This window comes from Mytilus trossulus, unplaced genomic scaffold (assembly GCF_036588685.1).
Source record: "Mytilus trossulus isolate FHL-02 unplaced genomic scaffold, PNRI_Mtr1.1.1.hap1 h1tg000234l__unscaffolded, whole genome shotgun sequence".
In the NCBI taxonomy this organism is placed as follows: Eukaryota; Metazoa; Mollusca; class Bivalvia; order Mytilida; family Mytilidae; genus Mytilus; species Mytilus trossulus.
This window is the reverse complement of record NW_026963315.1, coordinates 3,838,343-3,910,431: the sequence shown is the minus strand read 5'-3', so window position 1 is coordinate 3,910,431 and position 72,089 is coordinate 3,838,343. Positions and strand designations below refer to the sequence as shown.

The window sequence follows — 72,089 nt, the reverse complement described above, 5'->3', positions numbered from 1 at the left end:
GCCCGTTTACCATGAACAAACTAGAAGACGTGCATTATTCGTGTAAACGCGAAGATAAACGTCAAAGTAAACTTACTTTCTTTGTTTACTCAATTTTGAAGTTGACGCAGAGTTAACACGGCGCTAACACGAAGTGTGCGCAATTAAACGCCGCGTTAACCTTTCCGCGAATCTACATGTAATTTGCTTGGTCTGCACCTAACTGTAGATATGTTGAATAAAAACAAATCATTTTATGATTGAAACACGAAAATTTTTCTGCATGATTTGCTTGTGCAATCAAATTTTTATGTTAAGTGAAGTGAACTACGAAATTTGTGTCAATGAGATAATAGACATATTTCTAATTCTAATATGACGTTCTTCTTTAGCTTTAGGTACAAAGCCATGTTCTAATTTGAATAGAACATGGGCTGCACGTGATTGACGTCACAATTGAAATTGCAACGTCAGATGAATTTTGAACAACGCCAGAGATCAAAATGGCCATTTTTGGTGGTGTTGCTCGCTAGGAAATTAAATAAAAACATTTTAAAAGTAAGTTTAAATGTTTCTCTTCATTTTATTATTGATAAACTGTTGATTTTTCTATAACGCTTTTGTTCATCAAATCAAAATGGCGACATTTCGAGTGTCTACTATAGGTCCGCTTCGAAGAACAAAAGTTCAAAATATTCCTATTAGAATCGAAATAATTCTATCATGCCATGCTCTATGCTCATTTTAACATGGGTAGGCATTATATTTGTAAACATTTAATACCTCGATAACGCTCAGTATTAAGATATTAACAAATATAATGCCTACCCATGTTAAAATGAGCATAGAGCATGGCATGAAAGAATTATTTTTTAAATTACCCATATCATAATGAACATATGTACAAAGTTTTAAATTGATGTGACTGCAAATGTTATGTTTTAACAATTTAAAAACGAAGCTAAACCTGCCAGACCACCGAAAGAATAGACCACAGACTTGAAAACATAAAGTCGACTTACTTTCACAGACGGAAAAATGAGATTCTGAATCTCAATATCCATATCAAGTTTAAACTGTATACTCAATGATCGTAAATTTAATACGGCAGCTCTAAAGATGGTACCAAATACTATGACTAAATTAATCTGTCTCGTTTAATTTTGAAAAAGTTTTGACTAAGTATTTACTTTGATCTTACGACAAACATGTTAAAATTTTCACAGAATGATATAAGTGTTGCTAGAAGAAGCTTTTGAATGACACTCAAAACATGCACTGCATACTTTACAAAAATAGATCTTTCTGCTTCAGATCTTAGATCTCGCAAAATAGATCCGTTGTCCATTTGGTGAGGTTAATCTTGCTCAGTCTTTAGTTTTCTAAGTTATGACTTGTGGAGTTCTATGTAAATCAAATTTTTAATTTATGGCGGTTTTCTTTGAGTAATGCATTTTGAATGTCCACTTGGTATATTCAACCTTTTTTTGGCATACACCCAAGCATCAACGACTCCGCTCAAAAATCTCCTGAGTGAAATTTAACTCTTTACATTATTATAGTCCTAGAATTTTCAAGATGCTAAAACTAAAAATGTATTCTCAGAATCCAAAAAGTCTAAACTAACTTCCCAATAGTATAAATAGTTCAAGGAAAGATTAGTTAAAAACTGTTAGTATCAAATGACCAATTCATATCAAGTAGCAATGCTATATTGCAATTAAATAATTAGATAGAGATAGTCATCAGGATGTCTTTGGTTGCTATTCATAAATTAAAATATTTCCTTATTCATTTATATTTTACTTGTTCTTCTATGTTTTCCTACACTGCGTACTAACCAAAATATACCATATTTTGGGTTTCAGTTTCCAGGTTATTATATAACTCAATTTGTCCGTTGTTGTTTCAGACTATGAATACAGCCATAAAGAAGTTGTCTAAAGTTTAACGAGTTTACTCATTTTGTTACTGACATCATCGCAATAGAAAACAAAAAATAGAGAAGACAATTTTAAAGACGAAAATGGAAAAGGTTCTGAAAGTAAGAAGCTTAACATTGTAGCTTTATTTAATGTTATTTCTTTTGGTTTTAACTTTGATTAGATATTTTGAATAAAGAATATTTCCTTTAAGATTGAGACACGAAAAAAATTGTCTGCATGCTGTGCTTGCTCTATACAATTTTCATGTTAAGTGAACTGCGAAATTTGTTTAAAAAAATAATATGTAACTATAAGTCTATACCATAATGAACATTTGTACCAAGTTTTGAATTGATGGGATCACAATATTATGTCAGATCTTTGGTTATTCAGGTTTCAGATTTTCAAATATTAAGAACACAAACTAAGTTTTAATTGTTAGTTCTATATATTTGACATCTTGTGTAAAGTATATTCAATTTGTAAGTTTTTCGACTGCAAAATAAACCAAGCAAAGAACTGTTCCTCAAAAAAAGATATTACTCTCATTCCTAATAATTTCATACTAAATTCTATTTTTTAGAAGTAAATCATGAAAAATTACGATTACATGATCAAATTATGAGCTGTGAGACAAAAAAAGACGTACGACCAATCAGAAAACGTGTTACATCCAAAATTAAATCATCAACATTTAATTATAACTTATTTTGTAGACTGACCTGGTAAGAATATCTACAGAGAATTGTGAATCGTTAAATTTTTACAAATATTTATGTGACAAAATTGGGTCTGAGGAGGTAATTAGAATCAGGAGGTTGAATCTTAATATTATTGAAATGGGTCACAACAACAAATTAAAAGTAATACAGAGCGGAAGCAAAGCGGAAGGACTTGATTTAAAAAGCAGCGATTTAGATTTGATGAGCATTACTCCTTTGTTAAAGGTGTATCAATCAGAACCAGAAGTTGATCTTGACGGTCTGACAGTTCCCTTAATCATGAATACGGAGGAGACCCAACCCTGCTTTACACAATTGCGTCTTCTAGATCATCATCAAGTGTTCACAAATATGTGGCAAAAAAATCATTTAGGATATATGCTTTCAAGTGAACAGTATAAACTGTTCTATTTGTCATTAGTTCCCGGTTCCTGGAAAATTCACGGCCCATGTTTGTCAGATATGCAAGGGCGCATGGATTTGGCGTTTTGCCTCAAATGTGACCGATGGATATTTCAAGCAGAGCCATGGGTCAGTAGAGCACGTACAACATGGCCATCGTCTGATATCATTTCCAAAATAATATCTTATGGAGTGTTATTCGTTCCAATTGGAATCAAAGGATCCGTAAATGAAAATTTAGAATGGCGAATTTCATTTTCTATAGCAGAAAAGTTTCTCATTTATTCCTTCAGTCATGTACAACTATTATGTTATGCAATGTTAAAAGTCTTGGTAAAGGAAATTTTAGAAAAACACGAAGATTTGAAAGGTTTGCTGTGTTCGTATTTCTTGAAAACACTGATGTTTTGGATTTCTGAAGAAACAGACCCAAATCTATGGCGACCAGATAATATCATACATTGTTTCAATGCATGTGTACAAAGACTATTATACTGTGTTAGGTATACAACCTTGTCGCATTATTTCATTCCGGCCAACAACCTGCTGTTCAATTCTGTTATGAACAGAGAAAAATTGACAACTATACTTGAGAAGTTATATGAGTGCGGAATTTATTGTTTTGCGTATTCTGATACCCTGAAAGATTACAAAAGACAGTCCTACGAATTCACTGAATCTTTAACCAGTAGAATCGTCAGAACAGTACACAAAACTTTTTGTGATTATCCAAATATTAAGAAAATACATCTACTATATAATTGTCTGCATCATTCTAGATGTAGTTTATCTGGTGGTTTAATTGCTTTACGTTTATCAAAAGCATGTTGGTTTGCTTTAGATTCTGCCAAATTTCCAAATAGCTCAGATAACAAACACCAGTACTTCAACTACAAGTATGATCTCAGTCATTTATTGGTAGGTTTACATTCAGATGCTGTAACTGGATGGCTGTTGTTGGCCTCATTCTTCTATGTTCATAAAAAATACTTCGCCTCATTAAGTGTGATGAATTATGCATTGCAAAAATGCACTGAAGAGAAAATTTATTCGACCAGATCCGAATATACGTTCATTCAAAATCATGAGCTGTACCAGCTGAAAAATGAAAAACTTTATACAGTATTGAAAGCTGTGACAATTGAATCTCTTATATTTCACGGGAAGTCATCATTACTTCCAAAAGAATTACAAAAAGATGCTATATATGATGTTCTCACCCATAATATTTTTTATTATCCTTTATCATTTGCGTATTTCCTAAGTTTCTTATGTTTCTATCATCTTCATGACTTAAGATCAAGTAGATATTATTTCCAAAAACTAAAATCAACAGATGATATAACCACCCCTCTTTATGTTGGAGCAACTTTTTGTTCGCCGATTTTTGACCAGTTAATGGGCGACACATACTTGAGTAGACATGTATTTCAAGAAACTGCTATAGATGATCAGCCTGGAACAACCATCATGCGTGTAGCAGCTGAAAAAATAATGAACGAATTCAAAAGCTAAGTTCGAGTACATGACAATTAACATGTTTACGTCTCGTTTATTTAACAATAGTGTAAAAACAGACTTTCCTGCTCTTTACACGAGTAAATACCATTTAAAAAAATTGGAAGAACTGCTAATTTGTATCATAATAGAGAATTACCAAGATAGATACACATGCCTTGTTTTAGGAAGGAATAAAACATATTTTCTTAAATAATCCTCTGAATCAAATCAAAAATTGATTGTTATAGAAAACATCTGTTAAAAAAATTGATTGTTATAGACAACATCTGTTAAAAAAATACACTCCATTATATTGGAATCGATTGCGCTACTGTTCTTGTCGACCTATTTATTTTCACATGCGACAGACTTAATACAAAAGCTTCTCCGGAACAATGACAAGAAATTATAGTGTCATCATTTATCTATGAACGAAATTAAAGTTAAAAGACCACACATAAAGTTAAGTCAGCTTTATACCTTGAATTTAATTAAAATCTAGAAAATGGCAATGAAGGTTTAAACAGAACAATTCGTTTCGAAAAGAAGATAATGTCAGCTTTCCAATTGTGAACTGACAATGGCCATATAAGAAAGTTTCAGCAGCGCCTCGATCCATATGGAGTATATATTTTCTAATTGATAAAACATTCCTATTATGATTTATGTGATAAAAGGTTGCTACACTCAAGGATGCTTTTGAACGAAGAATTCCAAGTGAAAGTGTTAAGACATCATATCAAAAGTTTTATTGACACCAGCGCAATTTGGTAAAACTTTTCTGAATATGGACTTACTTCAGCACGTTTGTGTTGACATGATTGATCATTGATATGGTCATAATTATGAATTAACTGTTTACAAACTTCAAATCTTTGAAATACTAAGGAGTTTTTACCTCGGGAATAGATTACCTTAGCTGTATTTGGCAACTCTTTCAGTATTTTTTGTTCCTCAATGCTCTTCAACTTCGTACTTTATTTTGACTTTTCAACACTTTTCGATTCTAGCGTCATTGATTAGTCTTAGTCTTTTTGTAGACAAAACGCACGTCTGGCGCAAATATAATATTTCACTACTGGTATCTATGAAGAGTTTATTCACAGATGACCATTGATATGTTATAATTGTAGTAATCACAATTTTCTCTTTTATTTGAATGGGACACGACCGATGACAACGCACCTGAATCGAACATCTTAAGCAACATGACGGGGTTCATCTCTAGTTTTTGATGCGTTAATCGTTATCATCTATGATTAGTTTATTTCATCATGTTAAGGGGATAGACCTTGGTCCAGGGAGATAACTCTTAAATTCAGTGATGCGTTTGTAATAGTCAAGTTTTATTAATGTATTTAAAGCATTAACCTGAAACAGAATGAAAATAATCTATGTATCCCAGAAGCTTAGAACATATTTATGAAAATAGCAGACACAAACGTAGTGATGATTTAAAGAGTTATTTCCCTTGACCTAGGTCTACCACCTTAATGTAGCCTATAGCTAGTCTTTAGTTATCTATGTAGTGTTTTGTTGACTCTTTTGTCTTTTCGCTGCTTTTCATTTTTCATATGACGTTGTGAATTTTTTGTTTTGCTTATAAATGCTGTAGGGCTAATAGAGTATTTCAGATACTGCCTTGCATGATCACCACACATATTATATCAACCAGTGCAGCATCGAGATTATCTAGTGGCATCCGATTCTGGCGTTGTTCATTAGTGTTATGAGTTTTGAAAAGATATCATGAATTGTGTTTTCTTTGTCCTCATAAATTTCTCAAATTCATAAAAGCAATACTATGGGAATATACTTTTGTATCGTGTCATGCTTGTTATGAGACAAGTTTAATAATAAAATATCAATAAAATGTTCGTGTAGTTATCATTTTTATTTAACATAACATAGGGAGATATGGAATAATTGCAAATGAGACAACTATCTACCAAACCAAATGACGTTGTTGTGTTTTTTTTTCTGAAAATCATATGTACAATGTATCTTTTGATGAGTAAAGTTTAATGAAATAGTAATACAAATGTTCGTGTAGGTATCATTGTTATTCAACATAAAACAGGAAGAGATGGAAAAATTGCAACCGAGACAACTATCCACCGAACCAAATAACGTAGTTGTTGGCAAATATAAGTCATTGTAGGACCTTTGACAATGAAAAAGAATAATATCACATTGCGAGCAATACAAGGTATAGATAAGATAAGATGTAAACAATAAACACGAGTAAACAAACTGTAATTAAATTGTATCAAAGGTACTAACGGGATGAAAATAAGCGTAACAAAATCCTCTACTTCCCTGACTGTAACTAAGAAAGCCGACATTTTGAATACGGGAATAAAAGACTTGAAATTCTCCAATAAGAAGCCAAACAAAAATCAAACTTTGCACCTAGAACCCTCTTCATATCAAGGTTTATTACATTTTGACGCTACGCGTCGACAGGTAAATTAAATTTGCGACAGTAAAACTACCGATTGACGTCCACAAATCTTCAAATTCACTACAATTATCTCTAAAATATGGTATATAGCAAAACAACGACAACTCCTGAATGACTGGCTCCAGACTTTGGACAGGCAAAAGGATCGGACATTGCGACATTTTACGGATATTTATGAGGTTCCTAAGCACAGAATAACAAGTCGGGAAAATAGTTACGTCACCAAAACCAGTCTGACGATCAGGAAGAGATTGCACATTACGATCCTGGATTTCCTCTTAGCTGTACGACATAGCCGCTATTTGACCTTCCTCTGTTGCACAGATTATTCGAAGGCAACACCCCGACTGACTAGAAAAGACTAGCGACATTTCACCTTTTGTTAATATACGCACAGTTGCAGTATTACTCCGAGCAGTAACTTCTCGGTATTGTCATTTAAGAATTGGGAGAAGAACTTACCAAGTAGGAGCTCATCGAATTCAACATTGTTTTTTTAGGAAGACGCAAAAACGAGCAAAAAATCTGGAAGTGACAGATGCCCTTTTAATTTGCCACCACATATATACATTTGTGGTATCAAATTTGCCCAGGCAAAACACGAGTTTATTGAATATTACACCAGTTATGTTTGAGATCAACAGTTAAGGAAGAAACTGCATAAAACCCAAGGGTCTAAAAATATGCCAAAAAAATGTGAGGTAATCAATGGGGTTTAAATAAGATAAAAATAAAGAATAAAAAAAATGAATCAAGAATTAAAGATTGGAGAATAAACGGTTCTTTATATTTACAATGCAGAATGCTTGAGTATTAAAACAAAGTGTGAATAAACATGAACAACTGACGAATACAAAAATAAGAACACGCTCATTCATTCCCCATGCATACCCTCTTTTATAACGTTTCTGTTATTTTTAAGAGTTGAGAGCTTACCGTTGAGCACGATTTGAACAGTGTTATATTGTGTATACTCTTGTTAGCATTTGATTAATTTTCGTTTTTTTTCGACTGATGGGTTCGAATGTCCTTTAAATCTGTCGCCCTCTTTAAATAAACCAATGTCATTTCCTCATATTATAAGTATACATAATTGTATTTATTCTCTACGATAAAAACACCCCAAAAAAATAGTGTTTGATGGAGAAAAAATTTTAACCATTTTCGAAGAAATTCTTCGCTCATTCATCAGAATGATATATACTGTATTTCTACACTTATCTATGGTACACCATGGAAATTTTATTTAATCATGAGGATCCCCCGCCCCGTTATAACACAAACATGTTATTTTACTCTTTATGTTTAAAGCAGTTCGGTTTCTGCATCTCTAAAACATATAAAACTGTTGTAGAAAATTTAAGAATGTATAAAAATAACATGTTGATCTACTGCATGAGTATTATATATACCAGTAGCCTATCCAACGTAAGAATGTATTCAGTCAAAAGTCATACAAAATCTAGATGGTTAAATTGTGATGAAGCGAAAAACATACCTACCACGAAACGTTATCAAATAAAAAAGGGACACAAATTACAATTCGAAGATGACGAACATTAGTACCATTAAACTCTAAAAATTTGTAAGGGTTCCGCGGAACCCAGTGTCTCGCCTACTTTTGCTGTTAATCACACACTCAACAAAAATGATGAAAGAAATCAATAAAAATGTTCCTCTCGATACTATCTTTTGATTGTCAGAAGCTTCTGTCCAAGTTTGGTAAAAATCCAGGATAGTTTAAGGATCATAAAAATGTTTAAAAAAAAATAACTGCAAACTTTATGTAATGTTAACTGGAGAAAAAACTAAGTCCATTTTATATAAGTAAAATACAGGAAAAATGGGATTTTTTTTAACAAAATTTACTTCTGGATACTATCTTATGATTAGAAACAAGCTTCTGTCCAGGTTTGGTACAAATCCAGGACAGTTTAAGAAAGTAATCAAACTTTAAAAAACTTTAACCACAAAGTGAATGTAATGTTTCCTGGCAGAAAACTTAGGTCCATTTATAAGTAAAATACAGAAAAATTGGAATTTTAATTTTTACAGAATTTACTTCTGGATACTATCTTATGATCATAAACAAGCTTCTGTCCAGGTTTGGTACAAATCCAGGATAGTTTAAGAAAGTTATTAAAATTTTAAAAACTTTAACCACAGAGTGAATGCAATATTTGCTGGCAGAAAAACTAAGTCCATTTATAAGTAAAATACGGGAAAAATGGAATTTTATTTTTACAAAATTTACTTCTGGATACTATCTTATGAACATAAACAAGCTTCTGTCCAAGTTTAGCAGAAATTCAGGATAGTTCAAGAAAGTTATTAAAATTTCAAAAACTTTAACCACAGACTGAATATGTGTGGACGCCGCCGACGACGCCGACGGAATGTAGGATCGCTATGTCTCGCTTTTTCGACTAAAGTCGAAGGCTCGACAAAAATATGTGCCAAATAGGACATTGGCAATCAATTCTTAGAGATATATAGACACCTTAGAATAGACAACTTTCGAGTTCGATGCATTTCCGTCAAAAACTCTGGTTTTAGTGAACGTCATTTGTGCGTTTAGGGGCTTCGTCACTTCCATTCCAATGTTGAGCGAGTGGTTGGAAAACTATAATTCTATATTGTACGAATTATTCGGCAAATTGAATTCTCAAAATTGACAATCAGCACTGCTGTCATTAGAAAATTGGAATTAAGTAACTACAGAACCACCATTATTTCTAGTTTATCCTGCACAATGACGATCACTAAGACGCTTGATGACGCTTGATTAATAGTGCAGGGATACAGGCGATCCCCTCTATCTGGTAAATGACGTCATAAAGGCGCGCATAATTGACAAGTTTTTTCCGGTGAGGGATGAACTCGAAAGTGGTATATTCCGAATAATTCTAGGGTTACACTAATGACTGGACCGAATGACAGGACCATAATATATAGATTTAAGAAAAAAAATAAAAAAATTGTAAGAAACTTTAGAAAACGTGACATGACCAATTCTGATAATGACAGGACCAACATCGAGAATGACAGGACCAAATAAAAATGCTAATAACTTTTTTATTTTTCAAAGAAATTATCTCAGATTTGAAATATAAAATGGTATGCCATATTTTGAAACCAAAAAATGTTATAAAAATATAGGTTTATTTTGAAAAACTTTCAAAAACGTGACATGACCATCGCTGGCTGACAGAACCAACCTCGACAATGACCGGACCAGATAAAATTGCTAATTTCTCTTTTATTTCTCAAAGTATTTTTCTGAAATTTGAAATATGATAAGATTTCATCATTTAATAAATAGATTTAAGAAAAAAAGAGAAAAAACATTGTAAGAAACTTTAGAAAACGTGACATGACCAACTCTGATAATGACATGACCAACATCGACAATGACAGGACCAAATCAAAATGCTAATAACTTTTTTTATTTTTCAAAGGAATTCTCTCAGATTTGAAATATAAAATGATATGTCATATTTTGAAACAAAAATGTTATAAAAAATATCAAAAGTTTAAACGTGGCATGACTATCGCTGACTTACATAACAAACCTCGACATTGACAGGACCAGATGAAACTTTTTATTTCTAAATTTTTTTCTCTCTGAAATTAGAGATATAATCAGATTTAAGCATTTTGAGTATATGCAGGGTATATCTTGATAATTTTCCCCCTCATAATAAATAAATAAATAAACATGTCTTGAAGTATGCCCGACTCTTGCATGCATGATTTCTTGGTAGTTTTAAATATTTTCATAAAATATTATGTAACTGAATCAAACATTTTCACGGACTTCTTTAAAAAGTTTGATACCTTTCCAAAGTGGCTTAAATTGGGCTTCACGATGTCAAGAAATATTATGATGATTATTCAATAAATCTTAATTAATCTATAGTTTAATGAACTATCTCTTAAACTAAAAACTGATTATATAAAATTGAGAATGGAAATGGGGAATGTGTCAAAGATACAACAATCTGACCATAGAAAAAACACAACAGCAGATAATATAACATATAAATATTTCAACAACAGCAGATATTATAACATATAAATATTTCTTGAAAGCTCTCTTTCTTAAATATAGTCAATCTTATTAAAAACCGATCTCCCACGCGACATATCAGAAAACGGGAGCATGAGAGATCGGTTTTTAATTAGATTGAAATATAGTGAGCACTCGTGTCTTTTTGTCCTGTGACTCTCCGTCAACATACGTTTAGTAGCTAGGTCAAGATATTTAACCACCATAGAATATATTTTCCTGAATAAATAAGATATATATCTTATTAATTATGGATCAAAATTGAACAATTTCAGTAAAATAAGAAAGAAATTATGATTTATCATCGGCCAGATCATAGCTGATGTTAGTCAGGTCACACAACCACAAGCTTTCAATACGTTTTTTTTCTATAGTTTTCTCATATGATGTGCAAAATGGTCTAAATTGTCATTATTTCAAATTTGAGAGGAATATTCTGACAAATGTTATGCATACTTAGCAATTTTATGTTGTCCTGTCATTAATTGCGAGGATTGTCCTGTCATTGACAACATTAACCAGGTCACAGTTCACCAAGCTTTTTATACCTTTTTCTTATATGTATGTATGAAATGGTATAATCTATTCTTCACATATTTTAAATTTCATAGAAATATTTTGAGAAATAAAAGAGAAATTAGCAATTTCATCTGGTTCGGTCATTGTCGAGGTTGGTCCTGTCAGTCAGCGATGGTCATGTTACGTTTTTGAAAGTTTTTGAAAATAAATCTATACTTTTTATAACATAAATATTTCAAAATGTGACATATCATTTTATGTTTCAAATCTGAGATAATTCTGTTGAAAAATAAAAAAAATTATTAGCATTTTTACTTGGTCCTGTCATTGTCAAAGTTGGTCATGTCATTATCAGAGTTGGTCATACACGTTTTCTAAAGTTTTTTTACATATTTTTTTTATTTTTTTCTTAAATCTATAAATCAAATGATAAAATCTTATTATATTTCAAATTTCAGAAAAATACTTTGAGAAATAAAAGAGAAATTAGCAATTTTATCTGGTCCGGTCATTGTCGAGGTTGGTCCCGTCAGCCAGCGATGGTCATGTCACGTTTTTGAAAGTTTTTGAAAATAAACCTATATTTTTTATAACATTTTTGTTTTAAAATATGGCATACCATTTTATATTTCAAATCTGAGATAATTTCTTTGAAAAATAAAAAATTTATTAGCATTTTTATTTGGTCCTGTCATTATCAGAATTGGTCATGTCACGTTTTCTAAAGTTTCTTACAATTTTTTTCTTAAATCTATAAACCAAATAATGAAACCTTATTATATTTCAAATTTGAGATCAATCCTTCAAGAAACGAAAAAGTTATTAGCATTTTTCATTTGGTCCTGTCATTCGGTCCTGTCATTCAGTCCAGTCATTTATAGTGTAACCCATAATTCTACACTTTATAAACAGTAAATTTACAGAAAATAAGCATTTCAATAATGTTTCATGTCGAACCTAAAGTGACTACTGGGTTGTCGATGTCCTCGTAGATTTTTCTACTAGCCATTGATATTAAGTTGATAGTCCTAAATATAAAGCTTTACTACAACTATCACATAAACTTGACACGATCAAAGAAAAATGAGGTCGAGATCATATAAACTAAACGAGAAATATATATACACCTTCAACATTCAATACACAAAATAAAGTTGACCCACTGAGTATAGTTTCGAAGACTTAACTAAGAAAACTAAACATTGACCAATGAACCATAAAAATGAAGGTCAGTTGAACCATGACAGGAAGACATGGATATATATATAAAGCTAACACTCCTTCCATATAACAAATATAGTTGACCTAGGCCTATTGCTTATATTTTAAGAAAATTGACACAAACACAAAAACCTAACACTGAGCAATGAACCGTGAAAATGAGGTAAAGGTCAAATAAAAAACCTGCAGGATTGACATGTACATCATAAAATATTTCCGTACACCAAATAAAGTAGACCTATTACATATATTATAAGAAAACTAGAGGGTCTTAAGAGGCTCAGCATGTTATAAGGAACATTCATGCTATGTTTGGTTTCATTCCATTCAGTGGTTCTCTAAATAAAGTTAGTTGTATGCATTTCCCATAGGGTCCTACGCTAAACAAAGTACCCTGCTGGCGGCCATCTTGGATGATGGATCAGCTATAAAGTAACAACACTTGGTCAGCACCTCATAAGGAACATTCATGTTGATAGTCCTAAATATAAAGCTTTACTACAACTATCACATAAACTTGACACGATCAAAGAAAAATGAGGTCGAGATCATATAAACTAAACGAGAAATATATATACACCTTCAACATTCAATACACAAAATAAAGTTGACCCATTGAGTATAGTTTCGAAGACTTAACTAAGAAAACTAAACATTGACCAATGAACCATAAAAATGAAGGTCAGTTGAACCATGACAGGAAGACATGGATATATATATAAAGCTAACACTCCTTCCATATAACAAATATAGTTGACCTATTGCTTATATTTTAAGAAAATTGACACAAACACAAAAACCTAACACTGAGCAATGAACCGTGAAAATGAGGTAAAGGTCAAATAAAAAACCTGCCAGATTGACATGTACATCATAAAATATTTCCGGACACCAAATAAAGTAGACCTATTACATATATTATAAGAAAACTAGAGGGTCTTAAGAGGCTCAGCATGTTATAAGGAACATTCATGCTATGTTTGGTTTCATTCCATTCAGTGGTTCTCTAAATGAAGTTAATTGTATGCATTTCACATAGGGTCCTATGCTAAACAAAGTACCCTGCTGGCGGCCATCTTGGATGATGGATCAGCTACAAAGTAACAACACTTGGTCAGCACCTCATAAGGAACATTCATGCCATGTTTGGTTTCATTCCATTCAGTGGTTCTCTAGAAGAAGTTCAAAATGTAAAAAGTGAACGACTACGGAAAACAGACGCCAAGTGATGAGAAAAGCTCACTTGGCCCTCCAGGGGGGTGCATAAAAAGACCATAACACAAAAAATTAAATTGACCACTGAACCATGAAAATAAGGTCAAGATGAGACGACACCTGCCAGTTGGACATTCACACCTTATCATCATTCCATACACCAAATGTACAAAACCTATTGCATACCATTTTAGAAAAACAAACCAAAACACAAAAGTTAACTATAAACATTGAACCATGAAAATGAGGTCAAGGTCAGATGACAACTGCCAGTTGGACATGTGCACCTTACAATCCTTCCATACACCAAAATGTATTAGACCTATTGCTTATAGTTTCTGAGATATGAAATTGACCACCAAAACTTAACCTTGTTCACAGAACCATGAAATGAGGTCAAGATCAAGTGAAAACTGTCTGACAGCCATGAGGATCTTGCAAGGCAATCACATTCCAAATATAGTTATCCTGTCACTCATAATAAAAGAGAAATTAACATTAAAAAAATCTTATTTTTTTTTCAAGTAGTCACTGAAACATGAAAATAATGTCAAGGACATTGGACATGTGAAAGACAGAAACTTTGTAACATAAAACATATACATGTATATACAAAGTATGAAGGATCCAAGTCTTCAACCATCTAAAATATAAATCTTTCAAGAAGTACGCTAAAGCTGCTGATGCTACCCCCAAATCCCTATATATGTAGTATAAGTAAATAAGGCAACAACACATCTTTAACATAGAATTTTCAAGCTGTTATTATCCTTGAATTTGAGATGTTTGTCAACTCAAGCTATCGTAGATCTATTCCGATTCAAAATTGTAATGAAAAGGTAACAAAGCTTTACTACAAAATAGTTAATTTCAGCTTTAACTTTCAATTGTTAACTTTCTATTTAAATTAGCAATTTTCTAGCAGCGCTTGCATATAGATTACATGTTAGATGCAGACCTCTGGTCGACATCTAATATGTACTGACCACAAATTACAGTGCCAAATAATAGATGCATTGAAATAGTAAAAACCTATGAATGGAAAGTTCACAATTGAAAATTAAAGCTGTAATCAACTATTACAATTTTGAATCAGGGATTCTGTTATATTCCATGATAATATTTTACAATTTATTGTTTCCCTCCTTTTGTACAATTATTTGTGTACTACTATTGCATCTTAATAATTTGTTATGCTATCATTGAAATATTGCTCTCTCTTAACACGGTTCGGCCCTTTATTGTCCCCTTCTGACTTGACTATCACTGTTTCTTATCTCCATACCTCACAAATGGTGTTTAGGGAGAGCAGAAAAATCAGTCCTTGAAATTTTCTACCTGGAAAGGGGACCACATCAGGAACCTTTGTGTTTGTAATTCAATGTGCTAACCACTACACAACAGCTCTCCTATATTGCTTGTCATATTTTGATTATATGCCCCTTGAGGGTCAATGATTGGTTAATAAAATCTTATTTTGAATCTGGAATCTTGGTAGGGTCTGCAAGATAGCCTAACTTTAAATGCAGAACAAAGCTAGACAAAAGGCCACCAACAGATCTCTCAAAGTTAACAGCATGACACTCTTTTTTCTATATATAGAAAATATTTATATATATGATATATATTTTAATAGTACAACAATAACTGTACAAATTATATAAAAATGACTACATGTATATCACAGATTGCACTAAAAGAACTTGACACCTTCACTATCGTCAAACATCATTATTTCTGCTTTCTGTTGCGCTTCTAAAGTCTTTATAGCTCGTAATAATAACCACTTTTCAAGACCATGAAATTCTGAAACAAAATTATACAATTGAAAAAATATATGTTAATTCTTTGATAAATGATGTATCATAGTTTTTTTCTGACAAAGATAAAAGGTTATGTTTGTTTTTTTAAACAATAAAAATTTGCCAACTTAAGAGAAATAGTAAAATAACAAAAATACTGAACTCAAAGGAAATTTTAAATCCCTAATCCCTTTTGCAGTCATAAGCATTTGGTTTCTTAACATTTGTCTGAGGCAAATTAAAGTTTGAGAACTGAAACCATCTTGGAAAAAATGTATATAAACAGATAGACACTGCATGGTAAACCTTTATGTCCCCTCTGCTATGACAGGGGCATAAAAATGGTTTTAAATGTCAGATACTGGTTGTTTTAAACAAATGTTTATCTATCTACTAACAAAAACTATTTAAGGAATGACTGTAATATTTTTTCTGTCTATGAAGAAATAACATAAAAAATTTGGTGCACACAGAATATCGGGCGAGGCAGATTATTTAACAGTGTGCAACAAATTTTTCATGTTATTTCGAATAGACAGAAAAAATATTACAGTCATTTCTTATAATTTAATTCTAAATTCCATTTTAAACTGTAGAAAACCATGAAAAAACGTTGATGACGTCATGGTCACATGACTAAGTTATGTCTATGGGCTCATAACTAAATAACTTCAGCCAATCAGAAGACTTGTTACATCCAAAATTAATAAATTATGCTTATTATAACAGTTATGCCTAAAAAATGAAAAATTGATAAAGGATTTGACTGATGATTTTCACTGTGTTGTTTAATAGTCCACAAATTATTATTATCTTATTAATAAAGCAACAATTCCTACATTATCAAATAATTTGTCAACTATCACTCCCAAAAATATTTTCACATAATTAAAAGCAAGCTTGAGCAAGGGTATCCATGTCCTCAAACACATTCTTCTTTTATTTGAATAATTAACAGAAACAAATATAGCAATATTAAGCATGTTAAATGTTTTCTTGAACTATTTATGATTTTACTGATTGAAAATTATTTGTGAAATCTATACATAATTTACATGCTTACTCAGATGAAAATTTTGTCAAAAGCAAAGGGAGATAATTCATATACAAATGGAGAGAGGGGAACTAACTTAATCATTATGTATTACCAACCTGTTCCTTCTGATTCCTCTCCATTCGTTAATTCATAAAAAGTACATACAGTATTAGTCATGGACTTTGATATTATCTGAAAGACAATAGAATAGATTTATTTTTAGATCACTATTTATCATACATTTTTTAATTGGCATTCACAATATGGACATTCATAAGTTCATTTTAAAATATAATTTTTTTAATCTGGTCTTCTGTCTTTTTCATATTTTTTTTTTCTATTTTGACAAATTTTCTATATTTGGTAAATTGATTGTTACATCTTATTACTGGTATAGTCATTACGAGTACCAGTAATATTTATATAGGTGATTCGAATCATGTTTGTATATCATAGTAGATGGTGAATTCTGTATTTTTCAAAAGTTTGATGGTAATTGCCACTTTACATGATCTGATGATGAGCAACATGAGAAAGTGATGACAATAGTTTTAAGTGTAACACTAAAATTCAGGGTTGTTCAGAAACACATACCAGGGAGTAGTTCATATTCAACACAAACAAAAAAAAATATGTAAAAATTTAGGTAATTTTGGTATTTTGCATCAATTGCATGCATTAAAAAAAGGAGGGTACATTTTATGGAGACAGACTCCAGGTGCAGGATTTTCTGGCTGTGATGAACACCCATTAGTGGCTTTGGGCTGTTTGCTGCACCTTGTTCAAGTTGTTGTCTATTTGACACTTTCCCCATTTCTCAATTTTATGACAAACAGATATTTTTTTCACAGAAACATGCATATATGACAAGATATTTTGTGAAATGAGTTGCTGACTGTTTTTAAAGTTTTTACTACGAATTACTTTATCATTTTTAAATCTTATCTTTAAAGGGCAATAACTCATACTGCTGAGACATCTCTCAATGATGAACTTATACTATATCTTACCCATGAATATATTAAATTTCCCCATTCCTCAGGAGTTCTCCACATCACCAAACATTGTTTCTTTGTCTTGGGATCTTTCCATTCTAAGTGCCCTATAATCATATACAATAACAGTTAAGTTATTTTCTAAAGAACATTCATCATTTTATCCTACAATCTACCAACTATTGTCATGATTGTACACATTATGTTATTTGATGTAAACAAATTTATTTTCTCTTTATTTGTACATGTTTATGCATTCAATTTTTTTCTTCAAAAGTATCAGGCAAACACATTTTTGGAGAAATACAATAAAATATGAAAATAAACTAAATAATCTGACTATGCAGTACGCTCATTTTTTGAAATTTTACCACGTCTACCAAGACCCATAATTGTAAATTTTGGTGTCATTTGGTCTCTTGCATGTGGAGAGTTGTCTCATAGACAATCGTACCACATCTTTTTAGTAAAAACATATTTTCGTATTTCCTGCTTTACCAATGTTTACTACCAGGACTATTTTAAAAATATATATGTCTTTAGTTTCTTTTCTTCAACATGTCATCAGAGAATGATTAAGTCAGTATCTACAAGGAATAGCAGTAAAATGTTATCATTGACCTTAATTACTTGATCATGTTGATTTCATATTTAGAGAGCCATGGTCATGATGGTGTAGTGGTTAGTGCATCAGACTACTAACACAAAGGTTCCTGGTTCGATTCCCATTCAGGATGAAAATTTCAGGAACTCAATTTTCGGCTCTCCCTTGATACCATTTGCAAGTATGGTCTTGAGGAAACGATGATAGTCTGTCAGAAGGGGACAATAAATGGCTAACCTGTGTTAAGAGAGAGCCATATCTCTTGCACGTTAAAGACACCCTTGTAGATTTCGAAAAAGAGTAGGCTAATGCCGCTACAAGGCAGCACTTGCACCCGCAAAGTGGAAAGGGATTAGTATAAGTTGCAAAACTTGTTTCCCAATCCACTATAAATAAATATGTTTAAACTATATATACATGTACTAACCTGTTCTACAAAGTTCATCTAACACTGTATATAAACCATCTAATGAGAGTTTTCCTAAAAACTGTTAAGGTCAACAACATACATTTTACACCACCCAAAATGTTACTTGATCTGAGTTTTGTGGTAATAAGCAATTTGCATAAGTTTCATAACATTTAGTTTAGGCAACTCTAAGATGGAGAACAGAAACAAAAAAAATCAGCAATTTTTCCACTTGCAAAGGGGAATAACTCTAAAAAGTTAAAGTGACGCCACCCAAAATTCAATCTTGATTTTTTTTGTGTGGTAATAACACAATTATAAAATTTTCATAATATTTGTTGAGCAAACTAACATGACTATAGAAATGTATAGTAAGAGAACCGAAACCAATTTATGGACATACAGACAGAAATATTAACACTAATTAATGTCTGCACTGCTGAATTGTGGGCATGAAAAACATTATATCTAATAATTACCAGTATGAGTATACAAGGATGTTATATGAAATGTACTGGTAGCTATTTAGTAGTGAATCATTCAAACACTAGTATTTTTTGTGAAAATTCACCACTCAGTTTTTCATTGAGTCACCTTGTGTGTAATAGTTAGGGATGACATCAAAAAATCAATGAAGGATAAAAAACTTAATTCAAATAGTTTGGGGGTGGGGGGGGGGTCAAATTACTGCAAGTTTTGTATAAATTGACATCGATTTTACAAATATCCTTATTGGTCAATCAATTTTTCCCAAATTAACTTAAGAGGGGGGTAGGGGGGTCAGTGAAAAAACTATATGAATTAAGTTTTTAATCCTTCATTGAACTTTTGATGTCGTCCCTTAATGTACAATTAATTGACACTATAAAAGGATACTATCTATCTCTTTATTATGACAGAGCTGGGAGTTGAGTATCTCTGTTACATCTATGCTGTATGACTTTTTCTGTTTGTGGTAGTTTAGAATCAGTGAACACCAAGCTTCCAACTGTTTCTTTCTTGTATCAGAATTAGGCTGAATCCTGTAATGAAGAAAAGAATAAGGCTGAATCCTGTAATGAAGAAAATAAATGTATGAAATATAACAGATTCATGTTTCTTCCTTGTATCTGAATTAGACTTAATCCTGTAATGAAGAAAATAAATGTATGAAATATAACAGATTCATGTTTCTTCCTTGTATCTGAATTAGACTTAATCCTGTAATGAAGAAAATAAATTTATGAAATATAACAGATTCATGTTTCTTTCTTGTATCTGAGTTAGGCTTAATCCTGTAATGAAGAAAATAAATTTATGAAATATAACAGATTCATGTTTCTTTCTTGTATCAGAATTAGGCTTAATCCTGTAATGAAGAAAATAAAGTTATGAAATATAACAGATTCATGTTTCTTCCTTGTATCTGAATTAGACTGAATCCTGTAATGAAGAAAATAAATTTATGAAATATAACAGATTCATGTTTCTTTCTTGTATCTGAGTTAGGCTTAATCCTGTAATGAAGAAAATAAATTTATGAAATATAACAGATTCATGTTTCTTCCTTGTATCTGAATTAGACTGAATCCTGTAATGAAGAAAATAAATTTATGAAATATAACAGATTCATGTTTCTTTCTTGTATCAGAATAAGGCTGAATCCTGTAATGAAGAAAATACATTTATGAAATATAACAGATCCATGTTTCTTTCTTGTATCAGAATTAGGCTGAATCCTGCAATGAAGAAAATAAAGTTATGAAATATAACAGATTCATGTTTCTTTCTTGTATCTGAATTAGACTGAATCCTGTAATGAAGAAAATAAATTTATGAAATATAACAGATTCATGTTTCTTTCTTGTATCTGAGTTAGGCTTAATCCTGTAATGAAGAAAATAAAGTTATGAAATATAACAGATTCATGTTTCTTTCTTGTATCTGAATTAGACTGAATCCTGTAATGAAGAAAATAAATTTATGAAATATAACAGATTCATGTTTCTTTCTTGTATCTGAATTAGACTGAATCCTGTAATGAAGAAAATACATTTATGAAATATAACAGATTCATGTTTCTTTCTTGTATCTGAATTAGACTTAATCCTGTAATGAAGAAAATAAATTTATGAAATATAACAGATTCATGTTTCTTTCTTGTATCTGAGTTAGGCTGAATCCTGCAATGAAGAAAATAAAGTTATGAAATATAACAGATTCATGTTTCTTTCTTGTATCTGAATTAGACTTAATCCTGTAATGAAGAAAATAAATTTATGAAATATAACAGATTCATGTTTCTTCCTTGTATCTGAATTAGACTGAATCCTGTAATGAAGAAAAGAATTAGGCTGAATCCTGTAATGAAGAAAATACATTTATGAAATATAACAGATCCATGTTTCTTTCTTGTATCTGAGTTAGGCTGAATCCTGCAATGAAGAAAATAAAGTTATGAAATATAACAGATTCATGTTTCTTTCTTGTATCTGAATTAGACTTAATCCTGTAATGAAGAAAATAAATTTATGAAATATAACAGATTCATGTTTCTTCCTTGTATCTGAATTAGACTGAATCCTGTAATGAAGAAAATAAATTTATGAAATATAACAGATTCATGTTTCTTCCTTGTATCTGAGTTAGGCTTAATCCTGCAATGAAGAAAATAAAGTTATGAAATATAACAGATTCATGTTTCTTCCTTGTATCTGAATTAGACTTAATCCTGTAATGAAGAAAATAAATTTATGAAATATAACAGATTCATGTTTCTTTCTTGTATCTGAGTTAGGCTTAATCCTGCAATGAAGAAAATAAAGTTATGAAATATAACAGATTCATGTTTCTTTCTTGTATCTGAGTTAGGCTGAATCCTGCAATGAAGAAAATAAAGTTATGAAATATAACAGATTCATGTTTCTTTCTTGTATCTGAGTTAGGCTGAATCCTGCAATGAAGAAAATACATTTATGAAATGTAACAGATTCATGTTTCTTTCTTGTATCTGAGTTAGGCTGAATCCTGCAATGAAGAAAATAAAGTTATGAAATATAACAGATTCATGTTTCTTTCTTGTATCTGAATTAGACTTAATCCTGTAATGAAGAAATTAAATTTATGAAATATAACAGATTCATGTCTCTTTCTTGTATCTGAGTTAGGCTGAATCCTGCAATGAAGAAAATACATTTATGAAATGTAACAGATTCATGTTTCTTTCTTGTATCTGAGTTAGGCTGAATCCTGCAATGAAGAAAATAAAGTTATGAAATATAACAGATTCATGTTTCTTTCTTGTATCTGAATTAGACTTAATCCTGTAATGAAGAAAATAAATTTATGAAATATAACAGATTCATGTCTCTTTCTTGTATCTGAGTTAGGCTTAATCCTGCAATGAAGAAAATAAAGTTATGAAATATAACAGATTCATGTTTCTTTCTTGTATCTGAGTTAGGCTGAATCCTGCAATGAAGAAAATACATTTATGAAATGTAACAGATTCATGTTTCTTTCTTGTATCTGAGTTAGGCTGAATCCTGCAATGAAGAAAATAAAGTTATGAAATATAACAGATTCATGTTTCTTTCTTGTATCTGAGTTAGGCTGAATCCTGCAATGAAGAAAATACATTTATGAAATGTAACAGATTCATGTTTCTTTCTTGTATCTGAGTTAGGCTGAATCCTGCAATGAAGAAAATAAATTTATGAAATATAACAGATCCATGTTTCTTTCTTGTATCAGAATTAGGCTGAATCCTGTAATGAAGAAAATAAATTTATGAAATATAACAGATCCATGTTTCTTTCTTGTATCAGAATTAGGCTGAATCCTGAAATGAAGAAAATACATTTATGAAATATAACAGATTCATGTTTCTTTCTTGTATCTGAGTTAGGCTGAATCCTGCAATGAAGAAAATACATTTATGAAATATAACAGATTCATGTTTCTTTCTTGTATCTGAGTTAGGCTGAATCCTGCAATGAAGAAAATAAATTTATGAAATATAACAGATCCATGTTTCTTTCTTGTATCAGAATTAGGCTGAATCCTGTAATGAAGAAAATAAATTTATGAAATATAACAGATCCATGTTTCTTTCTTGTATCAGAATTAGGCTGAATCCTGAAATGAAGAAAATACATTTATGAAATATAACAGATTCATGTTTCTTTCTTGTATCTGAGTTAGGCTGAATCCTGCAATGAAGAAAATAAATTTATGAAATATAACAGATTCATGTTTCTTTCTTGTATCTGAGTTAGGCTGAATCCTGTAATGAAGAAAATAAATTTATGAAATATAACAAATTCATGTTTCTTCCTTGTATCAGAATTAGGCTGAATCCTGCAATGAAGAAAATAAATGTATGAAATATAACAGATCCATGTTTCTTCCTTGTATCTGAATTAGGCTGATTCCTGCAATGAAGAAAATACATTTATGAAATATAACAGATTCATGTTTCTTTCTTGTATCTGAATTAGGCTGATTCCTGCAATGAAGAAAATACATTTATGAAATATAACAGATTCATGTTTCTTTCTTGTATCAGAATTAGGCTGAATCCTGTATTAAATGAAAAAAATTAATTTATGAAATATAACAGATTCATGTTTCTTTCTTGTATCTGAGTTAGGCTGAATCCTGTAATGAAGAAAATAAATTTATGAAATATAACAAATTCATGTTTCTTCCTTGTATCAGAATTAGGCTGAATCCTGCAATGAAGAAAATAAATGTATGAAATATAACAGATCCATGTTTCTTCCTTGTATCTGAATTAGGCTGATTCCTGCAATGAAGAAAATACATTTATGAAATATAACAGATTCATGTTTCTTTCTTGTATCTGAATTAGGCTGATTCCTGCAATGAAGAAAATACATTTATGAAATATAACAGATTCATGTTTCTTTCTTGTATCAGAATTAGGCTGAATCCTGTATTAAATGAAAAAAATTAATTTATGAAATATAACAGATCCATGTTTCTTTCTTGTATCAGAATTAGGCTGAATACTGTAATGAAGAAAATAAATTTATGAAATATAACAGATTCATGTTTCTTTCTTGTATCAGAATAAGGCTGAATCCTGTAATGAAGAAAATTAATGTATGAAATATAACAGATTCATGTTTCTTCCTTGTATCAGAATTAGGCTGAATCCTGCAATGAAGAAAATACATTTATGAAATATAACAGATTCATGATTCTTCCTTGTATCAGAATTAGGCTGAATCCTGTAATGAAGAAAATACATTTATGAAATATAACAGATTCATGTTTCTTTCTTGTATCAGAATTAGGCTGAATCCTGTAATGACGAAAATAAATGTATGAAATATAACAGATTCATGTTTCTTTCTTGTATCAGAATTAGGCTGAATCCTGTAATGACGAAAATAAATGTATGAAATATAACAGATTCATGTTTCTTTCTTGTATCAGAATTAGGCTGAATCCTGTAATGACGAAAATAAATTTATGAAATATAACAGATCCATGTTTCTTTCTTGTATCAGAATTAGGCTGAATCCTGCAATGAAGAAAATACATTTATGAAATATAACAGATTCATGTTTCTTTCTTGTATCAGAATTAGGCTGAATCCTGCAATGAAGAAAATAAATGTATGAAATATAACAGATTCATGTTTCTTTCTTGTATCTGAATTAGGCTGAATCCTGTAATGAAGAAAATACATTTATGAAATATAACAGATTCATGTTTCTTTCTTGTATCAGAATAAGGCTGAATCCTGTAATGAAGAAAATAAATGTATGAAATATAACAGATTCATGTTTCTTTCTTGTATCAGAATAAGGCTGAATCCTGCAATGAAGAAAATACATTTATGAAATATAACAGATTCATGTTTCTTTCTTGTATCAGAATTAGGCTGAATCCTGCAATGAAGAAAATACATTTATGAAATATAACAGATTCATGTTTCTTTCTTGTATCAGAATTAGGCTGAATCCTGCAATGAAGAAAATAAATGTATGAAATATAACAGATTCATGTTTCTTTCTTGTATCTGAATTAGGCTGAATCCTGCAATGAAGAAAATACATTTATGAAATATAACAGATTCATGTTTCTTTCTTGTATCTGAATTAGGCTGAATCCTGCAATGAAGAAAATAAATGTATGAAATATAACAGATTCATGTTTCTTTCTTGTATCAGAATTAGGCTGAATCCTGTAATGAAGAAAATAAATTTATGAAATATAACAGATCCATGTTTCTTTCTTGTATCAGAATTAGGCTGAATCCTGCAATGAAGAAAATACATTTATGAAATATAACAGATTCATGTTTCTTTCTTGTATCAGAATTAGGCTGAATCCTGCAATGAAGAAAATAAATGTATGAAATATAACAGATTCATGTTTCTTTCTTGTATCTGAATTAGGCTGAATCCTGTAATGAAGAAAATAAATTTATGAAATATAACAGATTCATGTTTCTTTCTTGTATCAGAATTAGGCTGAATCCTGCAATGAAGAAAATAAATGTATGAAATATAACAGATTCATGTTTCTTTCTTGTATCAGAATTAGGCTGAATACTGTAATGACGAAAATAAATGTATGAAATATAACAGATCCATGTTTCTTTCTTGTATCAGAATTAGGCTGAATCCTGTAATGAAGAAAATAAATTTATGAAATATAACAGATCCATGTTTCTTTCTTGTATCAGAATAAGGCTGAATCCTGCAATGAAGAAAATAAAGTTATGAAATATAACAGATCCATGTTTCTGTATTAACCAAGGATCTGTGTTGTATCAGATTTAGGCTGAATCCTGCAATGAAGAAAATAAAGTTATGAAATATAACAGATTCATGTTTCTGTATTAACCAAGGATCTGTGTTGTATCAGAATTAGGCTGAATCCTGTAATGAAGAAAATAAATTTATGAAATATAACAGATTCATGTTTCTTTCTTGTATCAGAATTTGGCTGAATCCTGCAATGAAGAAAATAAATTTATGAAATATAACAGATTCATGTCTCTTCCTTGTATCAGAAGTAGGCTGAATCATGTAATGAAGAAAATAAATTTATGAAATATAACAGATTCATGTTTCTTTCTTGTATCAGAATTAGGCTGAATACTGTAATGACGAAAATAAATGTATGAAATATAACAGATCCATGTTTCTTTCTTGTATCAGAATTAGGCTGAATCCTGTAATGAAGAAAATAAATTTATGAAATATAACAGATCCATGTTTCTTTCTTGTATCAGAATAAGGCTGAATCCTGCAATGAAGAAAATAAAGTTATGAAATATAACAGATCCATGTTTCTGTATATATTAACCAAGGATCTGTGTTGTATCAGATTTAGGCTGAATCCTGCAATGAAGAAAATAAAGTTATGAAATATAACAGATTCATGTTTCTGTATTAACCAAGGATCTGTGTTGTATCAGAATTAGGCTGAATCCTGTAATGAAGAAAATAAATTTATGAAATATAACAGATTCATGTTTCTTTCTTGTATCAGAATTTGGCTGAATCCTGCAATGAAGAAAATAAATTTATGAAATATAACAGATTCATGTCTCTTCCTTGTATCAGAAGTAGGCTGAATCATGTAATGAAGAAAATAAATTTATGAAATATAAGACATTCATGTTTCTGTATGAACCAAGGACAGGCCTGTAGCCAGGAATTTCCAAAGGGGGGTTCGTTGGACTCACAAACTCGACTTTAACAGTCACAATTCGAACAGAACATTGACTTTAACAGTGCTTATTTGTTTTCAGAGGGGGGTTCGTCCGAAGCCCCCGAACCCCCTCTGGCTACGGGTATGAAGGATCTGTATTGAAGTTCATATTTTGACCTTTTATCCTTGATAATGGTTTACTTTTATAAATTGTGACTTGGATGGAGAGCTGTCTCATACCACATCTACTTATATCTTTTTGACCTACAATTTCTCCATGGCAGCACCTCTATAATTTTTGTTAGACTTAGTCATCATGGTTATATTTATTTTAACAAAAGTAAAAGAGGTTTCTAGTGGTTTCTGGTGATTAACAGTCTGATGTTTCAGATTTTCTAGTGATTTCTGGTGATAAGGAGGTTTCTCATGCATTTTGTGAAATCTGGTGATTTAATTAACAGGAAGTTTCTCAGGCCAAAAATAAATGTCTGTTTAAGGTTACATCATCAAAGTAAATAGGGTTAGTAGGTCGGTATTTCCATTTTATTAAAAAAAAATAATCTATTTTTGAGCCATGATTTTGAGTTGTGCGGTCCGTCCTGCCGTGGTCCTAGTTGTCCATAGGCCTAGTGTACCCATATTTTTCATTGGATTGTTTAAAAAAAAATGGCGGGGAAGTTTTTATTTCATTACACAAGTTGCAAGTTTTCTTAAAACAGCTGTCATCTTCACGATTGTGAACATTGGGATGTATCAGGCAATTGATTAAATGTATTGGTAACCCTTACTTTGCTTTTGACACAAGTTCTGTTCATTTTTCACTTTACAACGGAAATAAAATGGCTTAGGGAAAATTGTAAGGTCAGTGCTCAAATTAGGGTTGGTCGGGTAACCATAAACATACATACATGTATATTTTTTTTGAGCCTCAAGTTTCTCATGGAAATTTTATATTCATGATGACACACGTTTCAACAATTAAGTGCACAGGTAATAAAAGAAAATCTTGATTGTAACCCCGTTTTCATGATTATCATCTGATCATAGCGAAAAATGCAATTATAAGTATTGAATACTTCTTTTAGTATGTTCATAGAGTCGTAAAAGTGTTGACCGTGGGCACATTTTCAGAATGAAGCACGGAATGTACTTTGTTCGTCGGTTTTACACCCCAATGAATTTTCAATATTAAAGAAAAATTCAATTCTTAAGTCATTGTAAGTGAATCACAAACATCATTTTAAAAAAATCACCTACATCATTTATATTGATTTTACACTGAATCTCTCTCTCATGTCTGTGGGTACCTTTTCTATTGTATCTTTTGTACTATGAACAAAGTCCCCTGTCTACCATGATTACAGTAGAAAAATCATTAAATTTTTTTTTTTTTTACAACATTAAATTTTTTTTTTTTTTAAAACATTAACTTTTTTTTGTCGCTTTTTTTTAATTCCTGAATTTGCGCACAACGCAGAAATCTACTTCCTTCTTCTGGTCTTGTTGTCATGAGACATTGAGTAGTCAGTCTAGTAAAAATTTCATCTTTAATAATTCTTCAAATGTCTTTCATATCAATAAATTAATGTAGGACAGAAACATGAGAAAGTCATAGGACAAAAAGTCACAATTCAGTTTTGAAATTAATTTTCTGTAAATACATGAAATAAGAAAACACTAATTTAAGAAATATCTTTTTGTATTTTTCTTCATTGTTCTTGAACTATTCTATACATGCTATATAACATTGTATAAAGCAACCCTGTAATTTTTCTTCTTCAATAAATATCAATAATGATCAAATAATAATTATGACAACAAAGTGTCAATGTGGCTTGGTACAAATGTACTTAAATGGCTTCATAATGAAGTTCATTGTGCCAAGAAATACATCATTTGAATGATTAAAATTAATAATAGATGTTCATTTATCAAACATGTCTGTTAACCTTATGATCAATCTTAAATACTTATAAATGAATATATGTATAATGATCTATAATATAAAAAAAAAGTTTTTCAAGACCTTCTCATATTTATTCAAATAATTGTCAACAAATTATTAGTGACTTTTTGACCCATCAAATTTGTGACTTTATGTACTGTGACTTTTGGTCCCGTGACTTTCTGTTTGTTTGCCGAATAAACATTATCTGATGATCGTGATTCTTTGCTTAAATTGAATATGACTTCATAAATTAAATATCGTCACAAGTAAAATCCCTAACAACAGAACCAAAAACGGAAACGTTACCATGGTTACAGTATCTCCGTTTCTTTTTTAAACGGTTTGAAGTTACAAAAAAAAATAATTCATACAGACTTCATCTCCTTTCAAATGTAATAACTGCCTTATATCATTTGTATGTTTTCTTTGTTTTTTTTAGATATGGCGTTGTCAGTACATTTTTAATCATTCGTAAATATAGCTCAACATGCAGACTTTTTATACGTTCAGGTATTTCACATCCAATTTTTTATGGAAATATTCTTTATAAAGCACAAAGGTGTCAGTATTCACCTCATAAACTTACAAAACCTTTGAATAGACTTATTAAGAAGGGATATAATTACGATACTGTTGTCAAGTCATTAAAGATTGCATATTTTGGCGTTAATATTGAGTCACTGATCAATAAGGTCTTTGCGTCGGAACTAAACACATTTATTCTAAAAACAGTTGTTGGCATGACACGGGTTATGTTCTTCTCATATATGTTATGATGGTATGATACTAAACCCCTTACGGGAAGGATTGTGCCTGGTGTTCATATGATTAAATCATAATCTTTCAGTCAGTTTAATTGAAGTCTGGAGCTGGCATGTCAGTTAACTGCTAGTAGTCTGTTGTTATTTATGTATTATTGTCATTTTGTTTATTTTCTTTGGTTACATCTTCTGACATCAGACTCGGACTTCTCTTGAACTGAATTTTAATGTGCGTATTGTTATGCTTTTACTTTTCTACACGGGTTAGAGGTATAGGGGGAGGGTTGAGATCTCACAAACATGTTTAACCCCGCCGCATTTTTGCACCTGTCCCAAGTCAGGAGCCTCTGGCCTTTGTTAGTCTTGTATTATTTAAATTTTAGTTTCTTGTGTACAATTTGGAAATTAGTATGGCGTTCATTATCACTGAACTAGTATATATTGTTTAGGGGCCAGCTGAAGGACGCCTCCGGGTGCGGGAATTTCTCGCTATATTGAAGACCTGTTGGTGACCTTCTGCTGTTGTGTTTTTTTATTTTGGTCGGGTTGTTGTCTCTTTGACACATTCCCCATTTCCATTCTCAATTTTATTAATGTATAAGTTTGTCCCTTTGGAAGATTTCACCCCTCTTTTTTTAGGTACTATTGGTATCAAATATGGAGTAAAAGGTGTATCGTAAAGTTTTTAAACAATATTTTACTGTCATAGTGGGATATAACATTCTACCCTAATGTATCATACAGCTCAAGGATGTTTATTGTAAAAGAAGATCCTTGTGAAGCTTCTCACTCAAGATTCATTGTATGACAACATTGCCAGTTTGTGACATTCAATATAAAATTTAATGGAGGCACACTCGAATCATTAAAAAGGGAAGTAACCTCAATTTAAAAGGGTTCAATAAGCTACAAGAGTGTTATTACGTGAAGAAAGGTGGGAAATTGTACTGCCAGGGCCATTCCATTTTCAGTGAGTTCCTTATATCCATTAAAAAAAATAATTATATTTAATCAATAACAGACAATACACATTATCACACAAGGTTTTTGAACTTTTTCTGTTTTTTAGCATTGATTTAAATGTATATCTTGATTTATATTTCTATAAGTATGCAGAGTTTTATTTCTCATTGATGTAAGCTTTTTTTTTCAGAGTGTAAACTTCCGGTTCATAGACCTTTCAGCAAAAAATCTGTTTACAACGAAGAAACTCATAGAACTGTTGAAATTTTACAAAATCGAGTCTTTACTACTAAAAAAAGAGATAATTGTAAACTAAGGAATTAAGATATTTACATTAAGAGTTTGATAAAACTTAAAAGGTCAGTGTCAGTGAGTCAGCAGTGTACTGTGAGTTACATCATGTACACAGCTACAAACAAATTCTACACAAATACAAATAATTAAACTAAGCCTAAGGATATACACAACAATTTGAGACATGTGTTTTTCTTTTGATCCTACTCCTTATTGCTGTATGATTTCAAGTATCTCATACTTTCTGTTGTGGAAACTCATCTTTCTCATTTGATACAAATACGTGGGAAGTTGTAACTTGTACACGCTTTTGTAACATATTCACAAATCCTTAAAATAGCTTCGAGATATTAACCAGCCAACCTTCCTGTTTCTTACTAGGAGACTCCCACTCAAATGACAGTATTCCAGAAATCTCCCGCTTGTCGTTTCACTCTTGAGGGAGAATATATAAGTTCTCCTGCTTTTGGATATTTTTACCTGCGTTTGCGATGATCATTCGTCATGTGGGGTACACCATTCCTACTTCCACTAGCATGACTAGAACACGCTTTTGTAACAAATTCAAAAATCCTTCAAATATCTTCGAGATATGGTCTGCCAACCTTCCCTTTTTTAGCAAGAGACTCCCACTCAAATGACAATATTCTAGAAATCTCCTGCTTCACCTTCTACTCTTGAGCGTGAAAATAAGATCTCCTCTTATTTACCCCGCGATTGTTACTCATTGAAATTTTTTGTGGCAATCATTTGAAAGTTGTTTTTATATTCAATTTGTAAGGAATCAAAATTCAGTTCAGCTATGTCATGTATGTCACCTCCAACAAGATTGAGGTCTTTGTTTGAACTAAGCGGCAGTGTAAATAAGAAGAAATAGTTTACTGCAATTCGATTTGTCAAGGAAATTTGAATATAACATTTTCCATTTTTACGACCAATAGATATCATGTAAAAAGGAAGATGTAGTATGAGTACCAATGAGACAAATCTCCATCCAAGTCACAATTTTTAAAAGTTAACCATTTTAGGCCAAAGTACAAAATGTACAGGACTGTCTTCAACTAGTTCACTTGGCAAGGAATCTTTTTGCACATCATGTTCAATCAACTTTTCAATTTCTTCTGGTGATCTGTGATTTACCTCTTTGAAGGTTTATGAGGTTGACAGGTATGGTCTTTGATGCTTTGAAATCAACCATACTACATGTACTAACCTGCTAGCAGTACAAATGTTACATCAGCATACAGACAAGAACACAGGTCACTGGTATCAGGTTGCTATAGCCTCTTAATTTGATCCGATCCCATTATAATAAAATAAATAATTAGATATAGGAAGATGTGGTGGGAGTGCCAATGAGACAACTCTCCATCCATATAACAATTTAAAAAAAGGTAAACCATTATAGCTCAATGTAATTTCCATGATTACTCTTACATCGGAGAGTTTTGTGAAGCATTTTGAACTTTTTATTAGCATGGGTAGGGAAAGCCATAAATGTTTATTTATTTTATCAGCACGAAAAAAAATTATTTGACAATTAAAAAATATAGTATAAAATGAGATGGTTCATGTACATATATATATATACTTGAACAATGTATTTTTGTATATATGCTTCTGGAATAACAAAATGAATAACCTTCATAAATAAAAGATAATGATTTCACAAATTACAAAGGCACCACAGGCCCGTAGCCAGGAATTTCCAAAGGGGGTTCGTTGGACTCACAAACTCGACTTTAACAGTCACAATTCGAACAGAACATTGACTTTAACAGTGCTTATTTGTTCCCGAACCCCCCTGGCTACAGGTATAAACCAGTGTCCTTAACAAGAGTGTTTTGAATTGGATATATATAAAAAAAGAAAATGGGGTATGATCATGATGATTGCCAAAGGCAAAGAGACAAGTTTTCCCAAGAGACCAAATTTAAATGACACAGAAATTAACATGATTAACAACTATTGCTTTCAACAATCAGCAAAGCCCATATCGCATCCATAGTAAGCTTTGAACAATGTTGAAAGGCCCCAAACTGACAAATGTAAAACATTTCAAACAAGAAAACTAATGACCTTACCGTAAAGCGGGTTATTTACACAGGGTGTAAATTTTTCGCTTATTTTTGCTGATTGAACAAAATTTCCAAAATAAATTCCGCCAATTTAAAAGTACATGCAAATTAAGGTATTGATAAAAGTTTTGAATCTGCCAAAATAATAATAAAGAATATTATTAATTTAATTAAATGAAAATCACGAAATGTTACACCTGCGAAAATAAACAGCTATACATGCATACGATATTTAATTTATGTACATAAAATTGAACATAAACATGATAAAACAAATATGTAACAAAGCAGAAAACAAGATCCACTGAAGGACAGACTCCCCCATACAGAATGTGTGTGTGTGTGTGTGTGTTTGGAGGTGGAAGGGGGGTGGTAAACATGTTAATGGGTTCCCAACCCTAACCCTAACCTTGGACAGTGGTGTTACAGTACAACATACATGTACATGACATAAGAATAAACTATAAAAATCAGTAGAAAAAGGCTTAACTCATTAGATCGATACAAATAGAAATACTACATAGAGTGGATTGAATCTTGTCATTAATTCCAACAACAAATAGACACTAAGAAAGTGAAGTACAGATTTCATTTCATTATGATTGATTTGATTATTGCATGTACATCATGTACATTCATTTTTAAAACATGCTGTTTTTGCTAATTTTGTTATATGTACATTTGTACATTTATCCTCTAGATCTATATACATGTGATACACTCTTTTGTTTTAGGGCTATTCCAGAAAAAAATGTATGGGGGGGTTGGAAGGCACATTGTATTAATAATACATGGGTGATGGGTATCAGAGCAACTTTTCACACTATAATGCACTATAATTCTCAATTACAATTGTCTGGGTGGCAGGTGCTGACAAAAACTGCCTTCCAACCCCTTATACATTTTGTCTGGAATAGCCCTTATCAAGATGACTAACAGAATTGCAAGTATATATATATATATATATATATATATATTAATTATTTATCAATTATGTTTATAATTTCAGATACTAGAGAATATGATCACATTGTCAAAAAAATTAAAACAACAGAGTTCCACAGGAAAGAAAGAAAATGAAGAAAATAAAAGAATATCTATCAGAGACAAACTGTTAGTGAAAGGTAAAGGACATTGTTTTATTGCCTGTATATTTTGGTAAAATTTCAATAACAGTGAATATATTATCAAAATTTATCATAGTTAAACAAATGACCACCAACCATGCCAACCGTAACTATTAATGAATACGTTTTCCTATTTTTGATTTTCGTATCCTTTCTTTTAGGAAGTCAAAATACTCATCATATAAATTTTTCACCACAATCCATTCAATCCTGTAGGTCAATTTCCTTTGCTTTTTAAGTCCAAAAGCAAAAATCCGGAGAAAGATAGTTTAGCATGATGAAGATAAGGAGTATTAGGTCAATTGAGAGCTTACATGTATTTAAGCAAACATAGGTTATGGTAGGACATCAATAATATGAAAAATCCATACTGTATAGTCAGCTATGAAAGGCAATTATAATTGTAGCCGCCTTTTCAAATCATTTTTAGCTCAAGTGAGCTTTTCTCATCACTTGGCATCCGTCGTCCTGCTACTATAATACTGTTTCTGTAAACTTTTACAAAAATCTTCTCCTCTGAAACGACTGGGTCAAATTTGGCCACAACCATTATTAGGGTATCTAGTTTAAAAAATGAATCCAGTGACCCTCCCAACCAACCAAGATGGCCGCCATGACTTAAAATAGAACATAGGGGTATAATGTTGATTTTGGCTGATATCTCTGAAACCAAAGCATTAAGGGCAAATCTGACCTATCTGCCCTGAAATTTTCAGATGAATCGGAAACCCGTTGTTGCTGCCCCTGAATTAGTAATTTTAAGAAAATTTTGCTGTATTTATTTATTATTTTGAATATTATTATAGCTAGAGATAAACTGTGAACAGCAATCATGTTCTACAAATAAGTCAACATGACCAAAATGGTCAGTTGACCCTTAAGGAGTTCTTGCCCTTTAAAGTTACTTTTACCAATTTTTCGTATTTTGTTTTAATCTTTTACAAAAATCTTCTTCTCTGAAACTGCTGTTTCAAATTTAACCAAACTTAGCCACAATCATTTTTAGTGTATCTAGTTTAAAAAAATTGTGTGGTGTCCCAGGCAACCAATCAAGATGGCTGCCATGGCTAAAAAGAGAACATAGGAGTAAAATGTAGGTTTTGGCTTATAACTCTGAAACCAAAGCATTTAGAGCAAATCTGACGTGGGATTAAATTGTTTATCAAGTCAATATTGATCTGCCTTGAAATTTTCAGATGAATTGGACAACTGGTTGCTGGGTTGCTCCCCCCCCATTGGTAACTTTTAAAGAAATTTTGCTGTTTTTTTGTCATTATCTTGAATATTATTATTGATATACATGTAGATGAACTGTAAACAGCATTAATGTTCAGGAAAGTAAGATCTAAAAATAAGTCAACAGGACCAAAAGGGTCAGTTGACCCCTTAAGGAGTTATTGCCCTTTAAAGTAAATTTTTAACCATTTTTATTAATAAGGTAAATTTTTGTATTTTCCTCTGTATCTAAAGGGCCAAGTTTATCATAGATAGAGAAAATTGTAAATAGCAAGAATGATCAGTAAAGTAAGATCTACAAACACATCACCATCACCAAAACACAATTTTTTCATGAATCCATCTTTGTCCTTTTGTTTAATATTTACATAGACCAAGGTCAGTGACACAGACTCTTTTGAGCCTCTAGTGAGAACCTGCATCACAATTTATTCAGAAAAATGTGATATTAAAATTAATGCTGGTCACCATATATATATAAAATCAGAATTTGTTTGCTTTTGAAATATAGACATTTGGATGGAGAGTTGTCTCATTGGCACTCACACCACATCTTCCTATATCTATTTGCATTGCAATTAAAATATGCAGACTAGGGGTGAGGGTGAAAAGGGAGAGGTCAAGGCTTATTGTGCTTTATAATTAACTGATAAATGCATTGAAATTTTACAAGTATAACTCCAAAAGTCAGGCGTTTATTATGTATCCGTTGTGTCTGTTATATTGTGTATACTTGATTTTATTAACACATGCTAGGTATTTTAAAAGTATTTAATATTCTGATGTTTTCTTTCTATTTACAGAGGTTCAAGAAATGGAGGAACATTTACCTAAGACATGTAAAGTAAACTTTGAAGATCCCAATACTCTTCATAAGTTTTCTTTAATAATCACACCTGAAGATGGATTCTGGCATGGAGGAAAATTTAAATTTACGATAAATATACCTGACGAATATAATATATTGGTAAGATGAAATATGGGGCAGAAATGTGAATTCATTTATATAAATATTGTACATGTGTATTATAAGGAATAAAATTGAGAATGGAAATAGGGAATGTGTCAATGAGACAACAACCTGTCAAAAGAGCAGAAAACAGTCAACATCCCAAGTGAGGATCCTCTGGCCTTTGTTAGTCTTGTAGTATTTTAATTTTAGTTTCTTGTGTACAATTTGGAAATAAGTATGGCGTTCATTATCACTGAACTAGTATATATATATATATATATATATATATATATATTTGTTAAGGGGCCAGCTGAAGGACGCCTCCGGGTGCTTGAATTTCTCTCTACATTGAAGACCTGTTGGTGGCCTTCTGCTGTTGTTTTTTCTATGGTCAGGTTGTTGTCTCTTTGACAGATTCCCCATTTCTATTTTCAATTTTATGGTCAAAGGCAACCAATATTTCATGGTTATAGAAGATTTGTTCTGTGTTGAACAGTTAAATTCATGGTTTATCTTTACACATGAAATCATTATAAAATTGTAATATTACAAATAATAATCACTGATTTGAAATACCTTCTTGTTTCTTAAGATTACAGCATCACATGCATTCTTAACACAATCTATAAGAAAATCAATTCAGATAGCATCACATTTATAAATAAAGCACCACACTACCCCTAAATGGCCCTGGGGGAGAACACTGAATAATTATGATTCCATAGTAAGCATTTTAAAAAAATATTGTTTTTGAAAGTTTTTTGTCTCTAATCATTTTGGTCTGATATATTCAAATTGTGACAAAATCAAAATGTTTAAAAAAAATATAAAGAAACCGTTACAGCAACCCAGAAATTTGTTTAACAAGAATTCAATAAATTTACGAAAAGAAGCATTCAATCCTTAAACAAAAATAACTTTGTTTTTCAGCCTCCTGTTGTGACATGCCAAACCAGAATATGGCATCCAAATATTGATGAAGAAGGAGAGGTCTGTCTTAGTTTATTACGCCAAAGTTCTTATGACAGTTTAGGTAAGTTTATTACGCCAAAGTTCTTATGACAGTTTAGGTAAGGTTATAATTAAGGTTTATTACGCCAAATATTAAAAAAAGAAGATGCAGGGTATGATTGCAAATGAGACAACTCTTCAGAATAGAGCAAATGACTCAGAAGTTAACAACTGTAGGTCACAAAATGACAAATGAAAAACGGTTCAAACAAACAGTCTCAAGAATGTGGCAGGGTTAAATATGTTAAGTTAAGAATTGAATGCTTCTTTTTGTAACTTTATTGGGGTGTAAAAGCGTTGACCAAAGTACATTTTGTATGAAGCGCGGAAGCGCTTTATACTTAAAATGTGTGCACGGTCAACGCTTTTACAACCCTATAAAGTTACAAAAAGAAGCATTCAATACTTATAATTACATTTTTTTAGCTATGATCATGAAAACACGAATTTTATAAATTTTGTATTTTATTCACCTGTGCACTTTTTTGTGGGACCACATGCTATCATGAATGAAAAGTGTTATTGAGTGATGCAATTGCCTACGGAATGACATGTGATGTGCAGTTAGCCAATCAAAATAAATTATTATAATGAAACATACATCTAATGTAATTATTGAGATCTAAACCCTCCCCCTTTACCTCTAGCCACTGTATGTAGAGAAACAAGCACCCAGCAATACATACAGAAAAACACAGTTTTAAAAGCAAGTCAAGTCCGATGTCAATGGATGTCAGAATAGGTCACAAAAGAAACTAAGCAAAATGACTACAATACATAAATTAGCAAAGGACTACTATCAGTCATAATAGTACTAATTGAAACACTTGCAATACAATCTTTTGTATTTTCATTGAAAACATTAAACAAATAAAAAATCCAGAGAGAATAGATTTTTAGACAAGTTAATCCATCCATTAATCAGTTATCTTCAGGAAATTTTGAAGTATTTTATTACAGCTCAGGTACATGTACAAAATAAATGCAGCTAATTTAACACAAAGTATTATTGTACCATTGCTATATGTATAATTTGATACAAATATTGCTTTTTATTTTGTTTTTAGGTTGGGCTCCTACAAGAAGATTAAAAGATGTGATATGGGGGTTAAATTCTTTGTTTGCTGTAAGTAAGCCTTACTGACTGTTTGATAGGTTGATAGGTTGAATGTTTCATAAAGAAATTACCACAATTGTCATTTTTGTTCAGGGAAGAAACTATATTGATCCAGAATAATGGTTTGATAACTATCACATAAACTGACATACTCTGGGGGGTGTATGTGTGAAAGTTTTTGTGCAAGGTAGTTTTTGATGAAGTTGAAGTCCAAACAGCTTGAAAGTTGATAAATATCTTCCCTATGATGAAATCTTTCTAATTTTAATGTCAAATTTAAGTTTTGATCCCATTTTCAGGGTCATCTGTGTACTATGATATGGACACACTCTTGTTACTCCTGAAAATTGCGCAAAATAAACATTGATAAATAGTTTGTTTAGAGAAGTTAGTGGATATTGTGTACAATAATGAAGTTTCACTTTAGAAATAGGATTTATCTCCCCTACATTACACAAAATATTATAGGAAAGTTTAAATTTAAAAGCTGATTTCAGGTCATTTTAGATGTAATTTCTCATTCTTTTCCAATTTAGAGTAAAATATTTTAAAGAAGTTTTTTTTTATCTATTTTGTTGTTTCTTGTAAACTGAAACATCAAAATATATAGATATATAACAATAACCTTTCATGTCTTTCTTGTGTTTTTTTTTTGTAAATTCAAAGACTTAGTGTTCGTCTTTTTCTCTGCAGTACTTTTTTTTCAAACATTGTAAAAAGAATTATAGGTTCTATTGTAAAGTGGATTTTTTGAAAGGTTATGGTTGGTGGGTGGAAGTTAGTAATAGAGTTTTAAGAAATTAAAGAATATCCTGTTATAATTTAATGACTTCTGAGATAGGATAAAGTGTTCCCAATCCCACGAAAATTCACACACAAGAACACATATACAATCTGTACCACATTTATTTCTGGGAATAAAACATTAAAGGCATATTGAATATCAATGTTTAGCTTTTCCAGTAAACCATGTATTAGACCGTTGGTTTTCCCGTTTGAATTGTTTCACACTAGTAATTTTGGGGCCCTTTATAGCTTGTTGTTCCCGGTGCGCCAAGGCTCCGTGTTGAAGGCCGTACATTGACCTATAATGGTTTACCTTTTTTTTTAAATTGTTATTTGGATGGAGAGTTGTCTCATTGGCACTCACACCACATCTTCCTATATAGATCTATGAAACAAATTATTGAATATAAATTCTCAATTATTATATTTTATAAATGTAAAATCTAGAAATGAATGAACGCTTTTATTTACCATAATTTAAGAATGTCCAGAGTATTTAAAGAATAGAAAAAATATATAACAATTTTTTTATATTTAAAAACAAGAGGATTTGGTATAATTGCCAATTCGATGAGACAACTATCAACTAGAGTTTAAATGAAGTGGAAATAAGCAGTTATTTTATTTGTATTAATTGTTACATTAGTAAATTATGATATTGTATAATTTCAGGATTTATTAAATTTTGATGATCCATTAAATGTAGATGCAGCAGATCATTATAGCAGGAATAAGGTAAGATTATTATGTATAGCAGGAATAAGGTAAGATCTTTAAAGCAGGAATAAGGTAAGATCATAATAGCAGGAATAAGGTAAATAAAAAACACAGAAAAAAAGACATTATTTTACCCAATGTCTTTTAATCATATATCTATCTACAGCAGATTCAGGAAAATGTAAGATTTTCAAACTCCTGCGATTTAAGATAGATCTGCATAAAGATATTATTTATCAGATTTCAGAATAAAAGATCATGTTATTATAATACTCACTCAGCTTAATTTTCACATTAAAAACCATGCAATAATTTCTGTATTTGTAGTTTATTAAATAAGTGAATATGGTATGATTTCTTATAAATGAGACAAGTATTCACACGAGATTAAATGATCTGTATAATAGCAAATATTGGCCAACCTTTGGCTTTAACCTGAGTTAAACCTACACAGGCAAATTTCACTCACATCAATTTCACATCAATTTAAATTCACGTGAAATTCACATCAATTTCACCTCAAACGAGCTTATATGTGAAACTCACGTGAAATCAGTTTTTGTGAGTTTCACGTTAATCTCATGTGAAATTCACATGAAAATCACTTAAATTTTTTTCATGTGAAATTCACATGAATTTTTAAAATAGAGTATTTCAAATAACATCTAAATTTTGAAATTGAATCAAAATCATGAAAAATATCATTTTTTGGGGGTAAATTTCACATGAAATTCATGTGATAAAAATCACATCAGATTCGTGTGAATCTCAATTCACGTGAAATTCAAATGAAAATTTTCACGTGAGTTTCATGTATAAGCTCCTTTGAGCAGTCAGGGGCATTACTTAAACAAGTAACAATTAAAATTACCTATACAAGTAATGTTGAAAACGAGGCTAATTTAAATATAACTTATATAAGTTATTTTTCTGAATATTATTTTTATAGGTGTCCAAGAATACAGATTTTACTAGCTTTAAATAATTTTCACAGTTATCTGGTTATTTTTCCCTTGATATATAAAAACCAATTCTTCTGAAACACTGATTAACTTTCCGACGCACTTATCTTTCATACCGACGCTTCTAGGTCAAAGATTGGTCTCTTGGGACTATTAAATTATAATTTACCTCTAAAATCTTGAAGTTAGACTGATATAAATAGATAGATACTTGTGAATTAATTAAGACCTGAAGTTATTCATAATTTGTAACCTAAATCAATTAAATATGTGCCTTAGATAAGTGTTATTGCTATTTTTTTCAAAAATGTTTAAAATATCTTATTCAGATAATATTTTTGTCATTATTTTCAAAGTAACCCTTTATCTCTTTACTCCTCTCAAATCTGATAAATTCTTTATTCTATGATATAAAATGTTGTTTAAAATCATGAAAACTACATTTAGTGTAAGTTTCTATTGATAATTAAAATAACTCTATTAAGTAATTTTATTATTTTTTAAAATAAAAAAATACTTATATAAGTAATTAAAAAAATAACTTGTTTAAGTAACGCCCCTGACTGTTGAGGTGAATATCACATAAATTTTTTCATGTGAATTTCATGTGAGATTCATGCAAGCAAAATTTGCCTGTGTATATGATGTTAAGCTATAAAAAGCTCTGCATGACAATATGTAAAACAATTCAAAATAAAAAAACAACAACCTAATGAATGTTTAGGTGGTACCTAACACTACAGGGAGGTAACTCTGTAAAATCAGCTAAACGTTTTAATTACATTGTGTTGTAAAGGGAATATTAAGCTTCTCAATGATCAAAATTGGTGTTTGTCAAACTGCTATATAACCAGTGTAATTTTTCTGATAAAACAGTTGGTTCAAAATTTTTGAAATTTTTATATTTTTGTTAAAGGATCAAAGTAAATGCTTTGTTAAAATTTTATGAAAATCAAACGAGCCAAATTAATTTTAGTGTAAGTGTTGGGTACCACCTTAAAAGCAACAACGAAAAACAAATATGATTTACAGCCACATACGACAATAATACAGCTATATTTAACATCTTAGAGTAACTAAGTTTCATGATCTCATACACTACATGTAGTTGTACATTTTTCCTGTTTTCTATATATATATATATATAGCTAGATACCTACAAACAAAATATATTGAAGTACATGTACCAAACAGATAAACCTTATATTAGTATCAGGAGAGACAAATAACCATAACAATAATGCTAAGAAATTTGGCACAAAGGAAGAAGCACTTCTCTCAAAATACCTTGATTCATGTGGCACCCATTGTGTTGCTGGACCAAATATAAACCTGGCATTTAGCCATGTTAGCCGCTTTTAGTGGTTATAGTAGTGAAAATAGTAGAGGGGTATTAAAGTTAAGACAAGTTGAAAATAGGGGCCTCGGTGGCGGAGTGGTCTAAGTAGTTCCTACCGTAATCACTAGCCAGTCAACACTGGGGTTGTGAGTTTGAACCCATCTCCTGCGGGTGCACTCGACTCCATTCTTAATTAGCTAGGATTGTCAGTTTTCCTATCAAAGGTCAGTGGTTTTCTCCGGGCACTCCGGCTTCCTCCACCAATAAAACTGGCCGCCACAAAATAGCCTAAATGCAGTGCTTAAAAATGGCGTTAAAAAACCTTATTTTAAAAAATCAACAAGTTGAAAATATTTGATAGTCATGTGACTCAAATATTCCATGGTGCTGTGGTTTTGGGAACTAGTGCTTTGTGAAAATACAGGATTGAACTTTGAGTAATGCTAGAAGTAGTAATGTATCGATATTATTTTTAATTTCACTATAATTATTTTTATTTTTCAGGAATCATTCAAAACCAAAGTGAAGGAATACATAACTATGTATGCCACTAGATAGTGATTCATAAAACCTCCTGTTATTGCCATGTGTTCATTTATCAAGACTTCATTTTACATCATGCCCCTTCTTAAGTAAAGGGAGATAATTTGATATTCAGGTGATTTGATACCTTATAAAGGTGTGCTGAATATTTGAGAATGAGGCGAGCTGTAAGAAAAGAGGATGTTCTCTCATCAGTTGACATGGAATTTGTGATAATTTGTGAAAATGATTTGCTGTGAACCAGAACATTAGAGATTGCTACATGTATGATAATGTTTGTAGTTTGACTGCTTTATATATACCATTTTATCCTGCCAGCTCAGTGATCATTGATTTTTTTTTATTTATTGCATAATTCATGAAATAAAGAATACAGTATTTATAAAGATAGTAGAAAATTCACTGTTTGAAAAAAAAATCCTGTAAAACTTAGTTATTTATTGGACTACTGGAAATTAAGAAATTGTTGTATTTCACGTTTAACAGACAACAATTTGAGATTACTATGGTCTCACTATTAATTTTAGAAAACAGATTTTTTGCTCCACATATATAAATGTTCAATGAAGTTTACATTTTCTATAGGCTAGCAGTTGTGTATGCCTGCAAAATCCAGCTAATCAAATATTAACTAAATACATTTTTTCCACCATTCAAAAAAAATACAAAAATAATTCAATTCACAGTATTAAATGTGATATCAATTTAATTCAACAACAACATAAATAATTCAATCAGATGTTATATTGCATATTTGAATTGCAAAACAATTTCATTTTTCAGTGATACAAAATTGTCTAAAAAAGATAGTTAGTTTGGGAAAATGTAATTAAAAGATTACACTGATCAGTCGAAAAATCTTCCAGTGTTGTGTCAGACTCCTAACATATTATTTGTTCATTAATTAAATATTTGAAAATGAATTAATTACTATTTGAATGTAAATCTGTTTTGTTGGCTACTTAATTTTATGATTATCTAAACTACTGAAAATATTCAAACAATTTTTAGGTAAGAGTAAAACTACTTTCACTGAATGATAGTTCTGTTTATTTACTCAGGGTTATGGTTAGATGGTATCAGTTTGTGTAGTTGTACAATGAAATACAGATTGCGTGCACGGGAATTGTTAAATTATTTTTATTTGATTTTTTTTTATTATGATCATGACATGATGTCTTTAACTGCTTTTTTTTATGTAATTTGTTTTGCTCTTGGTTAAGGCTACAATAACTGACTGTGCAGTCCTTCAGATTTTAAAAAAAAATCAAAAACAAAAGTTAGGTTAAAGTAGGCACACTTGTCCACCTAGAGTAAAAATAAGAGAATATTTCTAGATTTTCAATACAGTTTTTTTTGTCATGATATAAGTGTCAGTGCTAATATATCTAACCCTTGTCCATACAAATGTGATTATAACAACTTGTTGTTGAAGCGTATTTATTTATCCAAATGTTATAGTGTTGTAACATTAACAGTTATACCCATCACCCTGTTTGTACAGAATTGATCAGTAACATTTTAAATTTCTTGTCCTAAATTGAGTGTTTTGGGGACTTTTTCAGGTTTTATTTGTATTTCAGAATTCTTTGATACACAAATAACACATTTCGTTTTGCATTTTCTATATATCATATAGTAAAGCACCTTTCCATTATAATCTTTACTTGACTCATAGATACCTTTGGTTTATATACAATGTTTGCTTCATCTAAATTTATTGTTTCATCAAACTTAAATTTTTCTGATATAACACTGAAAATTTACAATTTTAACCCTGAAAAAAACTACATGTACTATGGTACATGTGGTACTTCTATACATGTGATAAAAAGTCTGACAGACATACACATTTTAACTATAAAAGTAGTCCTTAGAATATTTTTTTTTTTGTAAAGCCCATTGTGTATGTGAGTGACATTTAAATGCTGCGTTCACTCTTTTTGTACAATTCTTCAATCCTTGGGTCAACATGATCTTCCTATAGCTATTATGTATGATTGAACACTTTTGCTTTGTTTCACATTATTAAGGTCTTTTTGATAGACTGGAAAAAGTGATGATATATGATTTTGTAGTTTATGATTGTAATTTATTGCTGTACACAGGGTTCTTTTTTCTATCATGACCTCCTTTTATATTTGTTTTAATGATTTTCGTTCAATTTTGCATTGAAATCTATATCTCCTCAAAAATCGGTTGTAATACTGATGATTCACAGTTATAAATCATTTTGCAATGTGCTTCACATTTTTTTGTGTTTAAGAATATTTAAGAATTCTGTGTAGATTATCCTTTGTTAATTAAAATATAATTGACTACATTTGTAAATTATAATTGCATAATGTCTGTTAAGATAAAACTTTACTGTACATTTAGAAATTTTTGCATGGATTTATTGTTGATTGTTGAACAATAGGTACAAATCTGAGATAAATTTGTCTAATTGTTGATAGTTGAATTATAAGCAGACAGAATGCAACAAATCCAAGAACAATTTGTCTGATTTTAGGAACTCTGCATACAAATAGGGCAATCAAAATGGGATTTGTATGGCCTTGCTGGTTTAAGTTTGACAATATAGTTTTACCATTGTCCTTCATTTCACCATTCTGTCATTCTGCAAGTAACAAGATTTTGAGTCAATTTTTGGTAAGCAACTCTACAATGATGAGTTACTGATTGAGTTTACATTAAGTTCCACTCCGTTGATTCATGTCGATATTTAGGACTTTGGACAGTGAAACAGACTTTTTATTAACATTTAGCTGATTTTTAGTATGTGCGTCTACTATAATGAGCTATAAATAGAGTTCACATTTGGTTGTGCTGCCCTGATTTTTGCCAAAATTTGCACAATTTACATAATTTACACTCCTTAAAATGGCTTCAAGCTGTTTTTGCAAGTAGGGACATTCATGTAGTTTCAACACATCTAGTTTCTATTTCTACTCACATCCTGTAGTTTTTTTTGTAATATATAAAAATATTGCAAACATTTCTGAATTTACAGTATCTTAAATTCATAGAAAACTATACATGTCATAATTGCAAAATGTAATGAAATAAATGAATTTATAAAAAATATTATATCCTTTATTCCTATTGCTTCCATTAAATATGGTTATTGTTTGTTTGTACATATGTTGATATTTGTTATTTTATTTAAATGGCAACCGAATATGGCTGTATTAGATGACCAAATATTTGTTAGCTTACCAGATTCAAATGTGAGTTCATTGCAGTGATTGTCATCTTATCTTTGAGATGTAATTGCTAAGCCAATCAGAATGGTTGTTACATTATAAACATGAATCTACCAAACACTAAATGGTCACCATATCATTTGATTTGCTTAGACATTGATGTAACAGTTTGCCCATACATGTATATCTGAACATTCATTGCTTTTTTGAAGACACCAAAGGGACATTCAAAAATAAAATGTCGTAATTGACTGAGTACAAAATGGCAAAAAAAAATATACAAGTTCCCAAAATACAACATAAAATACTAAACACAAAGCAGTCTCATCCCTACTGAAAACAGTGGATGAACTCCAGTGCTCCAGAAGTATAAACAGACCATTTTCTACTAGTGGCACTAATCTTGTGGTTCAAGGTGAGTACGAATTTGGTGATGACTCTGATTTTGGTATTGTCACAACTGAGGTAAAGCAGACAGGGTCGTAGTTACAACAATTTTAAAATATTCATTAAAAAAATGCAAAAGATACCAATAGGTCATTTAAGATTCAGAAGTTGAAAGACAAAAATGGAAACAAATTGGCCAAAAAAAAGTGAAACAGGACTAAGTTACGAACTAAGTTACAAAGTAAACGAAATATAACATAGGAAATGAAGATTGAGCAATACAAATCCCACCAAAAAATGGAAAATAATTCAGATGTAAGCAAAGGTAATCAGTTTCTGCTCCACACCTCACACTATATTCATGCTCATATAAGTACAAGTCCGATGATCAGTCCCATTCGGTTATAGCTGATTCGAGGTAAAAAAAGAAGATTGAATTGTACTACAAAGCAGAATTCGAATTCAACAATTTGATAGTAGTAAATGTTAAATAAGATTGCAACTTATTGATAGTTTACTACTACAAACATATATTTTAGTTTGAAGAAGAGATGTCACCAAGATTTAAAAATCATTCATGTGTATGCGTACTCATTATAATCAGATGATGTGTTATGATTGACAAAAACTACAATTACACAGTGGACTGCTGGTAGAAAAGTTAACATCTGACTCGTTGGAGTACATATTCAATATAAAGGAACCACACACAAGTGGGAGGTTTGAGCTAGCTTGTTCTTAGGAAACACCTGTTCCCAATCAGGATACTAGTATGATGATTGTTGTTCACTCATTCAGTTGTTTGACTGAGCCAGTTTTTTATGGACTTTCCCTTTTCAAAGGAGTAGGTCCGGTAAGGGTCGATTTTGGCCTCAAATTTCAGGGTCATCGAACGAAAGTGTTTTGACACTTAATAAACACTTAAGTGTCTATTTAAATTGATTCAATTAGTTTATGTAAAAGATTTTAACTGATTTAGTCATTAAAAACGCTCCGATTCAAGCTTAAATATGAAAAATATGCCAAAAAAAACGTCACTTTTCAGATGGTTTTGTCAAAAATGAAAGTGGCCGCATCCGTGTTCATCCTCAACCTTTATATATGTTATGTATTATCATCAAATACAACTTACATTCCAATATAATGAATGAACACGAATGCGGCCACTTTCATTTTACATGAAAACTGAAGATTTTAGTAATTTAGCATGACTTAATGATGCTAGTACCCGAATTATGTGCATTGTATTGTCAAAAACAGACCATATTTATGTAGAAGAAGCATTCTACTTCCCAGTAAATAGCTAAAAGATTACATTTTTATACTTTTGTTAAACTGCTCTATTTTGGGGCCAAAAAAGGGGTCTTACTGAACCTACTCCTTTACCTTGGAATTTGGTATTTTTGTTTTACCATTTTGAAGTATGCGTCTAAAGTGAAATAAAAAAAAAAAAAGCATACATACTATCTTTAAGTTAATGATTGACTGGTTTGCATATTCTGCCCACGATTGCTTTAGTTTGGAACTGGTAAAGACATTTAAAAACAATAGAAAAAAATCGAGGTTTCATCTTTTAATATAATATTTCTTAATGTTGCATGTCTGTATAAACAATTAAAGAAAAAAACAAAAGAATCCAAATACATTTTATTTTTTGTATTTTCAATACATGGCAGATACATTATGATACGTTAAATGTAATTTGACATTTTATAATTATTCCAAATTTGCTTGATAATAAGCTTTGAAGATGTAATTGTTTTTAAATAGCGGAACAATTACAGGTTCAATAAATCAAACACGAAATAAAAAGGCCGCCTTGTTATAGTTTGCTACTAGAAGTAAGTTTTTGGTTTTATCAAAATGAATAGCTCGAGGATTTGAAAGTCCGTCACTAGATCCAATCAGCTCTTTAGCCTGCTTTCCGTCCGGTGATATAACTACAATATTGTTTGAATCAAAACCAGCAACATAAATGTTGGAAATTGAATCTAAGGTAATGCCACATGGTTTTCTGAGCAACGAATCAGAATATGTCCACTGCAATTGACCATTGAAATCGTAACATACGACAGAATGCTCATGACAGTTGGAATGAAAAATAAAATGATTATTTGAGGTTACGTAGGTATTCATTAATGTTAGGGGTGCATTGTGCATTTTCCGGACGTTGGTGAATTTCTTTTGCAACCTGTCAAATATTTCAATCCCTTTATCAGATATGCAACAAATTAATAATCCATTGTGATAGTTTAAGCCATAAGAATATCCGTCCACCTCAATAATTTTACGGAATTCTTTATTACTACATGTAATTTCAATAACGTAAATCCGGTATGGAGGATTTCCACCACCTGATATAGCTACTCTATTTGTATCGATCACTGCAAGATCATATCCAATATCATCTGACATTAGGTTGAAATTCGATTTGGAACAGAATTCCCCATTAGGCGCATATTTCATCAGATTATTGTTGTGCGCTTCTAGAAATAACATATTTCCATCTTCTAAAATAGCACATCCAGTAAGACCATAAACATCTATGTTAATCTTACGTACCAGTCTGACATTAATGTTTTCAATTGTTTTTGCTCCTGATATAGTTTTATAAAGCTGTGCTGATTTGTCACCTTTCCAGGAAAAAGAAGTATGTTTATCATAATTGTCTACCTTTAAATCACCAAATGCTTTTATTTCATCTTTTATAAACTTTTCCAATTTTACATTGAATTTATATTCCATAGTGATGTTGTTAAGATTCCCATTATCGTATAATACTTGAAGTTTCATTTCGTTGGTTGAAACATTTTCCTGTAATGCCTTTGTTCCCATGAAAATCTGTAAATTGGATGCAAACACTTTTACAGTTTCGAAATCATTTTTTATTTCGTCTATTTTCTTTTTTTCGTCCTCCAATTTCACAATCACTTCATCTATTTTCAGACAGTATTCATTATCAATTGCTGATACTTCATCAAGTAATGCTCCTTCTAAATTATCCAAAACTGTATTTATTTCTTGACGCTTTTCTTTAATTTGTTCTACAATCACCCGTTTCTGTTCACGTAATTCTGTCAAATTTCGATTTCGGTCCTTTATAGCGAGACAGATGTTATCATCTAGATATTTTAAAACTTTTTCAACGTTAGCTACAGCTGCTGACTGATGTCTTGAAGATGGTGCTAGAAAATCTTCAATAAAAATAATTTCCTTGCATTCCTTATGACTTGAAATCAAACAACGTGTGCAGCACAGAGAGTCATGTGATTTACAATAAACTTCAAGAAAGCAGTCATGCTCCTCACAGTTATGGCTAATATTCTTGATAAACGATGGTAATTTGTTATATTTGTCTATAGAAATTGTCTGGTGTGATTTTGACGATTTCGATATCTTATGATGATTTCGACAATCTCCACAAAAAACCTCTTCACATTGTGGACAGAATTCTTCAGCCAATTTATTTAGGTCTCTGATTAGGCAAATATCACAGAATGTTGCTATTTCCTTAGTGGCCATATCTAAATTTATTCTGTATTTAAGGTCAAAGATGGTGCCTCATGATATTCACCTCGCCCAATCTACCATCAACACTTTGATCCTATAAAAATATAAAAACAGAAAAATGTGTTTACTAAAAAGCAAGAATAAATGTTTCTTGGTAAAGCAACGCAAACTGAAATGCTCATTCCTAGTCAATGCAGTGTGGATGCCTATATATAGCTAACAAGTTCGACAGTCACTTGAACTTACTATTAAACAAAATGAGTTTATTTAATACGTCAAGTTTTTACTTTAATGACGCTGAAATTTGAAATACAAAGTCTTTGAAGCAGAAACGTTTGAAATAACTTAATATAAAAGAGATGAAATAATAAACTTATCACACGTCTTTTTTTTTTAACTTACATTTGATTCCTACCCTTACATTTGAACTAGAATCAGACTTTGATACAGATTATTGTTGTAATAAAGACCCATTCTAAATATGTACATGTTTTTTTTATTATTTCAAGCTATTTTCACTCATTCAACAAGTACATTAAAAGTAGTTTATTTGCTGGCCCACTTTTCTAATTGTAAAACTGTACAGAAATAGTATATACTCAGGTGCCAGATAAATGTAGGCAGCTCTTAAGATATAGGGTTGAAAAGAGCAAACACCATTACACGAACAATTATAGAAGCGGAAAGGCACACGCATATCCGAAATTGTTACGTACAATATAAACTTATTACAAGACAAATTGTTTCCGCGTTTATTTCTATAAAATCAACAGACCATGTGTGGTTTGACTTGCGGTATTATGCATGCTTTGTTATCCGACCAAGGATATCATACTATTACGTGTTGATATCTTTTGGTTCAATTCTAAATTATTCTTATTATTAGTTGATGTGAACTCTGTCGTTTGTTTGTCTGGTTTATAAGTTTTCTTCGTTTCTCGTTTTTATATAGGCCGCCATACCTTATGTACTGTTTGGTCTACGGGTGTTGTTTTGCGTGTACTCTTGTTATTGCTGGATTGAATGTTTCAAAAATTTAATTTAAGGGCGATTAATTGAAAAACAGATATGACCCATTATGAAATTCAGAATTTAGAATTTAACTTGCTCTTACCTGATTGTAACATCATACAAATTATAGTTGTTGTGGATCTTCATACATTTTAAACTTTTCTATCTACACTTATTGATTTTACCTGTAATAATACACGTGAACTAGTGTGTAAAATACCAGTTCAAGTAGGACACAATATAGATATCAGAAATATCTGGATAACCTTCTCTCTATTGATTACGTAATTCAACAACGTTCATTTATGTACCTTTTTGTGTGACCTATAAATGAAGGACATATTCTGATTTTCTTTCTTTAATCGACGTTTATCCTGGGCTGAACGTTTTGCCAAGTCGATTGTTTGTCGTGAAAAAATGGCATGTTGTATGAAGACGGTCGCCCGTGTACTTTAAATCCTCTTCATGCATTTTAACGAATATACTACAATGACTGTAATATGTGTATTTCATTTTGTAACTCGAATTTGTTTTCTCTCTATCGATTTATGACTTTTGAACAGGGATAAACTACTGTTGCCTTTTTTATGTATAATCAATTGCCCTAATCTCTTCTGAGTAAACAAATACAAATATAAACTACACATACTAATGTAAACAGTTTGTCTCCTTAATAAATCAGTACAGTAATTCCCCAGTACACAACGATTAGTCCATTGTTTTACTTTAACTTATACATGTATGACACAAATGCAAAATATCCTTTTTTTTTTAGATAGACAAGTATTTGGTATTCAACATTATTCAAATACATAGAATGTAACAAGATGCTCGAAAGTGACATAATAAGTCGAGCTACTGTATTATTAATATGTAAACACTTGTGTCTATCGACTTCAATCTTTATTGACTGGAATCGTCAAGTTGCTGACCATAGGTCGGTGGTTCTCTCCATCACTAAAATTTGAAATCTACAGGAAAGACACTAGTGATGACAGTGGCGTTATAGTCAACCAATCAAGATACTATATGTTGTATTCTTTAATATTATTACTGGTCATGATAGTATTGCTATTAGACATGTTACGAAAAGGTTTATTCACGACGCTGAGGTTGACAATTTACACTTTAAATGTGTCACAACATCAAAGAGATTACCTGTTAATACAATGTATTTTATTTAAAAAATGCATTGATCCTTTCGCAGGCAATTCCGTATGGAACGAATATTCAATAACATTTATACGATTAGAAATATAAGAAATAGATATTTATAATTTCCATTACATATTTTAAGTAACTATAATAATACTGCAAAAGGGGGGGGGGACGTTCATGTTAATGCAGTAGATGTGCGGGGCAACGGAGATAGGGGGTACATACTTGTGTGAATTCTTAGGCGAGCCCTTAATATATATCTTGCAAATAGTCTTTAAGTATTATAATCGGTTGTATACCGTCTCGTGAATATATATATATATAACGATCATCTTTATATAGTTAAAAAAAAAACAGTGTATGTATTTCGATCCAGTTGTTTGCCACCTAAATTGTTATCTTACGGGGTCTGTTTCAACAACTAAAAGACGATTTCAACTTGAGGCATGTTGCACTATATAGAAAAATTTTGCCTGGTCATATAGCTTCGAAGGCATGTATTTTCTTTCTTTATTTCCTTCCAACTTTTTCTCAATTGAAAAAAGTTTCAGCTCATTTTGTATTTTCTGTGTAATAGTTTGTGATTGATTGATTGTTGGTTGCTTAACGTTCAGTGGCAAATAATTCGTGTATGTACAGAACAAGAAGAGGTTTGTGTAAAATATGACTCGCTACTCATCGGTTGAACAACACTGCAGAGTTTCAAAAGCATTGAATACTGACTTAGGTTTGCATTTACATCTTAAAACCACCTTATGCAGATATTTTGTATTTCATAAATTCCTAAAACATTTGTGGAAATTCGCCAACCGTTTCATAAGAAAATGAGAATATGAAAAAAGTGACACCGATTTTCCTGCTAGGAGCTTCTCAAAAACATATTTGTTTGTTTTTTAAATTAAATCTGTTGAATGGGTACCTTTTACTACCCTACGGAGATACCAGTTGTTGTTTTTTTCAGGGAGAGGGGGACTAGTATTAAATTTGAAAAAGGCAGGACGGGATTTTAAGAAAAGGCAGAATGAGTAACTTAGTTAAAAACACCTAAAATTTTACTTGCTTACTATGTATAATATTATCAATCAGAATTGAATAAACTTTTATAACCCTCAGCCCCACTTTCTAGACCACCCACTCCTACATGCGTACACCTTTAATGTCTTATGACAAGTTTTAGCCAGCAATGATATCACATAAGCAATTGTCGTATTAGATGTTAAATGCATAATGATGTTCTTGATAAATGTTATTTGAATTAACCAAGACGCACAGGATTTAAATATTACCTATTTAAATCTATAATCCATCTTTTGACACTGTCCCCAAATTTTAAGTCTAATTTGTCAATCTCAGCGACGAGCATATACCTTTTCGTAACATGTCTATTTATAGATTATGGTTTATCATCTCAACGAGATTGATTTTCTTGCCTAGACGGGTACACCGAAAATTGGAAAGCAATTAAATTGAGATGACCAATGATAATCTGTTTATCCCTATTTTACATATGACACCCTTGTTAATTTCATTGACAAGGGGCACCTGCGCCCTTCAGTTTTCTTGAGATAATTTTTCATATCACTAAACTGTGCTGGAAAAAGAAATTATTGGTCAGTAAGATCAAAAGTAAATTTCGTAAATTGCGCTAATTGTAGTTATTAACTGATGATTTTGAAAATGCATGAACATTTATTTTTTATTGTAATCAGTGTGTCATCACGCAAAGAGCAAATAATTGAAATAGGAAGCCCCATTTCCCTCCTATAAGTATTACTAATTGTCAATGTCGATATGCAAAAAGTGCATTCAATAATTTCAAGTGGTTCTCCCTTTTTTTTGGTACGAACATTACATATCAAACTATTCTTTTTCTGCAAATTTTTAGAAACGTTTTCTGAGTTTTACGTCATCCACCAAAGGATTTTTGTTACTATCGTTACATATATCAGTGACATATACTTTGTGGTATTGAACATGTGATTAATGACAGTATTTTACTGTAGGTAAATGTTGTTTTTCGGTTGTTGTATCATTGACATATACCATACCACCCTTTATTACTACATGTACGTCATGAGGACAACTTACAATCATTATATCACTCCATTTTTATTTAATTTTGTATAAAATGAACCCCCAAAAAAGGATCTGATTAATTTATATATATTTTTTAATAGCAAACTTATACCTATGTTAACATTTTTTGAAAGAATTTATCAAAACATCAACGAAAATTTCGGAATGCTGTAGTTTTGGAGCCAAAACGAACCAATTCGTTTTCGAACTATTACATTAAAAGTAAATTGTTATAAAATTCAAACCTACTGCCTGGAAAGGTATTGAGTTAAAGATAAACATATTTTCACTTAGAAAGTATTTAACATTAAAAAAATCATAGCAATCTTGCATGTTTTTTTAAATGATAAGTACGTTATAATGACCGTGTTCCTTTGACTACTTTCGTTACCAATATAATGACTTGACATTTCTTGAAACATATATTATGAAACAGGTGATGATATTATCGATTGAGCATTGACATAGATTTACTTTGTATTGATGAATTGATATAAGTGCAAGATGGCTCGCTAGTCGTCCTTTGTACACATCATTGAAGGCTGTAATAGGAATTATTTTATTACAAGTAGTTCGATATAATTTACTCTTAAGCTTGTATTCAATTCTGAATTTGATAAGAAGAATTGATTCCTGTAGTTAAAGGTTTATCATATGTTTATGCTGTAAATAACATCATACACCGAGGCGCCATTTTTATAGTTTGCTACTAGAAGCAAGTGTTTTGTTTTATGAAAGAACAAGGCACGAGGATTTGCAAGTCTGTCACTAGCTCCAATTAGCTCCTTTGCCTGTTTTCCATCTGGAGATATCACGACTACATTGTTCGAGTCAGAACCAGCAACATAAATATTCGAATAAGTATCTAATGTGATGCCATACGGTTTTCTAAGCAATGTAGAATCGACATATTTCCATTGTACCTGTCCACTGAAATCGTAACATACAACAGAATCATCACACCAATTGGTATGAAAAATTTGATTTGCATTTGAGGCAACGTAGGTATTATCCGCCCATTTGGGAGAATTTGGAAGTATCCGGACGTTAGAATTCGACCTGTCATATATTTGTATGCCATTGTGATACGTGCAACAAATAAATGAATCGTTGTTGTAGCTTAAACCGCAACACCAGTCCCCAAGTTGAAAAACTTGACTCGTTTTTGTACTATTCATATCAATCAAGTAAATCTGTTGAGGATCGTGTCCACCACTTGATACAGCAACAGTATTAGAATCAATCACCGCAAGGTCATACCCAATGCCGCTCGTCGCTGGGTTTATACATGATTCTGAAATGAATTCACCATTAGGCGCATATTTCATTATACTATTGTTGTGTGCTTGTAGAAATAGCATATTTCCAGCTTCTGATATTGCACATCCAGAAATACTTTCGCGATTAATGTTAATCCTACGTCCTAACCTGACGTTTATGGTTTCAATAGATTTTGCTGCTGACTTTGATTTAAAAATTTGTGCTGATTTGTCACCTCTCCATGAAAAAGAAACATGTTTTTCACAATTGTCAATTTCTACATCACCAAATGTTTTAATATGGTTTATAACCCCCTCTAGCTTTTCATTAAAAGTGCATTTCATTGTCACGTTGTTTAAGCTCCCGTTGTCATATACTTGTTGGACGTTGATTTCATTGGTTGAAATTCTTTCTTGGAATGCCTTTGTTCCCATGAAGATTTGCAAATTGGATGCAAACATTTTGACAGATTCAACATCTTTTTGAATTCCGTCTACTTTTTCTTTTTGGTCCTCCAATTCCGTAATTATTTCTTCTATTTTCTCACAGTTTGTCTTCTCAACTGTAGATGCCTTTTCTTGTAGTTCTTCTTCTAAATGGTCTAAAAATGCATTAATTTCGTTACGCTTGTCTTTGATATGTTCAGAAATAATCCGCTTCTGTTCACGTAATTCCGTTAAATTTCTTTTTCTATCCCTTATAGCAGAAAAAATGTTACCTTCCATATTTTTCAGAACTTTTTCAATGTTAGCCAAAGCTACTGATTGGTATCCTTTTGAAGGCGAAAGAAAATCTTCTATAAAAATAATTTCCTTGCATTCTTTGTGAGCTGATATCGAACAAATTTTGCAACATAGTGAGTCATGAAATTTGCAATAAAATTCAAGGATACAGTCATGCTCCTCACAGTTATGGCTAATTTTCTTGATAAATGATGGTAATTTTTTTAAAGTTTTCTATTGAGATTGTTTGATGTGATTTTGATAATTTTGATATCTTATGATTGTCTCTGCAGTCGCCACAAAGAGCCTCTTCACACTGTGGACAGTATTCCTGCGCTGACTTGTTGAGTTGCTTCTTTTGGCAAAAGTCGCAGAATAATGCACTTTCTTTGGTTGCCATTTCAATTACAGCTCGTCGGAGTTGATGTTTGATCAAATTGCTTATTACTTGGACATATCAACCATATGACCTACAGAAAAAGTGTAAATGTAAAAAAGTATGCTGATGGAGGAGGTTTGCGTTTTTTCATTTCATTAGGGATTTTCCGTTGAATTTTTAAATCAGTGGTGTAGTTTAATTTCGTCACAAAACCTCAATACTTCGATCATGTCGATACTATATTCAGTCCGTTATCTTGCCGAAAAAGGAGGAAAACTTACAACCTTTTTTTTAAATAAAAGAAAATTATGACGCTGATATTTGAAGCAGGTACTTTTCTCAAATAAACCAAAAATTTAAAGAGAGAAAACGATAATCTAAGTCAAAGTCTTTTTTAAGACTAATATGTGTATACTACGTATACACTTCTTTCAACTTTAAGAATACTTATAACTTATGTAATGTGGACCCTTTTTAGAATTCATGTCAGTAAATATTCTTTAATATCTTAACTTATTTTCACTATTTCAATGTGAATACATAAATGATATTGTGCTTGATGTACCACTTTACTTTTTGTCCACTTGTTAAAGAATTGTTGGTTCTAAGAAGCCAGGGAAAGTCGGCAGCTCTGAAGATATAATGTCATAAAGAGCATACCCGTTTTTAATCGACCAGTTCGCATCGGCGAAAGACAACACGATGTACGCGTTTCATCTAGATTCACACGCGTATATTATTTAATCACCAGATACATTATTTACACGTGTGTTTCTACTACTACAAAGTCTTTATTAATGTGTACTTTGTATTTTAAACGCTATTGTACTTTGTGTAATGTTTGGTACATGGGTGTGATTTTGTGTGTACATTTTTGTTTTTGTTACCCGGAAAGTTTCGAACATCTGATTTGATGCAAAACATTTGAAAAGCAGATATGACCCAATATGAAATTTAGAACTATTGCTTTCATCGTTCCTACCTGATTGCAACAACGTACGAATTTAAGTTGTTGTTTATCTCCATACATTAAACATGTTAAAACTTTGCTATCTCTACTTATAGAGTTTACCTGTGATCGTACACATACACTAGTGTGTAAAAGATCAATACAACATTTACAAATAGGACACATAAAGATATCAAAAGTATTTGAAATATTTAAATGTCCCTATATTGTCGTTACAATTCAATATAAACCACTACATCTCAATCATTTCCCCATCGCAGTCAATTTTATTACATTTGAGCGAACAACGCAAAGGAATGTCGAAACCAATGAAATATTTTAATATTATGAAATATAAAAATGTGTTGATTCTTTTATCGATATCCTTCCTTGCCTGGTCGCTGTTTTTCTAGACAATTAACGTTGTGTAAACACGGTCGTATTTCAATTCCTCTTCACGACAATTTACCATGTTAACTGCCAACTCCTTAATTAACGCATAAAACCCCGCATAAAACAATGTTTTTATTGTCTAATAAAGCAAAGCAATTACCATTATTTGAATACAACGACTACTGCTGCTTCATATTTTCAATTACATTACAGATTAATTCGTTGTGTATGACATATGTTTCATGCTCAGTTAAACAAATTCATGGTATAAGTCTGTCCGCACTTAAATGTTGTTTTTTTTTTAATTCTTTTTTTAAATCGTTGTATCGATCATTGACCTCTTCAATTTTAAATACAACTGGCAGAAAAAGAATAGGGAAATCCTTGTATGCAAGCTAATAAAAAAAGAAGATTTGGTATGATTGCCAATGAGACAACTCTCAACAAGACACCAAACTGACACAGAAGTTTACATCTATACCGTGCGCCTTCATCAACGAGCAAAACCCATACCGCATAGTCAGCTATACATGGCCCCGAAATAACAATGTAAAACAATTCAAACGATGAACCTAACGGCCTAATTCATGTACAAAACAATGATCTAAAAACAAATATATATCACATAAACAAACGGCAACCACTGCAATACAGGCTCCTGACTTTGGACAGGCACATACAAAGAGAATGTGGCGGGGTAAAACATTGTTAGCGGGATCCCAACCCTCCCCTAACCTCGGACAATGGTGTAACAGTACATCATGATAACGAACTATAAAAATACTTCGAACTGAAACACAATACATAAATAGGAATGAAAAAAATAATAATGGAGAGCACAACACCTCTTTCGCATCTCTTAAACAAGGAAAGAGCATGCCTTGGTAAACATGGCAAATAAAGAATATATATGTGATGGTATTTTATTCGATTTACATTCACAACCTAAAACAAAAGTGTACTAGTATTTTTCAATGTCTGCCTGACCCTTAGAAAGTTTAAAAAACAAAAACAATCCTTTCAAGGTCAGTTTGATGCCGATGTCACTAAGACTTATCTAACTTCTTCCGACATCACAATATTGTTTTTATTTTAGGGTCAGAAACAGTAAATGGGCTATGTTATTAATTTTCTTTAACATTTTCATATTAGTTTGGCTCTTTGGATTATATCAGATAATCGAAAAAAATAATCTTTTGATCTCCTTTATTTTCTGAAAAAAATACTGATTGAATTAATGAAAAAAGGTGAACGTTTGTATAGGAAGCAGATGAAATCGACGAAAATTCATAAATTTATCGTAAAAACATAGAAGTTGATAATTTTACTACATAGAATTTTCTTAAAGATACTAAATGTTGTAGATGCACAAATTTCCATTTTAATAATATGAAATAATCATAGTAATAATCAACGGTTATAAAATTACGGAAACTGTTAGTATTTTACTTTCGAGACGATTTTTTCTGCTCAGAAATTTTGGGTTTCTTCAGTAATTGAAATACAAGGTTAGGACAAATATTTCGAATGCACTTTATTTTATATAAATAACACATAGCTGAGAGGGTGTACCAATCTTCTCTATCGACCTCTTAGTTAAGTGTTATTTAATTTATTATACTGAATGTCCTATCATTATTGTCTATTACAGATTACCTTTTTTTTAAATTATTTTTATGACGTCGAGTACATAACAATGGTACAGGTACTAGAAAAAAAAAACTCAAGTCAAGCAAGGTGTTTTATTTCTTTTATTTTAACAGTCAAATAATAACATCTGAGCCAAAACGTAGAACTTAAGTATTGTATTTATTTACTTGTTGTAAAATCTATTCATTTTCCTTTAAATCATCGATTTTTGAATGGTCTTGACGAGTGGGGAACATTCCAAAAAATTGTCACCCGCTCAGCCATGTGGTAGAGTAAATAAACACCCTTGTATCAGACAATCAAAATATGGCATATTAACGGGAAGTATAATAATATAGGGTTATAGCATAAATATTGGGGAATATTGTCCCGAGTAGAATTTTATATTGCACGAGCTTGCGAGTGCAATATATATGTTCTACGAGGGACAATATTTCACAATATTCATGCAATGACCCTTTTGTTGTATAGCAATAGGATATTTGAAAGTAAAAATTGGGTTAAACTAATATTTTGTCGTTGATGACGTCATGGATTTTGAAGATTTATTGCACTAGTGCAATATTGGAATTCATTGCACGCTAACTTTTGGTTACTGTCTGCGCGAAATATTATATTGCTATACAATAATAGATATTATTACTGGGGATGACAGTATTACTGTCCCTTAGTTATTTACGGATGATCTTGAGAATGCAATTACTTAATATGAAGTATAACGGTAGGCAATCAGTCAATCAAAATGATATCTAACCTCGACAATTTTATACTATACAAAAATAATACAGATACCTTCCGTGAGCAAAGAGGATCTTTACTTGTACAATATATTAATGATAATAAAATCTGGTATTATTTCTAGTGAGACAACTCTTCACCAAAGACTTCACGACGTAGAAATTAATTAACAAGTGTAAATCTGAACGACGTACATTACCCCCATCCTTCAATGCTACCAAAGTCGATACTGCTCAAGTATATCTTGAATACGAATACAAGACTGTTTATGATGTTTTTTATGAATTCATTGGATCTCCTAATCTCTTATTTAGTCTTAGCGAACATAACTTTTGTTACCTGCATTTGGTTTTGATCGATCTAGCGTTCATTAACTGCATATACTCGTGTTTTTTTATGTAAATAGTTGGCTAGTATGTTGTGCTGTTTCCCCACTGTCCTACGTAGGACTAGGTTAGTAGCTTACAGACACGTTTTACACCGCCATTTTTGATATGTGGCAAGACAGGTGCATGTTGTTCACTTGTTTCGATTGTTTATGTCTGTCTTGTGTGGTTTTCCTTAATTATTTTGTTATAAATTAGGCTGTTGCTATATTAATGTTAATGTTGCAAAATATACAAACCATCCATAAGATTTTAAGAATGAATTGTTTGTATTTTGTGCCAAGGGTCATCATGTATTATTCAGGCAACCATTTGTCATTTTATGTGTGTTTTTTTTTTAAATATTGAACACTGATTCATGTTTAGACTTAAAGGTGTAATGCATGTATTGCAATTTGTTTGTCTTGTATAAATGCGTTGAAAAGAACTAATTCCTATAATATTTTCATTAACCACTATTTTAGCCCTTATTTACAATCAAAGGTTGACCATTGATCAAATAGATTTAAGACGTTTTTATCCGAAATTGATATACGTGTGAATTTGACAGATTACTCTCACAAACTTTAGACTGGTTGAAATCAATTGTCTTCTGTTGATAAATATTCCGTGTCAACTTCTCAAATAATACCCGATGGTCTTGATGTATAGATTCTGCGTAATGATGTTGTTTATCATCTTAACAACGTGTTTTATTGTTCTTTCATTTGTCTTTGTTCTATTATTAATATTACTTTTACTGTGAAATGGTTTTATATGATATCCGTTTGACGTGGCTCGGTACTTATACATCTCGTCAATGTGTTTGCATTGGCCTACATTTTTGGTGGTTTGTTTTGTATATGCGACTTTTTTTATTTCTTTTGTTCTTATAACGTGACTCTGTACTCTGTCAGTATGATATTGGTCTATTATATGTTATTATGATATATTTCTATTGTGAGTTTTTATATACGTTAAACCACAAACGTCAAACTCATTCAATCGCGTAGTGGAATTAACTATTTTTGGATTTTTTATAAATTCTATATAGAACTTTTGGACTAGTTTAAATCTCGGTCTATTTTGAATTTTTCGAAATCTAATGATTTTTTTTTATCCCAGACATAGAATACCGTAGCCGTATTTGGCACAATTTTTTGGAAATTTGGACCCTCAATGCTCTTCAACTTTGAAGTTATTTGGCTTTATAAATATTTTTATATGAGCGTCACTGATGAGTCGTATGTAGGCGAAACGCGCGTCTGGCGTATTAAATTATAATTCTGGTACCTTTGAACTATTTATATCTGAAATTTATTCTTCCATACTTTTGATGTTTTAACCCTGTATGCTAACATTGCCTATGTAAATTTTAAAATTGTTTGTATGCACATTGAACGACAAATTTATGTGACGTATACATTTTTCTGACGTCAGACACTCAAATCAATTAATGTGTTCGTAGATAGTAAATGTTTTTGTGTTCTGTTAAATTGTTCCTTTAAAAATTGTTATACGATGATAACTGATGTACCCATATTTTAACTATTTTATTTATTGTGTCTATTTATTTAACGCATCATTGTAAATATAACGGAATTTGATGAAACTGTCATTAAAGTGAAAGGGTTTAATCCACCATTTTCTACATTTGAAAATGCATGTAACAAGTCAGGAATATGACAGTTCTTGTCCATTCGTCTTTGATGCGTTTTGTTATTTGATTTTGCCATGTGATTATGGGCTTTCCGAATGAATTTCCTCTAAGTTCAGTTTTTTTGTGATATTTTCTTTTTTGTAAGTAATTTAAATTCATGAATGCTGGTGGTGTCGCGAAATATAAGTTCCTTCATAATTTTAGTTCCCAATGGGAAAAGTATTCTGGAATAATATTTTCAAAGGAAGGAATATAACAGTATATTTTCCTAACTGAATAAATAGTATAGAATATTTGATTCAACAGAAGCAAATGTAATGACACATGTTTCTAGTGGAACATCTGTAAGGCGGAACAAATATTTTTTATACGTTTACAATGCACCTGCATGATTTGTTTTCTGTAATCAATGTATGAGAGCCATGGGAAAGATTCTTGTTTAGGCTTACTCAATTCAAACCAGGCATTTATTGGATGTTTTGTCTCACACAATATCGCTTGGCTTTCAATAGAGAAAAGGTTTTATTACATGTTCACAATTTGATTTTTATTATTGATGATGAAATTAATGAAAGAAAAGTACACTGTTGTATTTGACGAAAAATATGTCTATGTGCGGCCACTTCTCGTGTGACTTTTTGTGTTTCTGTGGTACATATGACGTGGCTTTTTATTTTCAAACGTCCCGCCATTTCGTTACTGTTCTATTATAATGTCATCATGTTACTGTTCTGTTATTTCTATAAAAATTTTGAAAATACTTTGAACGGGAAAATAATTTTATATCTCATCCTGTGTGACGTTAAAATTTTGACGTAAAACACGCGACTCTACACTTATGTGGATGTGAACCTTGCAATTCAGTCACAGGACTTCAAAACTTTCAATCCTTTGTTAGTTGATTTAAAATATATATGTAGTGTAGTTAATAATCACTAAAAAGAGTTCTTAAGTAGATAAATGATTTATATATCAACTTGAATCCAAACAATCATTCGTGGTTACAGGAGTCTACAAAGAAAAGGGAAGGAAATAAACTCATCATAGAAACCAGGACTAAATTTTGTATATACACCAGACGAGTGTTACGTCTACAAAAGACTCATCAGTGACGATCGAATTAAAAAGTTAAAAAGGCCAAATAAAACTATTACAATATATATTACTAATGAATAACTACCACAAAACCAAATAAACATAATATACTACATTCACCTCCTCTAAAAGTCAAGAAAATAGTTCAATTTAAATTTCAGTTAATCGTCAAATCCAAATCTACATGGTTTCTTAATTTCACGTGTAGAACGTCTAATAACGGAAGATGTTCCATAGTGTTGTCCGTGTTGTTGGTAGCTTCCTTTGTTGTATTTTCAATATCGGTTTCGGCAATGTCCATAGTCATGATAGTTCTATCGTTCAAAACTGAATGATCAAGATTGTCATTTCTTATTGATTGTTCTCTTGGCGCTAGATGTCGGACTGATACAGTAGTTTCGCGTCCTCCAAGCAAACTAACATGAGCATAAGTTTGATTAGCTTCCAAAAGATCTACCTCCTCGACGAGAGGATCATACTTAGTCGCATGCATATGCTTTTAAATTAAAATTGGTCCGTGATTGGCTAACCACGACGGAATAGAATGGCCAGATGATGATCTTCTTGTAAAGTTGAAAAACCTTTCATGTGGAGTACAGTTTATTGATGTACATAAAAAACTTCGTACAAAGTGCAGTGCATCTGGTAGAACACTCTCCAACTGTGTCTCAAAGTCCTAAATATTATAATGCTAGAGTCACGGCTTTCCAGATGATACCGTTATAGCGTGCAGATTGCCCATTGCTCTCCGTGATGAATGGTGTTGTCCTGCTAGTAGCTACTCCATGCGATTGTAGAAAATTCTTTGTACTAACAGACAGCAGTGGTTCATTAAAATCAATGCTTAAACGATCAAATGTTTGTGTAGCTTTCACAAGAGGTGATGCATCGGTTTAGCATACCGAGGTTTTACTTTTGCGCAAATCTCACACTGTTTGATTGTTCTCTTGACGTCACCAATTGCGAAAGGTAATTTCTTTGAACGGACGAAGTGAAGAAGTCGATGGATGCCCGAATGGCAACGTGCACTATGTCGTTCAGAAAGAAAATCGGAGCTGATGGATGAGCAGTAAGCTCGAGAAAAACAATCGGCTGATGCATTGTCTTGTCCAGGACGATATTTTATATCATAGATGTAACAGCTCAATTCAGTTCTCCATCGAATTATTTTGTCACTTTGCGCTTTACCGTGCTTCTTTGAATCAAACATATAAGAAACTGCTTCCTGATCAGTGACGTGAGTGAAATGTTTCACACTAAGTTAGTGTCTCCCATGCGAACAGCATCTTTAATGACACATGCTTCCTTTTCTACAGATGAGTGTCCAAATCATGAGCATTTAAAGTTCTCAAAAAGAAAGCAACAGGCCTTCGACCCTGATTGGGACTTCTGGCTACTGCAGAAACCGATGCATATGACAACAGGAATAGCTTCATCAATTGCACTGATGCTTGCGTTTTCAAGATCGGATTTCAAATCATCGAATGCCTTCACTGCAATAGAAACTAACGGAAAAGGAGTAGTGTTATCTACAGGTTTGATTTTGTCTGAGAATCTTGGTATCCATTGACTATAATACGAAAACATTCCCATGGCTCTTTTGACCGATTTAGGACAGTGGCACTAGTAAATTAAATTTAGCTTGAACGGACAAAACGCCTTACCGGCATTTAAAAAAGATTAATGAATATTGAATAAAGATTATCATAATGCATTTCAATCAATATCAAATCATTTTAATACCAGTCAAGTAGATTCCCTTACGGTAATACAAGACCATTTAAGATATGGTTAAACTGCGTCAAAATAATTAGCCACGCCCCCGTTAAACGGAATCAAACTAATGTTAAGTCCTTTTAAACTTTAAAGTGTCCGCCCTTTTGTAAGATAAATCATTGAAGCAGAATAGCATCCTTCTTGTATCTATCATTAATCCGCCTCGAGCGTAATCGATATTTAACTGGTGATTAGTTTTATATACAATATGTTTTATATATGTTTTCCAATATTAAATGTAAATAAACGTAATGTTTTATATGCATATTGAAATGTATAATGTTATACAAAGGGTAGGACTTTAATAAAGTTCTTAATCTGAATATATATATAAACGGCATGCTTCACAATAAAAATAAACGAATGAACAACACATATAACTAAATTTATAAATATTGATGCACGATTTAAAAAGCACAAAGTGTCAATCCGTTAAAAATAAAATAGCTCTTTATATCAAATTATTCGATTTCAATATTGCTTACTAATATGAAAACTCGTGGCATGTTAGTAAGGTAAGGTCTTTTAAATAGACTTGCGAACAACAAAACCCGGAAAGATTATAAGAAGGTCGTAATTCTGCTCCTCACAAACCTAGAAGTGATACTATTTTTAATCAATAGACAATTAACAGATTTGAAATCATTTGAGACGTGAAATGATGTATAAATTTGTCTTTGTTATATTCGTAGAATTAATGTATTCCTTAATATTTATCGTTCCTCTTTTTCTGTATTTCTTTGGTGACGTACTCATATTTTTTTTTAAGTCGACACGCACGTAAAAGGGAAAGGAATTATTCAGTGTGCATGTATACATAGTTTTAATAGATGCATCTTATATTTTCGAAAAAAAAACCAACATTAAAAATTATAATGATATTTGAAATAGATAGTACTTAAAAAACATTTGTTTGTGAAATAATTGATATAGATGAGGTTGACATTTGTTGAATTCATTTAGTATTCAGTTTTGTCTTGCTAAAACTTGTAATTAAAGTAACAGTTCAATGAAATGTATAACCTGTGTCAAATTGTAATACCGGTCACTGGCTAAAATTTGTGTTATTTGTGTAAAAGTAGCAAATGACAAATGAAAATTGAAATGGGGTTACGAAGGGATTATCCTTGTGTCCGCATGTAGAATAATTCTTGCAATAAATTAACAATTGACGAATTGGAATGGCTATAAGGCCTTCGCACTGTCGGTCCTGGCCCAAAAAGAAATATTAAAAAAAACAAACTTATCTTTATATTTTCGGCATTCAAAAACGTTTTAAGACTAACAAGTAACTTAAATATTATAGAGCACGTCGGATAAAAATCAAACATTTCCGCAAAGTTTCTGTCATATAATTGTATAAGGCATATTTAAGCGGTAATTACTAGATAAAAAAAATTAATTGGCTATTCAAACTTCACAAGTTTAATCTAGATGTGCTCGTTGCGGTCCACGTTTAATATTCAAATACATTTCATTTGTGGGGATTTTATAATGTGGATGAATTGTTCTATAAATTGTTTTGAAAATAATTGCAGAAAAGGGCCGTTAAAGTGCGAGAAGGAAACACGTTTTCTTTTTACGGAAACGTGAACGAAGGAACGTGCTACAATCAAAGACCTGCTATTGTTTGTCAATAACTCAAATTTAATTTACAAGATAATGAAATATAACTGATAATCAATATCAAATTTATTGGAAAGTTTTGTGATCATGACACTACCTATGTTATGTTCTATAAATACTAGAATATGTCAATTATACCATATCTTCTTATTTGTATATTAATCATATCAAATACGAAAATGAAACGAAAAGTGAAGTACTGTGTCCATGCATGGCGCGACTTTTATGACGATATCAAAGTCGCGTACTTATATACGAAAAAAAGATGTGATTGAGGTCTATGTAATCGACTGTACTTTACTTTCATAAATTCTATGTATAACTTTTGGACTAGTTTGAATCTCGGGTTATTTCTGTAATTTATTCTTACATACTTTTGATTTTTTAACCCTCTATGCGTTCATTGCCTATGTAAAATTTTAAAATTGTTTATAATCCTGGTACTTTTGATAACTATTGTATGCACATTGAACGACAAATTTATGTGACGTACATAATTTTTCTGACGTCAGACACTCAAATCAATCCATGTGTTCGTCAATAGTAGATGTTTTTGTGTCCTGTTAAATTGTTACTTTTAAAATTGTTATACGATGATGACTGATGTACCCATATTTTGACTATTTTATTAATTGTGACTGTGCATTTAACGCGTCATGTAAATGTAGCGGAATTTGATGAGACTGTTATTAAAGTGAGAGGGTTAGCGCTATTGAACCAGGTTTAATCCACCATTTTCTACATTTGAAAATGCCTGTACCAAGTCAGGAATATGACAGTTCTTGTCCATTCGTTTTTGATGCGTTTTGTTTTTTGATTTTGCGATGTGATTATGGACTTTCCAAATTGATTTTCCTCTGAGTTCAGTATTTTTGTGATTTTACTTTTTTCTTGACTTGTAGCAATACGTCGGCATTCACTTTTCAAGTTGGCAAATATTCCTGGGGGATCAACACTTGAAGCAGCTAAACCAAAAACTGTTTTTGAGTCAGTAATTTCTACAGCTGGTCTGCTTCCACCGAAACTTATTTTTATACTATCGTGTCTTTTCATGAATTCCTGTCCCAAAAAAATGTCACAACAGAGTTTATTGAGGACAGACAACTGCATATTCGGATAGAAATGTCCATTAATATTCAAGTTAACATTACAAATTCCTACTATTGGACTACTGAGAGCACTGGATGCCATCGATACACTTCCGGTAGCGTCATTAATATTTACTGACATTAATTTTGCAAATTGTCTATCAATGAAACTTTCAGAACTACCTGTGTCTATCAAGGCTTTGCACGGACGTTCATTCACACGCACATTTATTACCTTTTTTTTTAACATTGCGGAGATGCAGCAGTCACTGTAAATTGAAAGTACGCCATCACGGGTTGTAGACCGTGGTGGAATATTCTGTTTCACATATGATATCGAATATGTTCCTTATGTCGTCACTGTTATCCCGTTTCCTATCCACGAATGTGACCTACCGTGTTAGACTAATTACCGACTGTATAATAACATGAGCAACGTGACATGTGCCGCGTGTTGAGCAGGATCGTCTTAGACCACCCCAAATTTTAGTGGGGTTCGTGTTGCTTTTGTACCTCTATTCGGTACATTTTTACCTATTGTGTCTGTTTGTTTTATTCACAGATCGTTGTCAAGATAGTGGAATTTCATGCGACTGTCATAAAAGTGAGAGATTTAACGCTTTAAACCAGGTTTAACCCACCATCTTCTAAATTTGAAAATGTCTGTACCAAGTCAGGAATATGACAATTATCGTCCAATCGTTTGATGTGTTTTATTATTTACTTTTTCCATTTGGTTAGCGAATTTACGTTTAGAATTTTCCTTGGAGTTCAGTATTTATGTGATTTTACTTTTTTTTCAGTTTAACGTGTAAGTTAAATCATTTGATATAAAGCACTTAACATATGGTAGTTTTCAATTCGCAAAATGTTCACTGTATTAAACGTCTAACAGAAAGGCAACTCCATCAAAGTAAGCTACAAAAAGGACGTTCTTGGTTTAATGAAATAATATCATACGTGAATTTAAAATTCCATCACTTGGTCCAAAGAGTATGAATATAAGGTGATGCCGTATGATTTTTTAGTTATTAATCAGAATATGTCCATATTACTTCTCCACTGAAATCTTAACAAACTAAAGAATTTTCCCGAAATTTGGAATGAAAAACGCGGTTTTTATTTGATGAAATGTCGGTTCCATATACCGGTTTGGGTGCATTAGACAATATCTGCATCAACATCGAAGCCACAATAGTTAAAACAATCTGGGAATGTTCATTTGAAGCGTGTCACCTATTTCAACTGCAGGTTTTGCACATTTTAATCGACTTTATAGAACAATGGAATGTTGTTAGTAAATACAAAATAGAAAAATGATGAATACTTTTAGCAAAAGATGACATGGATCGGGGTTCTGTGTATTCATATTATCTCCATACTGATGCTCTATTTTGGAATAGCCATGACCTAAATGGTTTCGCGAAAATAAATATTTTTCTTTTATAGTGTAGTTACTTCGTCAAAACGTCGGTGTTCATTGGACTACTTTCGTTACCAATATAGTGACATGACAATACTTGAAACACTCTCTATCATATCATTTATATTTACGCTTGAATATTGACGAAACAGATATAGATTAAAATATATTTAATATATATAAGTGTAAGGTAGTCCTCTATTAGTCCTTTGTAAAAATCATTAAAGCCTGAAAATAGGATTTTTGCTATGAGCGATGAGTTCGATAGAAAATTTACTCTAAGACTTTTATCTAATTCTGAATTTGATAACAAAGATGTGATTTAAGTAGTTAAAGGTTATTGTATGTTTATGTTTTAAATAACATCATACACAAAGGCGCCCTGGTTATAGTTTGCTACTAGAAGCAAGTGTTTTGTTTTATGAAAGAAAATGGCGCGAGGATTTAAAATCCCGTCACTAGCTCCAACTAGCTCTTTTGCATGTTTTCCATCGGGAGATATCACAACTATATTGTTTGAATCAGAACCAGCTACGTAAATGTTCGAATTAGAATCTAACGTGATGCCGTATGGTTTTCTGAGCAACGAATCGCTATATTTCCACTTTACCTGTCCACTGTAATCGTAACAAATGACAGAATGATCATGACAGTTGGAATGAAATATGCCATTTTTGTTTGAGGCAACGTAAGTATGGTTTCCATTTATTGGTGTATTGACCTTTGTTTGTACGTGATTCAAATCTTGCTGCGACATGTCGAATACTATAATGCCTTTCCCATCTGTAGAACACATAAACGATCTGTTGTGATAGCTTAAACCGTAACAGTAGTCGTCCAGATTAAACAAACGACGTGTTTCGGCACTATTTATGTCAATTAAGTAAATCTTGTGTGGGGGATATGCACCACTTGATACAGCTATCGTATTGGAATTGACCACTGCAAGGTCATAACCACTCTGAAATCCTGCACCTTTGATATTTGAATGGGAATGGAATTCACCATTAGGTGCAAATCTAAGCAGAGTATTTTGCTGCAATTTTTGAAACAACATGTCTCCAGCTTCTGAAATGGCACATCCACTTATATTATGGCCACTTATACCAATCTTATGTACTAGCTTGACGTTTATGTAAACAATCGAGTTGTCTCCCGCCATAGATTTTAAAATTTGTGCTGATTTGTCGCCTTTCCATGAAAAAGAAGCATTCTTTTCACATTTGTTAACATATATATCACCAAATGTCTTTATTTCTCTTATTATTCTGTTTAGTTTTTCATTTAAAATACATACAATTTTTAAGTTTTCAAAGCTCCCATTGTCATACAAACCTTGGAGGTTAAGTTCATTTGTTAATACGTTTTCCTCGAATGTCTTTGTTCCCATGAATATTAATAGATCGGATGCAAAAATTTTCATAGATTCGACATCTTTTTTAATTTCGTCTACCTTCATCTTTCTCTCATTCAGTTTCTCTATCACTTCTTCTATTTTCTGACAATATTCTTTCTCCGTAGCAGATAATTTTTCTATTATTGCTACTTCTAAATTGTTTAAACAATTATTAATTTCTTGACGCTTTTCTTTTATTTGTTCTGCGATCACCTGCTTCTGTCCACGTAAATCAGTCAAATTTCGATTTCTGTCCTTTATAGCGGAAGATATATTACTTTCCAGATTTTTCAGAACTTTTTCAATGTTATCAAAAGCTGCTGACTGATGTTTTGAAGATGGTACTAGAAAATCCTCAATGAAAATAGTTTCCTTGCATTTTTTATGACCTGATATCAAGCATCGTTTGCAGCACAGAGAGTCATGAGATTTACAATACACTTCGAGAAAGCAGTCATGTTCCTCACAGATATGGCTTATATTCTTGATAAATGATGGTAATTTGTTATATCTGTCTATAGAGATTGTCTGATGGGATTTGGATAATTTCGATATCTTATGATTGTCTCTACATTCGCCACAAAGAGCCTCTTCACACTGTGGACAGTATTCCTGCGCTGACTTGTTGAGTTGCTTGTTGTGGCAAAAGTCGCAGAATAATGCATTTTTGGAAGTTGCCATTTCAATTATAGCTTGGCTTAGTTGATGTTTGACAGAATTTCTTATAATTTGGACATTTCTTCATCGGTAAACAACCTTATCATGCTTATGATCTACAGAAAAAATGTAAATGTAAAAAATTAGGATGATGGAAGAGCAAAATTATCTGTTCCATGTCGATAACATGAGTTTGGATGAGCTGTATTTCATGAAAAGAAAATACATCGTTATAATGACAATACATCGTTATGGTGTTAGTCTACTAGGTTTCTGTCAATCCATGACAATCTTTTAACAAGACAAAAATATGGGTCCTACAAGGGCAAATTTTTATCTATTAAATTTTAAATACCTCTCACGTTAAATTCAGTTGAAATATTTAACGCGAAGTATACCTAAAATGAGCTTACACGGAAATCATGGATGTTAATTTCACGTGAAGTTAACAAAAAAAATATTGGTATTTTCAATGATATTTTGAATTGAACTTTAAAATTATGATATGTTTGAAGACTTTTATTTTGAAAATTGAATAAAAAAAACCCAATTCACTTTTTAGTGATTTTCAAGTAGATTTTATGTGAAAAAAAGATATAGAGGTTTAGCTAGCTATAACACTAGGTTTAATCAACCATTCTCTACATAAGAAAATTACTGTAACAAGTCAGAAATATGAAAGTTGTTATCCCTTTGCTTGATAGTTTTGCGCTTTGATTTTGCCATTTGATTAGGAATTTTCCGTTTTGAATTTTCCTCAGAGTTTAATATTGTTGTGATTTTACTTTTTGAATGACGATTTGCTATCAGTGGTTAAATTTCATCACAAAAAATACTTAGTACATCCATTATGTCGATACCATATTTCAATGCATGCCCGAAAAAAAAGAAGAAAAATACAACCCGTTTCAATAAAAAAAATATGACGCTGATATTTGGAGAAGGTTATTATCTCGAATTAACCAAAATTAAAAGAGAGTAATCGATAGCTAATTCGACGTCTTTTTTAAGACTATTATTTGTATAGTCACTTATATTTCAACTTTAACATTACTTATAATTAGGGTAATGTGGACCCTTTGTAGAAGTTATGTCAGTACATATTCTTTAATATTTTAACTTATTTTCACTATTTCATTGTGAATGCATCAACGATATTGTTATTGCTGTACCACTTGTTAAGAAAAGTTAGTT

The 72,089-nt window shown here is 31.4% G+C and overlaps 6 protein-coding genes across 7 annotated transcripts; 2 read left to right on the top strand and 4 right to left on the bottom strand.

Moving 5' to 3' along the window:
• Window positions 1-2,743: 2,743 nt before the first annotated feature.
• On the top strand, window positions 2,744-4,543 carry LOC134701268 (uncharacterized). The gene has a single exon (XM_063562394.1). It carries the CDS (start codon window positions 2,744-2,746, stop codon window positions 4,541-4,543), a length of 1,800 nt encoding a protein of 599 aa, XP_063418464.1.
• Window positions 4,544-15,631: 11,088 nt separating this feature from the next.
• LOC134701275 (vacuolar protein-sorting-associated protein 25-like) lies at window positions 15,632-30,237 on the bottom strand. Its single transcript, XM_063562401.1, has 6 exons — window positions 30,170-30,237; window positions 19,739-19,884; window positions 18,881-18,934; window positions 17,865-17,956; window positions 16,971-17,046; window positions 15,632-15,822 (listed from the first exon to the last, which is right to left on the bottom strand). The coding sequence occupies exons 1-6, from the start codon at window positions 30,232-30,234 to the stop codon at window positions 15,710-15,712; spliced, it is 546 nt and encodes a 181-aa protein (XP_063418471.1). The 5' UTR covers window positions 30,235-30,237; the 3' UTR covers window positions 15,632-15,709.
• Window positions 30,238-30,405: 168 nt separating this feature from the next.
• On the top strand, window positions 30,406-45,512 carry LOC134701330 (NEDD8-conjugating enzyme UBE2F-like). 2 transcript variants are annotated; one of them, XM_063562466.1, is made up of 7 exons: window positions 30,406-30,488; window positions 33,590-33,704; window positions 35,747-35,910; window positions 36,826-36,928; window positions 37,974-38,032; window positions 39,482-39,544; window positions 42,332-45,512. In XM_063562466.1, the coding sequence occupies exons 2-7, from the start codon at window positions 33,602-33,604 to the stop codon at window positions 42,383-42,385; spliced, it is 546 nt and encodes a 181-aa protein (XP_063418536.1). In that variant the 5' UTR covers window positions 30,406-30,488; window positions 33,590-33,601; the 3' UTR covers window positions 42,386-45,512. The 2 variants fall into 2 exon arrangements, with proteins under 2 accessions (XP_063418536.1, XP_063418535.1); XM_063562465.1 differs by having other exon boundaries at window positions 30,406-30,567.
• A 2,142-nt stretch (window positions 45,513-47,654) lies between these two features.
• Window positions 47,655-50,661, bottom strand: LOC134701287 (uncharacterized). Its single transcript, XM_063562419.1, has 2 exons — window positions 50,588-50,661; window positions 47,655-49,567 (listed from the first exon to the last, which is right to left on the bottom strand). Exon 2 carries the CDS (start codon window positions 49,483-49,485, stop codon window positions 47,758-47,760), a length of 1,728 nt encoding a protein of 575 aa, XP_063418489.1. The 5' UTR covers window positions 49,486-49,567; window positions 50,588-50,661; the 3' UTR covers window positions 47,655-47,757.
• A 3,571-nt stretch (window positions 50,662-54,232) lies between these two features.
• LOC134701284 (uncharacterized) lies at window positions 54,233-57,130 on the bottom strand. The gene is made up of 2 exons (XM_063562414.1): window positions 57,062-57,130; window positions 54,233-56,170 (listed from the first exon to the last, which is right to left on the bottom strand). Exon 2 carries the CDS (start codon window positions 55,701-55,703, stop codon window positions 54,369-54,371), a length of 1,335 nt encoding a protein of 444 aa, XP_063418484.1. The 5' UTR covers window positions 55,704-56,170; window positions 57,062-57,130; the 3' UTR covers window positions 54,233-54,368.
• A 12,067-nt stretch (window positions 57,131-69,197) lies between these two features.
• On the bottom strand, window positions 69,198-70,919 carry LOC134701267 (uncharacterized). The gene has a single exon (XM_063562393.1). The coding sequence runs from the start codon at window positions 70,917-70,919 to the stop codon at window positions 69,198-69,200; it is 1,722 nt and encodes a 573-aa protein (XP_063418463.1).
• Between the last annotated feature and the right edge of the window lie 1,170 nt (window positions 70,920-72,089).

Coding starts and splice junctions, on each gene's coding strand:
- LOC134701268 (XM_063562394.1), top strand. CDS start 2,744: ATGGGTCACAACAACAAATTAAAAGTAATACAGAGCGGAAGCAAAGCG.
- LOC134701275 (XM_063562401.1), bottom strand. CDS start 30,234: ATGGATATAAGGAACTCACTGAAAATGGAATGGCCCTGGCAGTACAAT. Junction 17,957..18,880: donor AGATGAACTTTGTAGAACAG/GTTAGTACATGT, acceptor ATATGATTATAG/GGCACTTAGAATGGAAAGAT. Junction 17,047..17,864: donor GAAATTTAATATATTCATGG/GTAAGATATAGT, acceptor ATTGTCTTTCAG/ATAATATCAAAGTCCATGAC.
- LOC134701330 (XM_063562466.1), top strand. CDS start 33,602: ATGATCACATTGTCAAAAAAATTAAAACAACAGAGTTCCACAGGAAAG. Junction 38,033..39,481: donor GGTTAAATTCTTTGTTTGCT/GTAAGTAAGCCT, acceptor GTATAATTTCAG/GATTTATTAAATTTTGATGA. Junction 39,545..42,331: donor ATCATTATAGCAGGAATAAG/GTAAGATTATTA, acceptor TTTATTTTTCAG/GAATCATTCAAAACCAAAGT.
- LOC134701287 (XM_063562419.1), bottom strand. CDS start 49,485: ATGGCCACTAAGGAAATAGCAACATTCTGTGATATTTGCCTAATCAGA.
- LOC134701284 (XM_063562414.1), bottom strand. CDS start 55,703: ATGGAAGGTAACATTTTTTCTGCTATAAGGGATAGAAAAAGAAATTTA.
- LOC134701267 (XM_063562393.1), bottom strand. CDS start 70,919: ATGGCAACTTCCAAAAATGCATTATTCTGCGACTTTTGCCACAACAAG.